The sequence below is a fragment of the Etheostoma cragini genome, chromosome 5, assembly GCF_013103735.1.
Source record: "Etheostoma cragini isolate CJK2018 chromosome 5, CSU_Ecrag_1.0, whole genome shotgun sequence".
Taxonomy (NCBI): domain Eukaryota; kingdom Metazoa; phylum Chordata; class Actinopteri; order Perciformes; family Percidae; genus Etheostoma; species Etheostoma cragini.
The window spans coordinates 21,344,683-21,402,683 of NC_048411.1; the positions used below are offsets into that span (position 1 = coordinate 21,344,683).

The following is a 58,001-nucleotide window of genomic DNA, read 5'->3' on the forward strand; positions in this document are numbered from 1 at the left end:
TGTGTGTGTGTGTGTGTGTGTGTGTGTGTGTGTGTGTGTGTGTGTGTGTGTGTGTGTGTGTGTCTGTGCGTTAATGTATGAGAGAGAAACATGATCACCATGGCTAAAATGGCTTTTTAAATACATCAAAAACATTCATAAACTCTTATTCATCCATTCCACAAAATAAGTTTATATGGGTGTGGTGAGTTTGATAGTTTCGATGGCCCTTAGGTGGGCCTGTGAGCTTTGTGGGTGGCCATGGAAACAGAGTAAACAAACGGGGAGATGGTTGGTCAGTGATACTTCACTCACAGTTTAAATAGAGGACATGCTGGAATTTCCTGGGTGTGGTACAATTTTTTCCCCTTCACCTTTATAAAGGAACAGGTAAGTTCACAAGGCAGGTACTTCATCTTTTCTTTTGTTTTTAATATTAACTTCCTACACATACTTTCTATTTTAGCAAAATGACACAGGTTGTCATGGTAGCAGTGTGGCTCTATTAATAGTGAAGTCGGTCGGCCCAGCACTTTGATCCAGACTGTTGACTGTATGTCAACAACTCTTGGATGGATTGTGATATTTTTTTTTATAGATATTGATGGTCCACAGCGGATCAATCCTACTAAATTTGGTGACCCCTTATTTTTCCTTTAGCGCCACTATGAGTTTAACGTTTGTGGTTTTGAGAGAAGAATCTCAACAATTATTCGTGGATTGCTGTAAAATATGGACTAAACTGTCATGTTCTCCACAGGTGGTGGGAACTCTACTACCTTTTCCCTTTGGGGGCAGCATTAGTTAAAAATTTCATAATTGGTTTATAACCAAATAGCAGCAAAACTAATGATATTCTGATCAGCCTCGGCTGTACATTGTGCTCAGTGCCAGTTAGCACATGTCAGCATGCTTACACACTACATTAAAAAGTGTTAGCATCGTTGTAGACTCTTAGGCCTGTTTTTCTATTAAAATATTGTGTAATTGGGAATAATAAGCATCACACCCAATTCTGGTGCATATGCATTTTTCTTTGACGTTAAGTCAGACATTAGGCAGAAAGTAACTAAATACATTTGTAAACACACAAGTAATAGAGTAATAAAATAGAAGTGGTTTGGATCTTAAAAGATGTGATGGAATGAGTTTTTATTTTTGATAGACAAATTACATTATTAAAACAAAACATGAGCAACTAATAAATGATGATGTCAGATGACAGACCTCATTTTTTAGTTTTAGCTGAGTGAAAATGTCTTGGCCACCAGCTGAGTGAAATGTAAATGTCTGCACCACTAACAACAAAGAGCACCACCTAGTGATGTAGCACAAAAACTGAGCATCAGGGCCCCATTTACAGTAAGTCCCAGGTCTAAAGACTGGCTGGGTGTATACAGATGTTATCAGTAGGCCAAGCTTACTTTTGTGATAAACCCACAAGAATTTAAAATGTGGAGCAAATATTGCAAGGAGACTAATGGACGCTTTAAGCTCACAGGAATGAAAGACAACAACAGTATTTAAGATTAGACAGACAAAGGAGCTGATGATTAATCCTTCCAAAAATGTAACTGTGCCAACTTTGATTACAAAGGCAAACATTTCCTCATCCTGGATGTGGACATGTTTGATGTGTGTTTTATTGTCTCCTTTAGTATTTAATAAAGGCACTTATGCAACACTCATGCAACCTTTTGCACATTTCCTGTAGGGGTCTTAAGATACAACATGTGAAATTGTCTCTTGTGGTTTGGTCTGAGTAAGTACACGTTCAGCAAGCTCTTTTTTTACTTTATGGTTAAGAACTTCATGTTCTGAGTTGACATTAAAGTCTCTGTCTCATGCGGGAAGTGTTTATGCAACGTCTATGTGACTTAAAGAGTATGAAGAAAGAAAAACCATAACAAAACGTGCTGTCATGTTTACTGAGACATCAAAGGTTTTTAATTTGAACACTGATCTCACACAACCTGAAACCAGAGAACTGAAATACAAATCTGTGATGCCATGACGGTGTGAAAATAGGAGCTACTGTGAGGATGCCTTGTGAGATACCCAATAACCCAAATAAAACTAATGTCTCTGGCCTTAAGCCAGTAGAACATGTTTTTTTCAAGCAGTAATGTTATGGATTAATATGAGCAAATACTGAGACCTGCCCGAGAATAAACAATCACAAAATCTTTCCTGAAGACTTTAGCTGAAGCTTGAATTTCAATTTAAGCTTCTGATGGCTAGTTGTCAGGTTGAATAATGTAACTTTGGTGTTTTTTTTCATCTTAAAAGAGGTAACTGTATAATGTAAATGTCTTTCATATACTGATATCAAATGAGGATAAAATAAATGTAGCATAAAGTATAAAGTGAGATGTGGTTTAAATGGTTAACATGGTGAGGAATGCCGAATGATTAACAGGGAAGTCTTATTATATTTCAGACTTTTTTATTGTTGTGTTTATCCATTTGAGTTGTTTTTCTAAGAGAAAGGAGTACACTCCAGGCTTTTTAATAACTCCACATTCCTTTCCAAAAGAAGTGACACCAACGAGCGCTCCGTTGCACAGCAGTGGTCCTCCTGAGTCACCCTGAAGAATCAATACATGACATGTCATTTTTAGGTACATACATCCCAGTGAGGATTGTGACAAGCTATTTACCTCCTGCACAAAAAATGAAAAGGATATGTACAGTACGTACCTGACAAGTGTCTGCCTTCTTTTTACCATCTGATCCAGCACATATCATGCTGCTAGTGATAACAGGTTTAAGGCCGTAATATTCAGGAGAGTTACACTTCACTCTGTCAATCACAGTCACATTGACTGACATCAGGACATCTGACATTCTCCCCTTGTCTGTTTTTCCCCATCCAGCCACAAGACAGCTGGAGCCAGCTGCTGGATCTTTGACTGTCTTATCCAACGGGAGAAATTTCACTGTCTTGGTTTGCTTCACCGGTTTGTCCAGCTGAAATTTAAAAAAGGACTTATTGATGCTGACTTTCTGTACATTACCTTCAACACTAGTCACAATGTCTGCCTCAGGTGTTTCAGTCTCAAGCCACTTCTCACTTCCCCCAGGGCCATCCATTTCCAAAGATCTCTCTGGACTTACCATCTTCCATCCATCCAACAAAGCCCTCAGACTTTTCCACCGGTCACTCTCTCATTCACTTGCTTAGCTGTTTCCACTTTCCTTCATTATTATAGCCAGCCCTTTTCCACTCATACATCTGATCGGTCCCTGTTCCTTGATTATGACCTGTTGCCTTTGCCTGTCCCTGACCAGCTCACCTGTCGAGCCCATCCTAGATTTGTTTGACTGTCTCAAAATAGGACAGACTGAAAGCTTGTGTCCTTTTCCCTATGTATTTTCTTTTGTATATTTGTCCTCTTTCCTTGTTTAAATCTTTTTTACTTTTTTCTCTGTACTTGAAATTCACATACTGTACTTACAGCTGCTTATTACAGCTTGTCAAAATCTTTCCTCTTTCACTAAATGTACTGTATCTAATGTAATGCTTCTATTGGACACTCATGTTAAAACATTTGCATTATTACAGGTAAAAAGACCTCATAACTATACAGACATTAGAGGGCAGATTGTCAAGACACTTTGATTTTATTTTGGAGGTGACTGATGAGCTGTTAAGATAAACAGCTGCCTGACTTTGCATTGACAATAACAATAACAATGTTTAAAAAGCAAATATTAATTGCAAACAAAAAGCTCCATTGATGTTCCTCAATCATCTTAAACCACATTCCTAGATGGCAGATTGTCGCATCTTTACTTCTTGTAATTCCCTAAGAATGGTTACTTCAATGTCAACGTACCTTGAGCAGCATGAGGTCATTGACCTTATCTGTTGCATCATAGCACGGATGAGGAACAAGGCTCTTAACCTTGCGGACCTGAATAGAATCTTTATTCTTTTCTTTGATGGAGTGCACCCCCAGAAACACCTTGTTAATGCTGCAAGAGCAGGAAACACAAGTTATTAGTTCACATGGACTAGAGTTTTAACAGACAAGAGTGCATAAATTAATGATAAAATTATCACTTTATCAGGATTGCATTGTGTGCAACATTACATATTAATGTCAGGATCAGGCTTTTTTTCCCACCGTCAGTGTTGGGATTTCAGTTGTAGTTAATACATGGTAAATGGAGGATTTGTCTTCAAACAGAGCAGATAGTTGCTAGTTGTTGAAAGTGTTGGGTGTTGACTGATGTAAAACTGTTAAGCTTCACACTTTATTTTCGGTGTATGCTTCCTTTAGTCGGTTCTTTTTTTCGGGAGTGCAACAAACAAGAGTAAGCTAACTCAAAATGATTAGAATCATACTGTATATTGTATCTCTTTCTATCTAAAAAAAAAGTTACAAGGCTGGTTTCTTGATGTGAGTGACAATTTTGCTCAATCGAACATCGTTTTTTGTGCTTATTCTGAAATTTGACAAGTTCAGAAATGTTTGCATGTTCTTACTCAACACAGTGGGCAGCAGTCAGGATCCATTTTGGATTGATCAGGATCCCACCACATTTTGGACTCTCCGTCAAAGCCATGAAAGGCAGCGAGTGGCGCTCCACTTCTTTCCCACCAATAATCCCAGAACCATGACCTAAAACAGAATACACTCAGTTAATCAATTTAACAAAAAAAGTACATCTTTTAGTCAATAATTGAAAACACGTCATTCTGCACATAAGTATGTAGCATTTCTTTTAGCATTACTCTACTACTTTTGGCATGTTTACATGAATTAGCAGGATATAACAAAGTAAATTACTGCAATATAAAAACATGTTACTCACTTGACTGGACAATGAGGAGGACCACACAAGCAATCAAAACGGTGGACTTCCTTGGAAAGAACATTTCTTCTTGTCTCTCTGTTTGATGTGATGCTCTGAAACCCACTTCGATGCACACACACGTTTTATGTGTTATGCTCAAAGGATGTGGTCTTACCATGGAAAATACAAGTCAGCAGAATGAATGCAAGCGGACATAAGACATTATGTGTCCTATCTTCATTTAGGGTTGAAGCCTTGTGGTAACAGGTTTTGCCATTTCTCAGTCATTATGTCATTGTTTTGTTTTTTTACCTATGTGAAGCAGGTCACATCATCAGCGTGCAGACAGTTCAGTTCTCAAGCCTTTCAGCTACACTTATGAGTCTGTGTTAATATAATTTAATGATTCAGAGGAAATCATGAGAAAGTGGAACATATGGGTTGATTTGGCAGCAAGCTGGTGGAGCTGAGATGAAAAAAAAGAAATCAAAGGAAGGGTTTACTGCTGGGAGAATTGGATGCTATATGCTGTTTAACCTTTGAACGTTAAAGATACGTGTTTATCATAAGAAAAAGTATCTTATCAGAATGATGATTTGTGCACCTCTCATCACAGGTATTTCAGTCTGAAAAATAAACTTATTGCAAACACCCCCTGTAAATGACATCTAGACTCTAAACAGTAACAATAAGGACAATCACTTATTTACAGTAGATTTGTAGATCGTTTTGCTCATTTAAATAGAGATATTTAGCTGAAATAATACCATGTTCACTACCTTAGTTCAGCCGATGTTAATGGGAATGTTATTTTCCGGTATTTAATTACAAACCTAAACATTGAACAAATTTACATTTTGGCCTGATGGTGTTTTCTATTCTATCAATTTAATCTTTCATCTCATCACTAGTCTATAGCTTGCTGTACTGCGTACTTTTGTAGTCTTTGAGAATCAGATGTTTGTGGTGTCAAACCTCACGTATCGCACCATCTCTTCTACACCCAAGGTGTCTGTGAACATTTTAACCAGAAGTATCGCATTTGACGGGGGTCTTTTTGTTTCTTTTTTTAAAGGAAGTCCCGACCACAAGTCCTTTTGCACTACTCTTCTGAAGTCTAGTCTTGTCACTTGCAAGTGAGACATCTTTCAACACACAGGTCTTTGGCAGGACTATCGTCTGCACCTAGTCATGGTTAACTTAAGATGAGTGCTGTCACTGCCTAGTAGTTCAATAACTTCCAAAACAAACCTAACAGATGCAATTATTTTATCTGTTAGGTCACTGTGGGAGGTGACACATATCATTAACAAATATCAAGTAAAAACACATAAGCCTGATAAATAGAGAAAATAAAACTTAATTTAATTTTTCCACATATAAAAAAGGTTTATTCTGTAGTGTTTCCCCTAGAGTTTTTATTCTGTACATATCCCATTATGTTAGCCTTAAGGCAAGAAATAAATAACATGACATAGCCTACATGAAAAAAAACATTAAAATAATTTTTAAAAGTACAATATAAATAACTACATGAAGGTTAATTAGTTCCACATGCACAGTGAGTGATTTCAAAGTGAGTTTCTTTCAAAATGAGTGAACTTTAACAACAATGACAAATTGCATGAACCATTCTCCTGAGCCTGAACACAAAGTCTAGCTTCTTTGCACTGGCACTATACAATTTTTGAAATTATTTTCCTTTACAGGGCCATGCACCAGAGTACATTATTGAATTTGTGAAAGCTCACTGTCCACAGAGGCTGCTTAAATTCAGATTAAAGTCATAGCTGAGGCAATGATTGCTGTACTGGCTTTAGAACAGCCCTGGAGTTAGTATTCGGTCACTGTCTCAGCTTAAATCATGCCTTAGACTTGCCTCCTTGTCTGACCACTAGACGTATTGGTTTACATAATAACCTCTGCTAATAAGGTTATGTTTTCGGTTTGATTTGTTTGTTGCTTTGTTTGTTTTAGCGGATTACAGAAAAATGCTGTGTTTCATTTATTTACGATATATTTATTGTATTATCGTTACAGAGCGTAACCCTCAAATCGTGCATTATGCAACATAAGTTTAATAATGATCCTATCTGCTGGTTCTTCTGATTTTCACAAGTATGTGTTAAGCATGTGAAATATTTCCAATTTAGAAGTACACAATACATGCACAGCTGAGATGATGAAAAAAACCCACATTTAAAGATAATTCTAAAAGTTTTGGAAATATATTCAGACATAATCTGTATAGTGGTGGCACTCTTATTTTAAATTTGGAAATATATTTAGACATATACCGTATGGTGGAGGCGCTTGCAGAATTGCATGTCATATACTAGACTGGACTATTGGCCTTGGCCAAGGTCTGCTCTCTCTGAGTGCCCTTCTAGTTTAAGGATGGACAGTATGTCTTCTTAAGCGGTTTATTTTATAGGTGTGATTGTCTTTTTCTCTGTTTCTCTGTATTGGAAAGCAATCTGTGCTTCTTGTTTGAAAAGTGCTATTCAAATCATATTACTATTTCCACACACAACCTCCGTGCTGACAGTCTTTTAATGTTAATCCTAGTGAGTGAGCTACTCTCTCTGCCTGAGCTGTATAACCAGAGAATTACTTTCCTGTTTAATATTTTAAGGTATATCCTGTACTATTTTCATGTTAATGCCCTGTTATCCAAAAAGTAATCTTATCTGTAGTAGAAATTATAATAATATTTGTTGAGAAAGCAACAACATTCACCGTCCATGTTGATAACTACATGTCCCAGATGTGAAACTGCTGGTCCGCTCCAGCAGAGAAAATGTGAGTGCTGTCAGGGTTTATGGCCAAGTGCAGGACTCGATGAGAGTGACCTGAAAAACAACAACATGATTCAACTTTTACCTTTAAATAACCTCCATTACCATATAACACACAGGTGTCTCAAGGTTTAATTTTAGCACTATGTTAGAGAGCAGTAAAGAACTTCTAACTTTGACAAAGAATTTATATTGAAAAGAGATAAAGACCCGGACCATGATGCTTTCTGTCATTGTCGTTTAAGGGTTCAGTTTCACTTTCATGTCATAATTTATGTCATATCAAATATACAAGTTTTTTGCAACCTGCAAATTTTAAGGCAGCACAACAGTAAATCACAGATAAATACAAGAACTTTAGGACATTACAAATAAAAAAAGGAGTCTCAAACAGCGTTTTATTTGTTCGATTGATGTGAAACATGTTAAGTCGACTTCTCAGAGCGGCCACAACCCCAAACCAGATACACCATCCACTACTGATGACTTCCCAAACAGGAAACAGCCAAGATGAACACTTCAGACTGAATAATTAAGTTAAACAGAATGGCAACTCATACTCATTTTCAAGCTAACCACCAGAGTAACCACCAGACTAACTGCAATTTATGAGTAAATAAATGTTACTTAACATTTAGAAAGTATTAAACATATTTGAAATGATCTTTATAGGAATTTTTAATGGCTGATTTTTACTGCTAACTAAGTCTTTTCTTTGCCCCAGACAATTCACAATACTCAGGAAACTGTGACATGTTATTTCAAATGTAGTGACTTGAATCCCAGGGCACGAATGAGTCAGCACAAAATAGCCATTAAATATCTTAGTGATAAATGACAGAGTTGCAGTTCCAACTGTCACACTGATGCTGCTCCAGTATTACTCAGCATGTATACTGATGCAATTAATACTGAACATTTAATCCTATGAGGCAGTTATGGGTGTGTTGAGGGATGTTGTTGCACATTAATCATATTTCTGGTTTTCTAACCTGTGAGTTGGTAGATAGGGGTGAGGGAGGGAAACTCCCAGGACCAGCAGTTAACTTGGTGATGAGGAAGGCCGTGACCTGTGACCAGATATTTGTTCTTTTCAGCCCATCGTAGAGAACATATCTGCAATTGGAGTCAGTAAGAATAGTCCGTCCAATATTTATACACAGTAAAAATACCTCTGCTACACTTTGATAGATAGATACTTTATTCATCCCCAAAACAATTTTAGTCTTAAGCACCTGAGAATTTGTGTTGGTGGAAGTCACACAAGTCCCCGAATCTGTGTCCCAGATTCTCAACTCTCCATCTTTCCACCCACCTCCTGTGGCGATCATCTTTCTCTGCCATGGACACCATCCCATTGCCTAAACACACAATGAATACAAGAGTTCACACACAGTAGTCATCAGTTGTCTGGTTGTTTAAGCAGACCGCCCAGTGAATAGTCGCAGGATCAACTAACAGTATTTCTAAAAACCTTTGTATAACAACAGCTAAACCTTTTAAGCATACCAACCAGTAGCATACCACTCAAGTTTGCACTAGATGAGCCGAGTCATCATAAGTCGTACAGCAGAACACACAGTTGATTGCCATTAATGATTGTATTTTTACCAATAATTTCTTTCCCCTGTGAATGGTTGAATAACACTATACAAGACAACATATTACATATTTTCATGTCAGTGTATTACATTTCACAGACTTAATCTAAATGACACTCACACAAGCTGTGTTTTGATTTGAAGTCCCTATCACAAAGCACACACTGACCTTAACAGCGCTGGGCTGTTCCATCGTACTGATTGGCTGACGTGACCTTGTGACCCCTGCAATGTCACTATCCCATATGCATAGGTTGCCATCAGTGGTGCCACTGGCCAGCCTGTCGTCTCCGGGTGACCACTGGAGACCGCAGATCCCCTCCTTCTGGACAACTGCGCCCACCAGAGGTGTAGGAGCCCGAGGGTCAAGGTGATGGATATGTCCGAGAACAGAGCCGCTGAAAGATCATGGAAACTGTCATGAATACTGCATGCTTCGTACTGATACTAACTGTGGTACTAACCCCTTTTTTTTTTTTATTTCACAAAAGCTACATTTAGTTTTTTCTGAAACATTAAACCAGTATAGATTTGGACTTGGATGTTTCTACTGCTTAAATGAAATATATGCAGTTAAGAATGAGACTGGAACTTTTTATCTGCCCATTGCATGTACTATATATTCTTTGCAATTTTGCATTCAACCCATTCAGCCTCTTTTTTCTTATGAAACAGTTATTTTGTGTGTATATATTTGTTTTTCTGTATGTATTGTTGATTTCATATAGGTTGTTTGTTTGTTTGTTTATGTATGCACCTTCACCAAGGCAAAGTCCACATAAGTGTACTTATTGTGGCAATAAAACCTTTGCTCATTTCTGATTTCTGATTGCTGATTCTGAATTCTTTATAACTTTCATTTGGTTTACTGACAACACATACCTGCTGAGTAACTGCTGTTTCCAGGAAAGAGCTCTGACCACAGACAGGTGTGATGGCAGACACATCATATTCTTCTTGTGTTCAACATCCCACAACTAAAAAGTCAAGTCAAGAAATACACCACAAACCGTCAACTAGGTTACAATTCGCCTCACACAGGCCCCCCCATACCACAGTTTGTATGAATCAGTTTCCAGCTTCTTTATACTTATTTATTTTAGGCTCTAGAGCATTTACCTGTATCTCCCCTCGCCTGGTACCAAAGCACAGAGCTCTGCCATCTCTACTCCAGCTCAGACACGAGATGGACTGCACCTGATGGTACGGTGTCCCTGGTCGGGGTCTCAGGTCCAAATATCCCGCCAGACCACGAGTTTCTGAATTCCAAAGGTAAACACAAGAGCCCAGGGCTAATGCAATCATACCATTACAACTGCAGTCGAGAAGATTAGTGTCTGAAAGGGAAGAGATGGAAAAGAGAGAAGGACTACAGAGGCTATACTGAGTCAAGTACTACAAACAAAATGAGTCTTAACTGATTTTTCCATTACAGAATTACACTAGATATAATAAAAAACACTTTTAATATATCAATCAGAAGCTGTATTTTGCTGCTAGCCCACTATGATACATTTGATGTTAGATGTTCTTTTTTACAGGGGTCATGTGACCATTAGGGTTGGAAAAACACACTGTAGGAGCGTTCTTAATATTGCCACAAATGAACTTGTGGGGAATAAATGCTGGTGGCTTCATTCTGTTTTTGGCTTAAAAGTAGTCAAATTTAAATAAAAAGCAAATCCAATTTCTTTTGTTTTAAAGATTTACTTCCTTGGCAGAAACAAATGGGCTTTGTGCCAGTTTTCAATATTTAATGAGCTAAGCTGCTTAACTCTGATTGGCTACCAGCTAGCCAATGAGGGTCTGGCTATCAGCATCCTTAACCCAGCGCAACTGGGCAAGCTCATGAATATTAATGAGCTCAGGCAACATGACATCAGACTGACCAGATTTTGTGATTGACCAGATTTCTCCGCTTGTTTCTTTTTAGTGGTTAGAGCTGACAGAGGAGATAGCAGTTTGTTTTCACATTCACGACATAACACAAGCACATGTGGACCTAATATATATTTTTTTAAGTGCAAGTAAAAACGGTTTTGTGTAGCAGAGCACCTTTAAGAGATGGTCTCACTTTGGTCTTTTCCTGAGATTTGTTGACCAAAAAAAACAAAACAGAATAACACCACCCTTATCCTTTAAACACAGACAGAAAAAGAATATAGGCTCAATTTCATTTTGCAGGATTAGCATCTTCTCTTACAGTAGTCATTCAGCAGTGACGGTGCTGCCAACTTTATCACAGATTTTCCCTGCTGACTGACAGAAGGTTTGTCCAGAATAGCAAACGGCGGCAAAATATGTCTTTTCTCATCAGAACCTGCAATGAGAAAATATTGTGTGAAAACAGTTACATAAAACACATCAAAGGCAAGATGAAAAAAAGAAAAAAACTACACAAAACGTCAAAAACACTCCATGGAGCTAATAGAATGATATGATCATATGAACAAACATAAACTACCCCCAGAAATTCCCACAGGCCTAAAGCGTCAAGCTAAGTTGCTTTTTTCTGCAGATTGTTTAGGAATTCATTCTCATTTCCTCCTGGTCCTTAAGCACAAAATGTAAAAATGTAGTCAAAGAATAAAACATCCATGCTGTACCAGCCTGTTCTTGAACTGCAGCTCTCCACACCCATCCCTGCCAAAACAAATTATATTCAGATATACTGTAGTCTCTTATGTGATGGTCATATTCATTTTTCAAACACATATTTTCTTATTGTGATTTGTTTGTCTCATAATGACACTAACCTTCCTTAATAACTGGCGTTATCCTTGTACTAGCTATATGTGGGTACAACTGGATTATGGCTTTTTATTTTTTATTTTTTTCCCTTAAGTGATCTCACATTTTTTCTTATTTAATCTCAAGTAATCTTGCATAAAGAAACCACTGATAAAAAAACAAATAAAATGTTTTTCTCTGCCATTTTTACATAATGCTTCCAAAGAAACCAGATCGTTTGTTGTATTTTTTGTCTTTACTGTCATGAACTTCTCACTATTATGATTAATACGATCATGTAAGAAAAAAATGCAGCCTGCAGAAGAGAGTCTAAAACCTGCTGACACACCTTTTATTTTGTTTTTTGTGGATAAATGAAAAATTAAATGTAACTACAGTGGCACAGGTACAAGTTCCTTAAACAAACCTGTTCTGGGTGGTTTTCTGTGGGAAGCCGTCCCCTGGCAGTGAAGGTGCCTGGTATGACAGCGCCATGGTCGGACATGCCTTCCATCAACGCTTTCTCTGATTAGGAGAGATGGTAACACAGAAAATAATAATATTACATCCCAAAACAATAATGCAATAAAGGGTTTGTGGCTATGGTTCTAATATTACCTACAGTTGGTTAGTAATAGAGTACATTTCTGTGTATTCAAACTAAAATGAATCACACTTAAATTTGGACTGACCTTGGATTTGGGGGCAAAATGTTGATACCATTTTTGGTAACAAAATTCATTCTGGCAGTGATTTATCAGCCTATATTCGTTTATTGCAGTAAAAAAAGTATATATATATATATATATATATATATATTTTAGAAATTAGCCCTTAAGTATGATGGTATAACAGTTATGAACAATACTACACAAAATTATAAATGCAACATATTTGTTTTGCCCCCATTTTTCATAAACTGAACTCAAGATCTGAGACTTTTTCTACGTACACAGAATACTTATTTCTCTCACATATGGTTCACAATTCGGTCTAAATCTGTGTTAGTGAGCACGTCTCCTTTATTTAGACAATCCATCCACCTCAGTCAGTCCACAAACATACAAAAGTATGTTTTCTGACACTTTTCTTGAACAAAGTGAACACTGGATTGAACATAAAAGGCACAACTTACAAAAGAACGAGTTACTTTTTAATATGCAGTCTTATACTACTTTCTTTCAACTAACACAAACTACCCAGTTAGCACACATACGTCGGCACGACGTATTGGCGATGTAATCAAAATACGGCGGGGATATGTAGTAGTTAGGTCGTTTGCTCACTGGCACGACGTCGCCAAGACGTCGCCACTATACGTTTCTGCGACGTGCAGCCGCTCTTTCCAAATACTTAATATAGTAAATATCGCGATATTGCGCTACTTCGATATTGCGATGATGGTAAAAAAAACCATCCCTAATGCATTTCTTTCCATATGTATCAGTGAAATTAAATATCAAGCAGTACCATGTAATAAACCCTATTAGCCCTCTTACATGTAGCTTCACCTTTTCTGTCTTCACAGTATAGGCTACAACAGCAAAGTCATTTAAAAAAGTTTGGGTAATTCCTTCCTGGTCACAGTTTGGATGAGGTAGGCCTGGGGCTAGGCCTTCTACTGTTTTGGATGTTGTGTGTGGGTGTTTGGGTGTGAGGGTGGGTGGGGGATAATACCTTGAAGGTTTCCATGTAGGACTCTCTGTGCTTGTTCCTGGTGTCTCGGTGGAGAATCCAGCTCCAGTCTCTGACAGACTGTGTCGAACTCAAAGCTGGGCTCACATTGCCGCCCAGTGGCTAGCGGTGTACTCTCTGCAGGACCATCACTGCTGCTCCTATGAATGATCCGCCTCTTAAACTCCGTGTACGAGACATGGTGGGTGTCGTTTTGTCCCTTGAAGACAAAAAACATAAACTAATTTAAATACGATTAGTCTCAATAGACTTAAAATAGTAAAAACGGAGAGAAACTTTTATATCTCTACTACACTATTCTCTAGTGCCAAGCATAGACAGTGAAAGAAAGAAGTGCCAAGCACGCAACATAAAGAGCAACACTTCCGGTAAAAACTTTCAAAGCAAAAGCCTATTTAAATTGTCTATTCCCTCTTTAAGGTTCTAGTCTAAATGATTAATATTTAACTATCAAATAGGCTACTGTACATTTTATTTAATGCCAGTACACTCTTACAACAATTACACAAAGCAAATGTGTTATGGACATTGTTTAAATGTGCTTTCTATAAGCAAAACTCAAATATTGTTAATAACTTGCTAGGTGGATAGTTCTATTTTTATAGGAGCTAAGATGTTGCTATAGCTACTAAAAGTGCTTGCTTAAGAAGTTACAAGGTCATTTGTGTTTGTTCATTGGCTGCTAAGGTGTTTAGAATTGTTGCTAGGTGGTTGCTAGTGTTGCTATGGGTTTGCTATGTTGTTGGTGGTGGTTGCTAAAATGCTGTTTCTTGGTTTGCTAAGTGGTTGATATGGTTGCTGTTATGTTAAGGGTTCAATTTCTCTGTCTTTTAATTTAAGAATACTGTTGGACTACATGACATTAGGGAAGCCTGGTGGGTTTACGTTCACTATTGCTAACTTGCTAAAAATATAAGCAATTATAATGACGGCTATCAAACGGAACATTTTTGTGTTTAAAGTTTTAAATTCATATTTTAGGGTAAACTGCACACAGCAACACTGTTGGCTAGTTTTTTATTTTATCAAAACTAATTTGAGAAATGCTTAGATAAATATATTAGACACAAAGAGTTTAATACCACTATGGAAATACTTCAAAAAGTTAAGATCATGCCGTTATTTAGTGTGGTCAAAAAAGCATTGGCACTCAGTGGGCTACACAACAGGAAGGGCTAGAAGGCCAGTGTTTTTTTCAGTTCAAAACTTTGAATTATCTTCTTATTTTGAGGGAAGTCGCGCTTAGCTTCCGGTGTTGCCGCGGTCTGCTTAGCTAGTTTTCGAGAAACTGCCCCAAGACTTTTTATGCAGGAGCCCCCATTCTGACCAGGGCTTGTTCTTCCCTCTCCAAGATGGAGACCTTAGGGGGCTACCCTACCAAGTCCTCCAACCCGAAAGCGAAAAAGTTAACGGTCCTTTTGGGCATGACAGTCGGTGTCGGGTGTTTGTTCCTCCTGCAGACTCAGCTGGCGAAGCTGAGAAAACAAACGGATTTTTATTCGTTCGAGGTCATAGACGCTAAGGGGAGGACAGTTTCTCTGGAGAAGTACCGAGGAAAAGTAAGTCCACATCATCACCAGTCATGTCAGTTTGAGAAGAAATCTATGCAAATGTTTCCATAATTATCCAGTGTCCGATAACATTGAGTTTTAATACTTAAGACGTCGCATTTCGAAGGCTATTACACCCTGTTTTTCTCCTCCTGTACAGGCGTCTTTGGTTGTAAACGTGGCGACTCACTGCGAGCACACGGAGGCGAACTACGTATCTCTGCAGGAGCTTCACCGGGAGCTGGGCCCTTCTCACTTCAACGTCCTGGCCTTCCCCTGCGGTCAGTACGGCAACACTGAGACCGGGACAAGCCGGGACAGCGAGGCTTTCGCCAAGTCCGTCTACGGGGTCACCTTTCCCTTCTTCAACAGGATCAAAATATTGGGCTCAGAGGCTGACCCTGCCTTCAAATTCCTCACAGGTTGGCATCTTAACATGTGTCTGCTGTGCCCCATATTGTCCAACAAGACAGGACTGCACGAATATTTGCTGGGGCAGTACACCCATGGATGCCTTAAGAGTACACCATCACTATGCTTAATGTCTATATTTGCATTTCCTTTAAGTTAAAATGATAACTGGATGATTTATGGCTAAACTTGGGCAGCTGTCTGGCAGGAAGTGCAGTCTGGGACAAACTTTAACTGCACCACATTTTCCCATTGGGGCTGCAGCTAAATGTTATTTTTTTATGATCTATCAAATCTCTGGTCATAGTAGTATTATAGTATAGTATTTAGATTATAATGAAAAAGGTATTTGCATTTGTAAAGTTGTAACCAGTAAATTATATTTTATCTGATTTAAAAAAAAGGATTCACTAACACCTGCCTCCCAGAAATAACATGCCCCAAACCACACACAAAATACATAATTATGCTTCCTCAGACAACAACAAAAAATTAGTTGTGTAGGTGAATGTAGAATGGAGCAGCAAACACTATAACAGTCCGCTTTATTTATGTGTTCCATATTAAATTAATATTTAAGTACAGGAATCCTAAGGAAAACGTGGAGAACTAGCCTTTGAACTGTGGAAATGTAGTACGTTGTTATACACACTGAATGGACTTTGTTGTAGTTCTTGCACCAAAATAGGGTTTGAATTTAATACCTGTTAGCAAGTATCTAGGGGTGGTAGATGTACAACAACACAGGACATTTACCCAAGGGAGTTTGCATCTCGTTCTTGTCACTGAACCATACATTTTGTAACCCCCCCCCCCCCCCTCGATCCTTTTACTAAACCTAACAGTCCCGTTCTTGTACCACATGTCAGTTAAGCGTACATCCCGACCCAGAGTGATGCCAAGACTCCCGACCTAGCTGAATATGATGCCAAATATGAAACTAATCGATTAGTCGAGAAAATAATCGAGATTATTCAACAAATGAAAATAATTGTTAGTTGCAACCCTACATGCTAATGTGTTGTGTTTCAGATTCTGTGCAGAAAATTCCCAAGTGGAACTTCTGGAAGTTTCTGGTGAATCCAGAGGGGAAAGTGGTCCGGTTTTGGCGAAAGGACGAGCCCATGGAGAGCGTTCGACAAGAGGTCACGGCGTTGGTGCGAGAAATAATCCTGAAGAAACGGGTGGAGCTATGATGGAGTCTACTCATAGATACTGGACACATCTGTGTGTGTGATGTTGGTGTTTCCTGTGCTTTGACAGCAAGGAATGACAACTCTGAACTGTTAGAGTTAGTGTGGTTGCCGGGCGGTGTCTCGCTCCAGAAACATGCAGGATGAAAAGCTCCACTTCAAGTCATTCAAGGCTAGTCAGAGTGTGTGTGTTTGTCTGCGTGTGTGGGGACCATCCTGTGGTTAATAATGATAATCATATTGAACATTCCTTATAATGACCACTGTTGCGGCTGAAGGACTGTTTAGCCATCATTGAAGGGTTGAATTTTTACAAGTTTTCAGTTTGGCTTAGTCTGTACTTTGTACCATCTCTTTCTAATGTTTACATTAAAGTCCATTTCTAATGGTGAAGCTTAAGTTTTTTTTTAGCTAATATTGACAGATTTGAACCCAGCACATTTGGAAACATCCATCTCACATGACACATTATTTAACATTATTTAATTATTTGATTAACCTAATGAACTAGTCTATTGTTCACTTTGTTTTGTATGCAAGAAAAATGCAGATAACAGTTAAATTAATCCGCATTTTAAATTCAGAATGTTGATGCCAATTTACAAGTAATGCAACACAAAAGGCATATTGGTGCAGACATTCTGTAGCTTATTTTGATATTTGACATAGTTTATAACTGTTATTTCAGAAGGTCACTTCTAAAACAGATAAATGAAGAAAAAGAAAGGCTTCTTTTTATCAAATGTGCAACCTGAGCGCTGAAACCCAACCTGCTGTTTTTAATTGATAGAAGTACATGTCCATTGTAGAAGTCTCCTGGCTTGCTGGTGTAGCTTTGAATGGACAGTTGGAGGGCAGGAGCAGGTAAGCTGGCACACAGAAAGTCAACCAGCTAACAAGACACTGCCTACCAGCCACCAACGATAAGAAAACTGGAAAAACAACTAGCAATACATCTTTCTAAATCGTTCTTTTTTTAGCTCTTTCACAAGTTCACAAGTCTAAGCGTTTGGGGAATAAGTAGTCAAATGTAACTGTTAGGGTAGCAGAGCAGTGTGAGCTGGCAAAAAAGAACCGTCAGCTAACATTGCACTGCCTCCCAACCAGCCACAACTCAGGCCTGCAAAATGCAAATGCATGGATTTGACTATTTTGAACTGATGTTGAGCTAAATGTTTTTCAATTGCACTAAATGTACAACTTTTTTTTCGCTCATCATTACTGACTTTATTCGATTGTTGACTTTTTGTTTTACAGGTGAATGAAGTGTGATAAATGGCAGCATGTCTGAGGTCGGTCGGTTGCAGCAGTGAGGAGTGCAGCTGACAGCTGTCGATCAGATACACAACCAGCAGCAGCACACTGCCACACTGTCACCACCAGCTCAGAGGCTGAGGGCGAAGATGCATGCAACCATTCACTTTTTGATGCTGATTTTCCCTTTATTTCCCCACTTACCTTGGAGGGGCAATGTCTTCTCTTTCCTACGAAAGCTCGCAGTCTCCTCATATTGTCCTGGTTATGAATACAAAACGCATTTAGTCAAGGTGATACTCAATATCTTTAAAAACAGCTTTCTTACAAGATAAACGAAGACTGGAATCTATTATCAAAATTGTATTCAGAAAGTTGGGGATCCATAATGAATCACAGTAAATGGCTGTTATTTTATCAACATTTTCCAGTAAAATAAGCTCGATTTTGCCACAGTTTGCAGTAAGTGTTGTACCAAAGAGACACAGCCATGGTTGAAGTGGTTGCCAGGTAGCAACAGCAACACGCCATAATAGTGCTAAGGAGACACACTTATTTTTACTATTTTAACATTAGGCTACTTTATAAATTACTCACCCAGTCATTTGAGTCTCCACTTGTTAGTTGCATCTCCAGTTCTCGTTTCTTTAGTAAAACACCATGTTGCCTTCCCTCCGCCCCTGTCCCTGCCTGGTGCACCTGTTGTCTGCTGTCCTGGACGGACTCCGCTTCTATATACTCTCCCCGGGCGGACGGCGGAGCGGGAAGCACCGTCCTCCGCTCTGCTATTGGCTGCTGAGTTTTTTGTTTGTTTTAATTAAGTAGTCATGTAAAGGGATTCCCTCCGCGTACTGGCAACAAATAGACAGTAAAAAAAGAGCAACGCGGTAATGTTTTACATATAGGCGGTAACATGATATCAGTCGATGACCCAGACAAGGACATACGGTCATGTCTTGTGGAGGTGTAACACAGTTTAGCATTTAACTGCCAGACTGAGCCTATTGACTAAAATATCTGCTATTCTAAAGATTATCGATGATATTAATAGCCTATTATTAAAAGGAACGTGGCCTGTGTTATTAAAACAACAACCACAACAGCGTTGAACACTTTGAAGGAAACACCATAATTATGAAATAGATAGATAGATAGATATTTATTGATCCCAAAAAATGGAAAATTACGGATAAATAGTTAGGCTATGTTTTTCCCCAGTAATGGGCAGAAATGTTGGAGGAAAATAAATAGTGTATCCTAGTATTTTCTTTTTGTCAGATTAAAGCCTACATTATAGCCTAAACAAAATGTAGGCCTTGTAGCAGTTACATGTTCAACAGTTGCAAAAAGGCTATGGTCCTTTTAACAGAAATAAACCAAATCGGATCAAAATGAAATATTCTTTATATTAGTTAAAATACTTTAATGGACAACTAATCAGAAATTTGAAATTGAATACAAATAAGTTAAATATTACATAACTAAATTGAGCCTTATTCAAAAATAGGCTGTATAGCATACACTTTTCACAATAAAAATCAACAAATACACCAACCCCAACAAAATAAAAGATATTTAGACCTAATTTAATACGAATTTTGGATAAAGTTGGAACTGCTGTCTAAGAATCATCTCCCTGTGCGGGAAGAGGCCGTGTGTCCGCGGGCCAAGCCGTTTTAATGATGAGCTCCTCTGGCGCTAGGTGGGCTGAAGGGCGCGAGCAGCTCGCGTTCCTGCCACCTGCCACTTCCATATGCGCTCACACCCCGAGCTCGAGCCCGCCACTGGGCGACAGCTGCGTGCTCTCAACGACACGCACGCAGCAGCAGACACATGCTAGACTGCAGCTCCATCAGAGCCCGAGCTCCTTCAGCAGGCAGCCATGTGGGCTGGCCCCGGCAGACCAGACCAAAACAATCGCTTTCAACACATTAAGAGTACCAACACACATCTAACGGACTTTTAATCGATTTTTAAAGGTCTTCTCCAACTCACATTTACAAAATAACAATAGTTTTATCACATTCTTTTTCATAATTGCTGCAGGCCAATTAGCCGGGTAATCTTGTGTGCTATTCATTATAAGCAGGTGATTAAACTTGTAGGCTGCTTTATTATTTTGTGTGTTTGTGTGTGTGTGTGTGTGTGTGTGTGTGAGAGTGTGTGTGTGTGTGTGTGTGTGTGTGTGTGTGTGTGCGTGTTGTTAATAGGCACTTTTTTGTTGCAGCTTTCGTCTGTCCCTCATAATTTCCTCATTTTATTACTGGCCTATAAGTGTCCAATTTGCCTTTATAACGCTTCACTTGCATAAGAAAAAAAAGCCTAGCCCAAATATAAACTGTGTGTAGGCTAAATTACATTTGCCCACTATCAGCATCCCTTCACAGGAAAAGTCAGTTTTCTTTTTCCCGCGGGACTCTGTCTGGTTTGCAGCCTTCCTCCAGGTTTGGCTTTAGTCACCTTAGAAACTCATTGTGTCTGTATTTTCCTTTCCCCTCCCGCATTGTCCCCCGCAGTTTGGCGGTAGCTTAACCGGTCAAATGTGTCACCAGCAGCTTAAACAAAGCCTCGCCCTCTGTGCTCGCTCTCCATGGCGCTGCTGCAGGGACAAACGGATTTGGTTTGCAGTGAAAGTGGCTCAAGGCGCGTCTGGTTGTGAAGGTTTGTACGGTTACATGAGATGTGACAACAAGCGTCTTGTTTGATTTACGTTGGCTGCAGGAAGTTATATTGCTAACGGTGATTAAGTCTGTGGGCCTAGTCAACCAGTGGGGTCAGGGTGAGTCAGGTATAGTCAGTGGTGGAAAGTAACTGTTACTCAAGTAGCCTACTGTACCTACTAATTTTGAGGTATCTCACTTGTAGTTAGTCAATACTTTTTTACTACACTACATATAGGCTACTTTAATATCTTTCACATAGCCTACTGTTACTGTACTGCTTTGCAAATTCAGATTAATAATACAAAATAAAATGCTACTAATACATTGTATTATTATAAGTTAAGATAAGACTGTACTGATACTGAGGGAAACAAGCTTCCTAGCAGTATGTAAAATAAAACAGCCCCACCTTAATCAGCTGCAACACTAACATGATGAAGCCAGACATAAATGCATCACTAATTATAATGTGATCCATAGTCATGTCATGCATCCAGTGATATATGAATTGAGACATTCTGTATAATGAGTACTTTAACTTTTGAGTATTTTTTATGCTAATACTTTGGTAGGCTACTTTTTTAAATGCAGGACTTAAATAGTATTTATACACTGTATTAGTACCTATTTGTACGTACAAGATCTGAGTACTGAGTACCACCACTGCTCTGTATTTTTGGAGGTGCCTGAGGCCTAAGATCATCAATCACTACTTCTGTTATTGTTGTGCACATGAAAAATACAGAACCAGGAACTATGGTACACATGACAGATGTTTCAATTCTGCAAAGACATTACATTTAATTTGCCTTGTTTAGTTTTAAAACACCATCTGATAGGATCATTTGATATGATTAATAGGCTATCAGTAATAAGCCAACAAACAGGTTGCAAGCCTAAAATCATGCAATCGACTTTTTCTTCTCATAATTCTATAGCTGAATGTTGAATTAGATAAATACCTATATAGGTTCCCTCTGTGGTGTAGCTTGCCATGATCTTAAAATAAAAAGGCCTGTGTTTATCAGACCTCCATCTCTTTATCAGGTTCTTCTTATCTTGGTTCTTCTAGTGTTCATGACTGCAGCAGTACTTTAAATTGTGCCGGCCCACGGGGTGCAGTGCTGCCTGCACTGCTATAAAGTAAACAGGCCCAGGTTTGGAGAGTTTAAACTGTTGTCCAACCTGAGGGTCAACATTGTCTTAACCTCTCAACAGTGAGGTTGAAGGAAGATTACATGACAAATACCAAAAGGCCAGAAGGTCACAGCCTCTTCTTCTTCATTATTGTTTTGATTTCCTCTTCCTTTCTTATTCAAGTTTAAAAATATGTTTTTGGGAAAGATCTGACTTTTCTTCACTGGGGAATACTGTTTATACAGCTGAAGTCTTACCAACCTGGTTTAGGAGAGAAGCAGGTCATTCAATTTGAAAAATAAAAATCTATTTCAATTTCTGAAAGGAAGGCTATAAACAAGGATATTGACTGCAATGCATCATGACTCAGTGGCCTATTCGAAACGACACGGTCACTCAGACAGAGACACAATGGGTGGGGGTGGGGGGGGGGGGGGGGGGGGGAGTCCCTGCTTCTTCAACAAGGTCAGAGGTTGTTTCACCGCTTAAACAAGAAAAGTTCACGTTTTGAAAACAGTTTATTTCCATTTGTTTGAATATCACCTGAATCCACTTTCCGTGATAAAAAATATCTCTCCAAGTCAGCTTTATAAATAACAACATTCGTTTCTTTTAATTTGTAAAATCATTTCTATTCCAAGACAAAACATGTTGTGTGAAAATAAACATGTATGATCATTGCATTTTGAGGCATGTAAACTGAAACACAATGAAAACTAAAGCTGTGGCAGTACCATTTCCTTTGTCAGACACCACCTCCGACTGATTTGCTCACAAGCCACCTGAAGAAGACATCATTTAATCATTTACAGATCTCACTATAGATTATTAGTTAGGTATTATCAGTCACTGCCCACCCATACATCATTCAAGTCTTGGCTAGTACAAGAAGTATTAATGGATCCAAGTTTGCATTTGTTAACTCTGGTTCAGTTGTGGTTTGGAACCCAGCGGAAGCGGTATCCTCCCTGCTGAGTCCTCGAGGTGAAGGCATGTCCGTGAGGAAACACCTGAGTCCTTATGGTGCAGTGTTCTCTAATAGAAGTTCTGAAAGATGAGACACTCTCTTCAGCCTCTGCTCGGTCCACATTCATGCTGCTGTCTTTAGATATAGAAGTCTGTAGGCCAGAGAATGCACCAAACATGCGGATAGTCTCCGTTTCCTGCTGTAGTCTTGTTCCAGGAGCAGCGCTGTGCAGGACGGCATTGCAGCGTGTGCTGACGTCCCTCAGCATGTCCTCCACTGAATCAGAAGTCTCAGTTTCATAGCCTTCATCCAGTCGCTGCCGCTTGCAGGGACTCATGGAAGTTTTATGACCACAAGGCATCACTGGTTCATTTGGGTCTCTGACTGTCATCAGTTTCTGAAGACCAATAGAAATAAAGATTCATTTATGATAATTCATGCATAAGAGGTTGTATTGTGTTAAAACAGTGTGTACCGTTTAGCTGTGCTTGACTCCGCCATGTACTTACTTCAAGCACTGAGGCCAGGTGCTTTGCACGGCTGGCCAGCTGCCTGAGGTGAAGATTTCTCTCCTGAAGGGAGTCAATCTCTTCCTGTTTTCGGTGTAGAGTCTCATGGAGCTGCAGACACACAGAGACAAATACATTCAGTCATGCTAACAGAAGACACATAACTTAAGCTACCTTGGCGTATCATATTCCTGTACATTTTTGTGCTGAGATGTTTGAATATGCAAAGTTATTTTAAATGCAGCCCTACTGTACCAGTCACATTACAACCACAAACTCCACTTTGAGCGATTTTTACTATTGTAAATTGTTTTGCACTGGTTTCACATAAACTCTCCAGTATTAAAAAAAAGCATCATTTTGGAGATTTAACGTCTTGTCACAACAAAAGGACCATGACTGAGTCCTAACGTGTCAATTAATTTGTCAAAGGGCTTCTTGACTCCAACGGAAAAACCAAAATAAAAACTGTACATTTGTACAGTAAGGAGTTACCTGATTATTGACTTCCATTGATTCTCCCAACACCCTGCCTTGGCACTGGGCAAAGCCCTGCCAGTGATCTCCATTTTTGGCAGATGGGTTTTCTGGTTCTGTGGAAGAGTGAAGCAGACTGTCCTCCGATGAGAAGTACCACTGAGGGGTGAGGAGAGGTATGACACATCCCTGAAATGGTAACAGTTCCGTTGGAGACAGGCTGCTCTCCAACGTGGCAGGAGAATCTGACAGAGGAGACAAACGCCCATGTCAAACGCCCTTCAGTCAACAAGTCTTAGTTTTGAGGATTCCCCCAATCTTGAAAAGATGTAGGAGTAAAGATTATTTGTATAGCACCTTTCACAGATAAAAATCGCAAAGTGCTTGACAATAAAATGTTATACAATACAACATATAAAAATACAATGTATGAGAACATTTAAATACAAGTAGAAAACATACCAAACAACCATAAAAAACCCTTGACTACCTAAAAGCCTTCTTAAATATCAGAGTCTTCAATTGTTTTTTAAAAGAATCAACAGAATTCACACAATGTAGAAAGGGAAGCAAGACATTCTACAGCCTAGGTGCCACTGCTTGGAATGATCTATCCCCTCTAGTTTTAAAATGACTGCGGGCAACCTCTAACAGCCTCTGACCTAATAACCTCAGACTACGGGTGGGCGTATGAAGCTGTATCAGGTCAGAGATGTAGGGAGGAACTTGACCATGCAGGGCACTAAAAGTAAGGACCAGGATTTTAAATTGAATTGATGATGATGATAATGATTAAGTTATTATTATTATTATTAGTAGTAGTAGTAGCACACACTTTCAAGGCTACATGAAAGTGTAATGTTACATCTCCACAGTAGAGGATTAGGTTAACTCACCTGCCATGAAATCCAGCGCATAATCTCCAAAATCTTGGTCATCTACATCAGATTCATTCACCTGTGGACGATTAGATTAAAATTGTCTATTAAAAGACATACATATATAGCTATGTATTTCAAACTTTGCTGACAAAGTAAGCAGAACTGGCCAAGACCCCGAAATCCCACCCCGACCAATCAGTGTGATGTGGCTGTACGGTAGGACATGTATTGCTGCCAGTCATTTCAGTAAGCGTGCTGGCGCGTAATGTGTTTTGGACGCACGGTGAGCTGGTGCCAAAGAGGCTGCCTTGTGGACTAAACTTGGGAGGTCCAGCCAATTAGCTGTAGCTTACGTGTCATGAGTAAACTACAATCTCATTGGTGCCGAATTCCAGCACATCGTGTCAAACATTAACTACCAACCTTGGATGCAGATCTGCCACCCTATTATCTTTCTCTGGTAGATATGCATTGTTAAAATGCGTGGATTTACTTGACGATTTAGGTGTCACCGAAAATATCAAATGTCTTAATCAGAAAAAGACATTTTTTCCTCACCTGAGAGCCGATGGAGTCGCTCTCTCTTCTCACCAGGGACGCACAGTCTTCCAAATCATCCCATGCAATTGTTGAAAAAGCTGTAACACAGTAAACGTGTGCCTGTGTCATTAAAGTAGAATTGTATTTACTTACACATACTATATGTATACAAGCTTAAGGTGGTGCATGAAATTCAAACAAAACATCAGAGATGTGCATACCTTGTTCAATGATGCAAGGAAGCTCAACGTAAACGTTGACTGGACTGCTGCTTCTTGGCACCAGTTTATCCTACAGATAGAAAGTCTGTCAACACCACTATACAGATCTGCATTGTGTGCATCATTGTAAAGAGAAAGATTTCAAATACCTTTTTGTTTCCCGCAGGTCTCCTCCCCTGTTGGCGCATTTGATTTGGGCAAATAGCACCAAAGACCTTTCTGTTCCTTTGCATCTCCATCAGCACAGTTCTGGCTGCAGCACTGAAGGATCATGGTTTGATTTAGAGCTGATATAGAGGAAATTCTCCCGGTTTGTGTCTCTCCGTGCCGCGGCCTCATAGTTTTGGCCCAATCAAATGCACTTGTGTGGTCTCCAGGGAGTGACAGCGTCCTCGGAGATTAAATTGGTGTAGACTAACGGTTTTCTCTGAAGTGTAAAGTGGTACCGCGTACAACGGCGCCATTACTGCAGGTGCTCTCTGCGTCAGACCTGCCCTCCCTCCGCCTGCAGCCAAATATTCCCTGCACCCTGCCAGAGGCGCGTGTAGAGCCTGGCATGGCTTCTTCCAATCATGTCTGTTTCATACAATCAAACACCTTAGCCTTTGTCTTCATAGTCTTCATAAGGCTGACCAACTCATTGGCACAGTCCAGACTAACGCTTGGTTCAAAACGGCCAGATCAATCTGTGCGTAATTCGTTTTGTGCGCAAAAAAATATATAAACATCCGTGACAAATGCATGTGTTACAAAAAAACCAAAAAAACAAGAGTAAGCCTAGCCAACCCTCAGCACTGAATGCACCTATGTGGTCGACACATGTGTCAGGAGGTCAGCAAGATGCCACGCGTAATGGATTATCGGAGAAAGCCCCTCAATTGACCAGGCTGTGTTAGCAACAGAGATCCATTTCAAATAGTGATACAACGGTAATTACAGATGCGGGTAATCTGATCTCCGGGTAAACAACTACACCAGCCTTTAAGCCTCAAAAGCACTTCAACTGGGAGAAAACTATTTCTGCTTTTATCCATAGCACGCCAATAACCTCCCATTTAGACATTTGTCGGAAATGAAGGGCTCTTGTACTGTTAAGCAATCTAACGAGCAGTACTGTATACCATTGTGAGCTATCATGCCACCGTGCTATGCACATCCAATCCAGATACATTTGCCAACATTAACAACATTGAACTGTTGATGGTGCATTTTGTTAAATTTCATGATTTTTTAGTCACGTCATCCAGTCTCCAAAAGATTTACTTCAAATTAATGGCTTTATGTTTTTTTTTATCAAACTGTAGTTGAATTAGAAGTATGGCTTTACCTTTTTTATCTATTGAAAGACCAACACAAATTCGTATACTGAATGTTTATTTCAAAATAAAAGCAATCAATTAATTACAGTACATTTTTCCAGCTCCTGCATTAAAGAGGTTGCAACAATAACATATCTTGTAAACTTTCAGCAAGTCAGTGCATAAACAGTAAATAATGAATTTAATATAGAATAAATTAAAATAAGCAAAATATATTATTGTACTTCATTGATAAACAATAGCTATCAGTAAAATAAATAAAATATGCCAAGACACAGAAAACATTCACTCAGTTCAATCTACTGATTGTCTCTGAGGTGTAAACCTCATGTTGTCCTTGGGTCAAGTTGACCCGTTTTTCCCATATCAATGTTCTTTTTAACTACCCATTTGTAATTACCCCAAATAACATGATTGATTCCACACACCACTCTTTTGGGTAATTTTGTGTTGTATTATTCAATTTTATAGCATTTGAAAAAAAATTGAAGTGGTTTCAAAATAGTATTGAGTAAAAGTTGACATATTGTAGTCTGTGATTATCCATCAGCATCCACTCCTTTAATTTGAGTCTAAATAATTCCTAATTTCTGCTTTTCTAACTGAAACATTAGGTATAATTTCCTTATTTACTATCCATGAATTCCAAAAATTAAAACTAACGTTAATAAGTTAGTGTTACTTATAGTTGAAAACATCAAAAAAGTGACAAAAGGGAATGGGTGTTGAAAAAGGGACAAAAACGCAAAAAAAAGTTAAAAACACTGATAAAAAGCGTCAACAAAATTGTTGATTTTCAATTTTGACGGGAAGACAAGACAAGGGTTAAATAAGGTCTAGATGGGTTTGCACCAGTCATAACTTCTGAACATCACCTTTAAATAACCCCAAGAATAAAATCCCCGGTGGACAGAAATTTGGCATAGTGGCATAATTGTAATCACATATACATCACTTCCAATGTCTCCTGGTTTAATGACACCAACAGCCTCAGGTTGTCTTTGCATTCCTGGGCCAGATTGTGGTTGTAGCTCCCCTGACTCCCAGACAGGAAGTGGCCCTTTACTGCTAGAGGGTCGGTATCAGAAATTTGAGGGCTCTCAGATGGCTCTGTACATTGTTCATCCAAAATTCTGCCCCACTGGTCTACCGGTGACTGAGTGGTTGCATGCACAACAAGAGCTTGTTCAGTTTTCACTAACTCACTGGCTATCCTCAGTGCACAGCTAGCAGTCAGAGATGGTGGGTATTTGTTGAAAGCATAGTCTGCTAGACTCAACTCGCACACCTTTTGTGCAAGGTTGCTGCGCTGCTGTGTTCTGTTTGTGTCTGGATTCATTATTGTAAACCTGTCACCACTTGTGTTCTCAGTCTCAAAGTGGGCAGTCTCAATGCAGTTGGTATAATAGTCCAGGAAAAAGGCCAGGGTGGGTGCAGCGAGGCGGAAGTTTAGACGGAGGAGGATGAGACACTCCAGGTTGCAGAGCTGCTCCTTAGTGAAGGCATCGCAGCACAATGACAAGAGATGGCTGATCCGCGGTGAGCACACCTCCACCTGGGTGACAGAGAAAGGGAGTGAGCTATAATGAATGAAATCCAAACATGCAAACTATCTGTTCATCAAGCTTCTACCACATCTTAAGACACACCTGTTTGCAGGCTAGCAGGAGTGCAGTTACACCCAGTAACTGGAAGCAGTCAGCAGCCACCGGTGTGGATGCCATGAATCTGTCCATGATGTTTACCGCCAAGCAGCAGCACTCAAAGGACAGACGGAAATGTTTGTGTACAGGGATGAGCCAGCTGACGAGCCTACACCGGGCCTCGGCAGTCAGCTGCAATGTAAAACACAGACTCAATTAGTATAAGCTCCAGCTTCAAAGTTCATGATAATGATGAAAAAATGAGCATTTTGGTGACAGTCAGGGGGAAAGGGGACTGAGTAATGGCCCTTGTGGCCACAAAAATACTAGAATGAAAAGCTGTGGATGCAGGGAGGGGCCCATTAGAGAATGCCAACAGGGTCCAGAATATTGTGCTTTACGCCACAATAACTTAAAGATGGCATGAGTTTATTCTCTTTTATAAGTAAAAATATTAAACATTTTCTATAGCCTATTGGATTTTGATAGCAGTTTCACAAATATTTTCATGTCATTGATCCCAAAAGTACAGTGATATGATCATTTATGAAAAGGTCATTCCACTTGTTAATATTAATGCCACAATAAATTATGAAACTATCCAATGTACTGGGGAATCTAACTATCTGCCTTAAAACACCTAAAGTCAGTGTTACCAAATAAATACAAATGAGCCATTATGTTAGATGACAAAATAATATTTTTGGATTGCAGATGTTGTTTTCTTAATAACTGGTAAGTGTTTAAAGTAGGCCTACAGGCTACATAATAGTCATAATGTAGGCTAGTCTAAAAAAAAAAGGAAGACAAGTGACCTTAACTAATTCATGCAAATTGTTAAATAAATCAGCCTAAACATGTTTCCATGTAGGATAGTCCAATGTGTTTTCCACAACATTTCAGTGCAATAGACCTGACCTAACACTGTGTAACGTGTCTTAGCCTACTTGTGGCTGGCGTGCCAGGCTTTTGCAGGAATGAAACTGCGCCTCTTTCTCCCTCTGGATCTTGAAACCGATGTCCCCGTACTGGAGATACCAGTTGGACAGCTGTCCTGCAGGAGGCTCGTCTGAGCGGAAAGGGGGCACATCTATCCGCTCCGGGGATAAAATCGGCGAGGACCCCAAGTCTTCCTCAAAACCGGAGTCACTCAACTTGGACATGAGTGTCTGCTTTCTGTGCCGGGCAGTGTCCCGCTGCTGGACCATTGTGTGCGCTTCTGTTGGAGGTGAAGTGCCGGTTTTCCGTCTCCGTTTGTTAACAGTCTCGGAACCACATTCATCGTTCACACATGAAACCATCTCCGTTAGGTTATCTCTCACCGCAGCCTCCACCGGCTGAATATTGAGTCTTCTGGATGTTGGTTGTGGGTGAGGGGAGTTCCGTTTGGTTACGTCAGTTTTCCCGGGGTTATCCCCGCTCCTGCACTGCACCTTTCTCCCGTCACCCAGGCAACCGAGGGTAAACACTAATTGTCCCATATAGGACTTAATTAACCTTAACCATATGTTACTTTTTTTTCTGTCTGCTGGCTTATTTTATGAAGACAAAATAACATGTCCTTCCTTAAAAGTGTGTGTGAATGAATGGATTCATCAAATGTAAATTTCTTTTTGAACACGTGAAATTGCTAGTTAGTTTACATAGGCTATAATGTTGCATTTTACAAGAAATGACTGAACACCACACGTGCCTGTATGTGAATTTTTTACATGTAAAATTGTGTTTCACATGTGATGTTGTAAAAATTATAGCCTATTGTTTGTAAGATTATTTCCTATTTCTTTTTTTAGTATAGTGTATAGTTATTGAAAAAACACCACCAAAGCAAAACATGGCACTTAACAATTATTTTTATATTTATTATTTAAATTTATTTTTTAATTTAAGAAAGGTCTGAAAATAGTAAATTAAAAGGTGAAGGTGGGTGGAGGAGGCAAAGATCCTCTAACCGTCTCACTGAGGTTATGTCATTGTTTATCCATAATAATACTGTACATCTCCAATTTTAAAAGATATTTAGTAACTAACTATTGTACTTTTAAACCGATTTTGTCTAGTATAAACAGTATATACATATACAGTAGGCTATATTTCTTTTTTTTCATTCAATTGTCAATTACAATAAAATCCAGATAGGATACATACAATACACAATACCGTCCGGGAGAAAAAACAAACTTAAACAAATCAACATCACTTAATATATACATACACATAAAGAACATATATACCAAAATCCACAAAAAGGTTTCGTCTCCTATTAAATATCATGGGGACCTGTCGTGACGTTGCGGTGGGCGGGACTTTAAAGCTGACGATTACAAAACAGACGTCATCTTTCAAACTCCAGTGCAAGACGAGCGATCATGCCAAGTCAGACCTGAGCAAGGCTTCAAGTATGCTCTCTGCACACGTTAAAAAGGTATTTTATTGAATATAATACTCGGTATTGATAAATTCTGCTGACATTTTACCGATGACTGCATTTGAGCAGGCTGAGCAGCTTGAAAAAAACCTGATATAAACAATAACGCTAGCTGTTGCTAGCTGGGTAGCTAACGTTCGTTTTAGGTGTAGTAGTTAGCTAGTAGGCTAAATAGAAATAACGTTAGCTGACAGAAACGTTAGCTGGTTGGGCTACATGTGGCAAGTTAGCTAACGTTACATTTGTTGACTTACACTAATTTGTTGACGGTGTGTTGGCTACATGCTTGATAAAGTTATACATCGTTAACTCGAGGAAGAGGAAAAAGTAGCGTTAGAGGCACATCAGACCGCATAAGCTAGTAAGCTAGCTTATGCTAACACCATGCAATAACAATGTCCTAAAGTTGTTCAACGTTAAAGTTAACGTTATCCTGGTAACTTGAGTCTCTGACTAACGTTACAATTGTGCAAACACAGTAACCTCAATTAACCTTACGATGATGTTATATTAACGAAAGTTAGTGATAATATTAGAAGCATCAATGTTAACGTTAGTTTGTCCACGGTTTAGAACCAAAGTTGAGACCAGTCAACGTTCACAGCCAATACCAGTTTATTCACAATGAAATACACAGGCATCTGAAAACGCATGCTGCTGTTCCAAAGGAAGGGCATCTTCCCCAAAACTATAGCATATGATTCTGTTGGCATACAGTTTGGATCTAGGATGTTTTGATTGCATGAGGAAAATATGCCATATGCGATAACTTTCAATGTCACGTTAACTATATTACTTGCTATAAACAAACAAATATTAAATTGTCAGTTAGTTCTGCCTTCTGTTTCTTTACGTTTTCTTCTAAAATACTACAAATTGCCTGCTGAATTTGAAACAAATTGAAGTACATGTCTAATATTCGATTATTGAACACATTGAACATAAAAGGCAATACTTAAAGAAGTGAGTTATATTTTAATTTGCAGGTTTCTACTGACATTTTTTTCAACTAACACAAAAACATGTGTCAAGCGTGATATGTTGCAATCTTTTGCAATACGAATATTACACTAGTTGAGATTGTGTGTGTGTGTGTGTGTGTGTGTGTGTGTGTGTGTGTGTGTGTATATATATATATATATATATATATTTATTTATTTATTTATTTATTTATTTATTTATTATTGCCCTAATGAGGACCATTTCATACTAACAGAACATTTCATTCTGCAGTTTTAGCATAATTGAACCATGGAAAACTCAGGCAGGCCTCACCGGGCTAGGCAAGGTGGCTGGGACAGGGGAGCAGGAGCAGAGAGGGCGGAAAGCTGGAGGACACCGGACCAGGGTCGAGGACAGAACTACAGATCAGAGGGAGGTCAGCCGGGCAAGAATCCAGGTGGACCTTACCGGGCCAGTCCCAAGAAGGGAGGCCTGGGGCCCCTCAGTTACTCCCCTGGTGGATTTAGAGGTGGTCACAGCCCCTCGCAGAAAGATGACCTTCGGTGGTTCTCCGGTCCTGAGAACAGTGGTGGGACTCGAGAAGATAACTGGAGAGAGAGCTCACAGCAGCACTGGAGGAGAAGTAACCAGGGAGAAGGTCCAAAGGAGGGCAGGGAGCAGGGGGGGAGAGAGGACACTGATGGAAATGCTCATAAATCAGGTGAGGATTTGGAAATGTTATGCTTGGAAAAGAGTAGAACACTTAATGGACACCTTTAGATATGGGTTGCACCATGATTCTTTATTCGCCATTTTACGCCAAAGTGATTGTGTGTGTGTATGTTTGTGTGTGTGTCTTAAGTCTGACTGTAAGAACTGGTACTTGTACTCTATTATCCGTGACATATACATATTACAGATGAACTCTATCACCATAAAAACCATATTCAACACATGTATTTCTTACTTCCAAAAGGGAGAAGACGGAGAAACAGAAACAAGAATAAAGCTTATGCTGAAGAGAACAGGGGCCCAGTGGTTGAAGAGTCCACACTCTCCCCCAAAGAGCTGCACAGCCTACAGCAGGCAGAGAGGCGGCTTAACCGAGATGAGATCTACAGCCTGAAGAAGGTACAGTCGTCTGTGTACACAGCCACATATATAAGTTACTTTTGGTCAAATCATTTTTCAGTTTATGCATTGTTTCTGTCATTTTTTCATTCATAGTATAGGGTCTTTCACTGTTTTCTGATGTTTTATATTCCAAGTGATAAATAAGAGAAGATAATCTGCATATCAATATGAAAAATCATTAGTTGCGGACCTAATTTGCTTTGATATATTTTAAGAGTGGTTAAACCTAATTAGGCATTCTATTTTTGATTAAAGTTGCTGTTTATGAAGTACATTGGACTTAAGGTGATCTGTAACAGTATAATTATTGAAGCTGTTGTCTGATGTCTGTACTTTCCTCCTTTTTTTTTGATTGGTTCAGAGGTCCCATAGCAACCCTGGGGCACTTTACAGCTGCGCTCTGTGTGATGTTCTGCTGGATTCTGTGTCTGACGCTTACAGACATATTAGAGACAAACGGCACAAAAAAAGGGCCAGGGTAAGGAATGGTCTTATTATACTAAACACCTTTTTAGATGATTACGGTAAAAGTTTGTAGACCGATGAGACTAACATACTGCCATTATGCAGTTTTAGTTTTTATGCATTTAAACTAGTGTTGAAACCCTATTTGCTTGTTTGTGTTTATAGGAGAAGCAAGAGCAAGTGATGCTGACTGAGATTCTGCCTCCTGGCCCAGAGCAGGTCAGTGCAGTAAGTGCTGCGCTAGAGGCTGTTGTCCAGGAACACGGGATGAATGACCTGGATGTTAAGATGAGACAATGCGTTGTCTCTATGATGCAAGACCTCCTTCTGTCCGTCCTGCCTGGTAAGTCACCCATGGATAAAATATTCGTTTGGGCACAGAGACAAGATCTGAATTCAATCCGGATCATGATAATGCTTTGTAGCAAACATGATGTTGGCTCGTAGGCTTTACGTCAGTTCGTTATTATGTATATTAGTTTCTAATGTAAATAATTCCATATCTCTTTCTCTCATATGTAGAGATCAGGCTCAGGCTGTATGGATCATCTTGCACAAAGTTTGGATTTAAAGATTCGGATGTCAACATTGACATTCAGTATCCACCTCACGTGAGTAGCCCAGTGTGAGTTTGATAGTGTGGACACAGTTTTTTATGTGTTTTTTTCTTTAGTTTTTTTTTCAATTTTTCAGTAATATTCCCACACCTCAGTAAAAAAGATACAACATAAACAGCTTTTATTTACAGGTTGCAGTTCAGACTGTTGTTCATACTGTTAGATATTCTTCACACCAGTATGACTTAATGGCAATCGTGGAGTAAAGAAAGGGACAGCATTATGGTTAACAAAGTGTTTACTTTGCAATTATTTTGCATTTATGTTTAAAAGTGACTGTTTTGTGGATGTTGTGTTATGTAAGACTCGCCACATTTATATGTCCTTTTTATATTGTATTTATGTCATATAAAGACTTTGAAATGGAATGCATTCACAGATGCATCAGCCAGACGTCCTATTGTTGGTCAAGGAGTGCCTCTCTGTGAGCTGTGAGTCACCTCTTATTAATGTGACCGTGATTGTTAAAACAAAACAATTCCACGATAGGAAATTCATTCGTGTGCTACGCTGACATGGAAGTTTTAAATTTTAGTCTTGTTTTGTCCTCAGCTATTTTTGTTGATATGGAAGCTGATTTTCATGCCCGGGTGCCTGTGGTCATCTGCAAAGAAAAAAAGAGGTGGGTATATCCAAGGGTTCTTAACTTGCTGGAATATTTGCATGTCTAATTAAGGAATCAAACTCTGTGATTTACTTTAAAGAAATTATCTTTTGAAAAGTTCAGGTCAGGTTGATCGATAATCTCGACATTATGAAACTACCAGAATGGGTCAGGGTTAGGTTAGGATTGCATGCATAGAGAAGAAAGACAATTACTCATATCAGGGTTAAATTATTACATGCATGAGTACACTAAAACTGTTATTTTTCTCAACAGTGGCCTGATGTGCAAAGTGAGCGCAGGGAATGAAAATGCGTTCCAAACCACCTCTTATCTTTCTGCTCTATCCAGTCAGGAGGCTCTCCTCCTCCCACTGGTTTTGGGTCTCAGACGCTGGGCCCAGGTATGTGTCCAGTTAAGACCCTGACTTGTTCCTCACATTACTCAGGCAACTGGTAAAACCTGCTCAGTACATCACTATTACTATTTTTATTTTATTTTTATTTTTAACTTGTTACTGCTTCTGGCTTAGATCTGTAAGATTGACCGTGCAGAGGAAGGTGGGCTGCCACCGTATGTCTTCGCCCTCATGGTTATCTACTTCTTACAGCAGCGCAAAGAGCCCATCTTGCCTACCTACCTGAAACAAGAGGTGTGTTGTGTTGTAACCTAAAAAACAATATACAGTATACATTTCAGGATTGGCCATAGCTAACTAACTGCTTTTGGATTAAGGTGTTTTTGAATAGCAGGCTGTCGGACTACAATCTCACGCATATAGAGGATGGACATTTACACTGGGCTTCTTCCTCCAAAGAACAGCCAGCAGATGGCTCGTGTGTAAAGGGAAAGGTAATCATGAAGACGCTAATGTAGTTTTTTCTTTCTTAGAAAAGCCTGTTGGTTCCTTTATTTGACAGTTTGATACATTGATTTTATAGTTTTCTCTGATTAAAGTGATGATCCTGTAGTTAAATTACTGTCTGTGTGCTCTTGCAGGTTCCGCTGGTGTTTCAGAGCCCTCACCCGCCTGTGGAAGTCGGGCTTCTCTGGGTGGAAATGCTTCGCTTCTACTCGCTGGAGTTCAACCTGGCTGACAATGTAATCAGTGTACGGACCAGTCCTGTCCTCTCCCGAGAGATAAAAGACTGGCCAAAGAAACGCATCGCTGTGGAGGGTTCGAAACTTTCTCATTTTGTAGACTTAATTTTAAGGTTGATAATTTCCAAGTTAAAATAAACGGTCAGCAATGAAATTGAAATTGAAATGCCACATTTGCTATTTCTCGGTTCATGAGTGTAATTAATTAATGGAATACTGTTGACTTTACAAGTGGAATTTGGAGGTTTTGATGATATGCTGACCCCAAATGGTACCCAACCTTGTCTTTCAGATTTTAAATGAAGATCATATCTACATTTCTGTTGAATACATAGAGATGCATTTCTCTTAAATGGTTTTAACTGTCAGTAATGACTTTTTGTCTGTTTCTGTGTTTAGACCCGTTTGCTGTCAAGAGAAATGTGGCTCGCACAGTGAACAGCCAGCAAATGTACGAGTACATCATCCACTGCCTCAAAAACACATACAAGTACTTTGCACTGCCACTCAACATGCCAGCTCCTAATCATAAGACAAAGGCAAAGCGTGGAACTATTCAGGGGACGAAGGACGAGGCTCTGACTGAAGAGACTGCATGCCTGTCAGGTTTCAGTCAACTCAGTCTTCAGCCACAACATGCAAATCAACCTAAAGCTGTAGAAAACGGTCCTGAAGACTCGGATTGCATTATTGAGGAAGAGGAGGAAGTTGAAGAATATAGTGACTCAGACGAAGAACGAGAGAAGGAGAAAGAGGACCGGGGCAAAAGCAGTGTGTCTGAGGATGAGGATATTGATGTGGACACCCATAACAGACATCACTTGGACAGCTTCACCACAGAGGATGAGGAGATTTTCCCAGTGGACGAGATCTCGGGGGAGGAGCTTTTGTCTGATGAGGAGGGTCCAGATTTGGACACACCTGGTTCAATGGATGAGGAAGAGTTGGAGTTTGCACCTGTGGGTCTCTCACCTCAACCTTTAAAGGAGACAACTAAGTATGAAGGCCCAGAAAATAAAGGCCAACAACAGAAGAGACTGTCTTATGAATTCACCAGGCAAGCTTTCACCAGAGGCAAGGTAGGTGTAGCCTCCTATTTGTTTTCACTTATGGACAATTTTTTATGAATACCTCCTCTGGAAAGTAATTCCCCAGTTCTTATGAATATGTTAAAGAAATAACATATTTTGTATTTAAGCGGGCATATAAATCCGTTTAGGTTGTAGGTTACTGGAAGTTCAACTAGACAAGAAACTGTGGCAAATGACCCTGTTTTTAGATGATTCACATCTTAATTAAATTACTTTTATCTCTCTTAGTCACACATGGTGGTGTGCAGCTTGTGCAAGCGTGATGGCCATCTGAAGAAAGACTGTCCGGAAGATTTCAAGAAAGTGCTGCTGGATCCTTTGCCCCCAATAACACCAGAGTTTGTTAGTGTCCTTAACAAAGTCTGTGAGCAGTGCTACAGTGAGTGATACAGTATGTGATTGCATGAGTATTTTGCGTCAGAGATAGATAATTAACAGCAATGAAATGCCACCCACGTGTATCTAACTGACAACTGATTTCCAAATTATACAAATTTTACTTTAATTTTATTGTAAAGAGGTATTACAAGGGAAATGCCATTACACAAGGAAAGAGCATGTATGGGTTATTCATTTTACACAAAACTTAAATCAAGGCATTGGATTATCTTTTTAAATATGTCATATTTGAACATCAGGGCTAAAATCTCTTCAAATTAAACAGTAATAAAACCGAGGTTCTCCTCATTGGCACCAAATCCCCTTTATCCAAAACCAACAGTTTTTCTCTCACAATTAATAACTCCTCCGTTTCACCCTTGCCCAAGTTTATGAGTCTGGGTTTCATCCTTGACAGCACACTATCCATTCAACCCTGCATCAATAACATTAACCGGTCTGCCTACTTCCACCTACAAAACATCAATCGCCTCCGCCCCTCCCTTACCCCCCACAACATCCTTGTCCACAGCCTCGTCACTTGCCGTCTGGATTACTGGAACTCTTTACTCATCGGCTTCCCTAACAAATCCCTTCATAAACTTCAGCTCATCCAGAATTCAACTGCCCACATCTTAAGTCAAACCCTCTCCGTCCACCACATCACTCCTGTCCTTTTGCGGCTCCACTTGCTCCCGGTCCAGTTCTGTATCCAATTTAAATTCCTGTTTGCATTCAAGGCCATCCACAACCTTGCCCCCCCCCCCCCCCCATATTTGTCTGATCTCATTCAGTGTCCATCTCCCTCCCTCTCCCTCAGATCATCTTCCTCCATAAATCTGTCTGTCCCCTCCGCCTGTCTCACCACCATGTGAAGCAGAGCATTCAGTCTGCTCCCCGTCTCTGAAATTCATTACCACCCCAACTTAGAAACATTGATTCATTCCTCCATTTCTGAATTGCCTATTCCACTTAATGTCCATTGCTCTGTCTCTTTCTGCTGTGGTAATGTTGTTTAATTATATATGTATCCCTGTACGGTGTCCTTGAGTGCAGAGAAAGGCACCTTTTTTTTAAATTGTATTTATACGTTTTATTTTTCTCTTTAATTCTTACGTTTTTTTATTTAGATTTTAGTAACATATTTAAATCCAAATTTCAAAGTGTTCCAAAGAGTCCGATTAACTGTACCTGGCCCATACGACCAGTCTCTGAATAAGTCAAGTTTCTTAAACCCCTTGTATTTGCCACTTAAACATTACGTTTGAGTGGTTCTTGCATGAAGGCCAATGTGTATCAAAAGGGCTTGAGTTAATGACGTCAGTGTTACATGTAGTCTATATGCACAACTTTCCACTTCCGGGATTGCCTTGAAATTCGCCAAATGTCCTTCTTTTCAGACAGTTTTCTGTTACCTATCGCTTTCTTTGTGTTGGAATTTTAAACTCTGGTTGATTTATGAGGGCTATGACTATCTGTCCAATGTGAGTTTTCTGTTGCACTTCTAAAACAACTTTTCAACGTACACGTTCAACCAAAAAAAGTTCCTTCCCAAGGTTATTTTGCAGCGGCGCTGGAGCAATTGTGATTATTTTAAAGACATGCCAATAAACCAGAGCACGTTTCTGTCACATCCCGCAATGCTATGTAGTTGAATTACAGTTGAAATCGTTAAAATAAAGTGGATGACTTTGGTCAGATCTGATGATAGGTTTGTTTCTTTTTTAGCTGACTTTGCCCCAGATGAACTGGAAGTAGGTGTAAGAGAGCACATCCTTCAAGACCTGGAGACCTTTGTTAGACGGCAGTTTCCTGGTAAAGTAAACCACCATCTTCACTGTTTAGCATCTTTTAGTATTTCCAAACTTAAATTAGCATGATGATAATGCATGATAGGACATTTTAGTCAATTGTCCATTAACCACTAAGATGTTACAACGGAGTGCACACATATGATTAAACTGACAACTCATGTTTTGTGATGGGACAGGAGCTAAGCTCCAACTGTTTGGATCATCCAAAAATGGCTTTGGCTTCAGACAGAGTGACCTCGACATCTGCATGGTGCTTGAGGGACAGGAGACCATAGATGTAAGTAACATTTAAACTTATTACAAGTACTGAGATGTAATTTTTGTGGAAATATATAATTTTGGCAACCTGACCAGATTCCTAATTCAGAAACCTGAGTGTGTTTATTAGTTTATTGAATTGAGTTTTGTATGGAAACAGAAAACAACTTTTGTTGGTATTCCATGTTTCTGCTTCAATCATTTTGAGAATAAAAGTATGAGGCATATGTTAGTGTGATTCATTGTAATATCTAATCTCTAAAACTGAACTTGTTTCATGAATGTCTTCCACAGGATGTTGACTGCATCAGCATCATTGAAAGCTTGGCAAGACTGCTGAAGAAACATCCAGGTGAGTAATAGGTCGCAGCAGTTGTATTTTTGTAGGCCAAGGTCACAATCTGTGCCGCATACAACACCCTTTACCCATCAGGCCTTCTGTTAAATATGCTTTTAAATGAAAGTTTGACTCAGGTACATTCACAAAATGACCCTAGGTTGCATTTTGGCGAGAGTTACGCTTTAAGTAAATAGTTTCTCAACTTGCAGCCATCACATTTGTTTCCATTCAGCAGTCATGGTAGTAAGTAATTTAAGGAAGGTGTAGTACAATATAGTGTGTATCATGTTTTTTTTTCTTCATTTGACAAAAGCCTCAAAAAGTAAGATTTATAGATTACAAAATGTCAATGCATACATTTTTATCTGTTTCCACATCTGTCCCTTTTCACAAGGTCTGAAGAACATCCTGCCCATCACCACAGCAAAAGTGCCGATCGTGAAGTTCTACCATGTTCGCACCGGCCTGGAGGGAGACATCAGCCTCTATAACACCCTGGTAAGGCTTTTACTCCCTGCGTTTTTTTTTCTTCCCATTTTTTATTTTGTCTTAAATTTGCTATTGAATAACTTGTAATGTTTTTACAAATCTTTTTTAGGCCCTTCACAACACAAACCTGCTAGCTTCGTATGCCGCCATTGACAGAAGGGTGAAGATCCTCTGTTACGTCATGAAGGTTTTTGCAAAGGTGTGCTTTCAACACTCAAGGGGTCATATGCATATGATATATTGCATTACAGTGTTTCCCACAGGTTAAGAATTTACTTGGTGGTGAGTGGTGCAGGATGTGGTGACGCATGATTACTGGGTTCAGTAAAAACTAGTCCAACGGTTTATGAACTATTTAATGTTATGCAGCCTAGTTATTGTTTAACACATACTTTCAGAATAAATAACCATTTACAAATTAAACTTATTGCACAAAATATTATACAGATGAAGTGTAGCCATGATGTGCCATTCCGAGCCACTGGGTGACCAAAGGCAGGCGGTGGGAACGCAAGTTAAAAACTTCATAGTGAAATTTCATGCCATGGGACCTTTTAACCTTAATACTTTTATCCATCTAGAAAGTTACATGTTATTAAAAATGTCAATACCGTCTACTCCTAATTCCTGTTAAATCATATAAGACTAAGGCTATTTAAAGTTGAAAGGTCTGTAATTTTGTTAGATGGTTGTTTGCTTTTTAAGTGTTTTAATTTGTGGTTTGGGGATTGTAAACACAGTTTAGTAGGCTACTGTAAATGTCCTTGTTGCATTCATTAGGATCTCATTTGAAGATTTCTGTCATTAAAACAACTCTGAGCTGTAGTTTAAAACTGTTACAGCCAACAATATCTCGGGTTTTATTCAGGCTCAAGTCCCTAAATACATGGATTCAGGCATGGAGAACGAGAACTGACGGCTAAATTAGCAACAATTAGCTCCTTTAGCGTTTAGTTCCATTATAAAGATATAGATAGGAGGAGACTGCCGCAGACATGGGTAACAAATAAACTGATAAATGATGTTCAGAGAGCTCTCACAGTGGTGTGGCCACAGCATTTCTACGTTTTGTGAATACAGTTAATCCCACAGCAAGACCAGCGGCAGCGTGCTACTAACGCCTCTGGGCCTGAAGTAAAGTGTTGACAATGTCATGCACGCGGAGTGCAAATTAACAAGGGGGACGGGCTCTAGGCCACTGGTCTCTATGCGCTGTAAAATACATTGTAAATTGGGAAAAAATGTAATTCGAATGTAATCTACCTGGGCGGTGTATGGGAAAAATTGCATTAAGTATTACCATGATATTTCTTTTTGTCCCATTACAGATGTGTGACATTGGGGATGCTTCACGTGGTAGCCTCTCGTCCTACGCTTACACCCTCATGGTGCTGTTCTTTCTCCAGCAGAGAAACCCACCAGTTATCCCTGTGCTGCAAGAGGTACTGGCATGTATAAAATAAAAAAGGTTAAAATCTCTGTTTGCATTTTAAACTATCCCATAAACTGTATTTTATCCCTCCAGTCTGAACACAATTTCAGTGTAAACTTGTTAAAGCAAACTAAGATTGACTTTATAGAATGTCTAGATTATTCTGGCCGTTCTAAAATCCCAGATTTTCTCATTATTTTGCTATTTGACATCCCAAACTCCAGATTTTTGGGCCTATTCTATAGAGGTAATAACTTTATAAAAATGAAGTTACTACACTATTGCCAAGAATATGCATATTTTATAAACGTCTCAACTGATTGTTGCAGATTTATGATGGAAAGAAGAAGCCGGAGGTGCTAGTTGAAGGCTGGAATGTGTACTTCTTTGATGACCTAAAATCCCTTGTGAGTGTTTTGTATTTTTCACATATGAGTGCCCCTGTAAACATTTTAATAAATGTGCACATCACACTGTGTCTTAATAACACATTAATGTTGTCTTCTTCATGCTGCAGCCCAGTTGCTGGCCACATTATGGGAAGAACACTGAGACGGTGGGAGAGCTGTGGCTCGGCCTGCTCCGCTTTTATACCGAGGACTTTGACTTCAGAGAGCATGTTGTCTGCATCCGTCAGCACGGCTGCCTCACCACCTTCAACAAGCAGTGGACGTCCAAATACATTGTCATTGAAGGTCAGCTTGTGTAACAAATTCAGGCTCCAGACTTATGTCAAACAGATAAGTAATATTACAACAGGCAGTTGCAACAAATTGTTGTGTCCTGGTTTAAACTTGTCTAACCAAACAGGCTCTTTTAAAATGATTGCTTTGGTACTATAACATGCTGCTGTCCTTCCAGTTCATGAATTCATACCACTGTTAATGATAAGTAATGTTAGTTTTGTTTTCTGAATCAAATTACTGTATGTATATGGATGTATATGGCTGCTGTGAAATACTTTTCTTTATTTGTCAGGCTTTCTATTTATTATTATTTGTCATCTGTTCATATTCCAGATCCGTTTGACCTGAATCATAATCTTGGTGCTGGTCTTTCCAGGAAAAGTATGATTATTTCTGTCTGTATCTTGTGTTGTTTGGTTGTCTTTGTCCCTGGTGTCTTCTCTAATATAATTTCTTATCTCCTGTTATCAAAACAGTGACTAACTTCATCATGAAGGCTTTCATCAATGGCAGAACAGTGTTTGGAACACCAGTGAAAGTCTTTCCTCCGGTGTACCCCAGTCAGATGGTTAGTTTGCTGTCTAAAAACCACATTTGCACACTGTGGTGACATCATCCAATTATTAAAATTGTGATTTGTCTTTACTTGTTACCAGGAGTATTTCTTCGATCCTGAAGTCCTCACTGAGGGAGAAGTGGCTCCCAATGATCGCTGCTGCCGAATCTGTGGCAAAATCGGCCATTTCATGAAAGACTGCCCCATGCGTAAAAAGTATGTATAATCACTTTACATGTCTGAATTTGTCGCAGTGTTTACGTGCAGATGAAAGTCTGTCTGCACCATGTATCTGGCTACATGTTTGTTATATATTGTTAACATTTTTGGCCCAGGTCCAAACACAGGCGGGACTCTGAGAGAAGGCCAGAGCACTTGCGAGACACAGCAGAGGATCAGGTCAGACACAAGAGTGACCACTGGAGGAAAAGAGATTCGCTAGAGGTGCGCTGCTGCTACCTGTGTGGATCAAGTTCCCATATCAAGAGGGACTGTCAGCTGTACAGAAGCCCTGCAGGTACTGTACAGTTAGTTTTTGTAATTGCATTAAGCACTCCTAAAAGATTTCTTTTAACTCCATAGTTTCTTTTATATTCTACTGCATCAAAAATATAAAGTACAAGAAGATATTATGCATTGATGTTATTCATAAAGATTAAGGAGGCAACTGACTCATTTCCTTCGTGTTATTGTCATTAGGAAATGTGAAGATGGATGGCTTTACTTCCACTCCTTCAGCCCACTTGAGGAATTTAAGAGAAAAGGAGAGACAGGTATGATCTCACCGGTCATTAGGGCTGCATAATATATTGTTGTATCTTTATTGCGATATTAACTGGCGCAATTAACACATTCCAAAGTGCTGTGACATATTGTGAAAAACACGCAAGAGATTTAGTTGAAATAAAATGTCATTAACAAACTGCACTTTGAAATGTAATGTAACTTTATAGTTGTGCCTTTTTTTATATTCAATACAATGTCTAATTTGTTTAATAAAATGTTGGAAATGTTAAATTTCTTAAATTTGTTTTAAATTTAAGCAATTTGTTGTATTTGAGCAGATTACTGAATGCAGCAATAATGTGAAACTGAGTACACTTTAATACTGGTTAATTTATTGCAAGTCAATTTGTTATTGCAATATTCAATTTTCAATTTCCCATTTGAATATTTTCTTCATAATGTGTAGCCTTACCATTTATCTACACTGCTGAATCTTAGACCCTGTTTATCTTCCTTTTCTAGGGTTCACCTATACAAGAAGAGAAGAAGAGAAAGCAACAAAATGTGATATTGAGTCCACAAGCTGGTATGTAGATTTACTCTACTTTTTGGCTTCAGTTGAAAAGCCTTAGGTGACGAGTCTTTCACTGTGACAGTACCTAATTGTCAGTGTCATTGTATAACCAATTTATTATTTAAAAAGGTATTGTTTAATTTAAATTACTTCCTGGAATGTTAGAAGTGATTTACAATACTCTACCTCACCTACCATCATCATCATCATCATCATCATCATAAAAAATATGTTTTCCCATTATGGATGCAGCTTTCCCTTCAGCAAACATAGTTTCCCTATAACCCCAACAACTTGTTTGAGCCATACATATGTCTATAATTCAGGGAGAGAAGTTGCTCTGTATACTCTGTACTCAAGAATTAGTCTCAGTAAAACAGCTCATTGTTTTTTTTTTCTTTTGGGGGGGGGGGATCCAACTGTCTTGTCTTAGGGCTGCTGAGAGAGAATGAGAGCAAGAAATGTTCGCAGCAGGTTCAGGTTCATCCATCTGTCTCTGGAGTCAGGATTGAACGTTTGCTGATGTTTGGGCTACAGTTTAGCATTTTGCTCCTGTTTTTTTTCTTTTGTTTTCTATATAGTCAAACATTTTGTGAGTGATCATAGTTGTAGCCTGAAACGGTTCTGTGCAAATAAAGCAAATGCAGCGGTCAGTTCATCATGATGAGGAAGTCTGCTCTTTTTTTTTGTCATTTAGAAAATGTAGTTTTTACTTTTATGAAAGTGTACCACTGCAGGTTAAAAAATGTTTTGAAATCAATTTTGATAATTGCATTCTTGTTTGTTTCAGGTAGTTTAGCCTGCCGAAATTTGGGTCGCTCTGGTCACAGGAAGAGCCCAGTTGAATGAGCAGCAGCTATGGCTACGCAAACCACAAGGTTCTACTCTTGTCCCGGCAGACAGCATCCCAAAGTCCAGAAACCATTGAATCTGAAGGGGACTGTAGGGCCAATGGGAGCCTGTTAAAAGCCAAAGCCAGGACGCCATGACTTGAAGCCAAATAGGGCCTTTTTATGTTTTTGCCTCCCCCCATCCCCCCCCCTCCAAGCTCTCCTCATTGGAGGAGCTTTTTAAAGCTTTCATTTTAGCAAGAGAAGCCATTATGCATGCACCACGTCTTTGTTTACCTACACTGCCAGTCAAGTTTTTTTTTTTTTTTTTTTTTTTTTTTTTTTTTTTTATATACTAATCGCGTCTAAAAGTAAGTCCTTCTGAAATCTGTTTAATATCTTTGCTCTTGATCACCATAATTGGGTATTTTTTGCAGATAACATACTATATATTTGTATTATATTTAAGGCTAATGCTTTTTAACACTATTGGCTCAACTCTGTTAAAACAAAGTGTTTGTAAACACTGCTTCAGCTGTAAGACAAATGGCCAATACGTTGGTATGGTGTGTTGTCTGCAACTTTAAATTGACTCGAGGTCAGAGTCCTCATCAAGAAGGCCGTTTCAAATTTAAACCAATAAGTCACTCTCACTTCACTCATTCTTTTATAATTACAAGTTTTTTTATGTTTAAAAAAAAAAGAAATGACAATGTAGTTTGTTCCAAAACTTTAGAATGGCAGTGTACGTAATAGCCAACATTTTATTTTATTTTTTTAAAGTCTGTTTTAGTCCTCTGCACTGACGTCCAGCAGTCCGCCTCTCCTTCAGCCTTGAAAGCAGCTCAACCTACAGTATGTTTGTGTGTCTCTGTATTAGGGAAACCACCCTGTAGTCATTTTTTCAGGATCATAGGTTTATTTTCCAAGACTGCTGATCCACCCCCCTATTTCATAGATACATACTGCCCCTCAACTATGTGTGTACAGAAGGCCAGTGTAACGACTCTCTGTAACCTATATGTGTTTTCACACATGCTAAGAAGTGTTCATAGTGCAAAAACATTTTTGTTGAAGATATTGGACTATAAACTGAAAAAACCTTATCAAATAATTGTTCCAGCTGATAGTTTACGCTGCTGCAAACACTGTTAATTTACCCGTGAACTAGAGGGGATCTCCGTGAAGAGATAAATGTATTTATTTGCCACAAAGGCTTCATTTTGTTATGGTGCCACAGATTTGTAGCTGCACTGTGCGAGGGTACACCCCCTTTAATTATGTTGCTGCTAGTTAAATGTCTCAAAGACCTGCTTATCATTCAATTTTGAATATGGACTGTCTGGCTTTATTGTTGTCCTAATATGGCTGACTTTTATTAAAATAAATGTGGTGTTGATGGTATTATAATCACATTTCTCATTTTAAAGTAGCTTTGTTTTAATGTCAGCTTTATTTCCATTTCTTTTGTTGGACTAAATTGGGAGGTTTAGTTTATTAGGAACCCCGATCCTTCCAGGAAAGGTTGGCTTGCAATCCATTTTGTCTCAAATAATTCATTAAACGGAATCAAATCCCAGTGTGTTGTTTTCCCAAAACAATGTTTATTGATGTCACTGTTGGTATGTTCATACAACATAGTAGTTATCAGTGATGTGTAACTCCTGGAATGAACATGATAGTGCTGAAAATCATGGGTGGATGGGTAACTATTTGTCTTCGCTAAGTATATTTTAGAGCAGAGCAGACGGCAGCAGCCGGGGGCGGGGACAAATATCCGCAGTCTAGTCGGACACGTTTTCCTCCATCAGCCTTCAAAGCATGTAAAGGAAGTTATAAAGATGATTACTTGCTGTTTGATCATCTGTAGGCTACTTGTAGTTTGTACAGATGTGAAGAGATTTCCCTTCTTATCTACGTAGATCGACTTCAAGACAGAACGTGATTTAACGCTAAATATTCCAAAGGACAGCGCAAACATACCCACAGTTCTTTTAAAATAGTGGTTTAATTTTTCTGATCGCATTCAGTAAAATCACTTTTGTTTTGATGATGCTCATATATGATCAAGTAAGTTTAGAAATGCTCCTACATTTTTGGCAAATTAAAGCATTCATAAAACGAATGAATAGCAGAGGAATTTATTAGCCTATAATGTTTATTGTCATGCTGTTTAAGGTTCGATTATTATTTCATATAGGCTACAGTACTGAGTACATGCTCAGCAACCATATTAATGAAATAACTGCTCCAGGAAACACAATTTGGGTTTTATAACTGTAAAAATCAGCTTAATTATTCATCTCAATTTGATCATTCATTCTTCTTTGCTATAGGATGTTACGACAATGTTGGGACCATTTTAAACAAACAGACAGCGTGCCAAGTTGCCTGAAACCCATGCTGATCTTGCCTACCTGTGGACTCGAGTTAATCAGTATAGGGGTGTTGAAGACCTATTCAACATTACAAAATCCACCATGTCAACCCATCTCCATCACTTCTGTTCCCTAGTGACACATCTGTCACATCACATTTCATGGCCCACATCGCAATGACATTTTCAAACAGCCGGCTTTCCAAATACAGTCTGTGCTCTTGATGGATGTCACATTCCCATCGTCAAACCATTTTGCAACAACCCCGTAGCCTATTATAAAAGGAAACTGTTTTACTCCATCATTCTCACCGGATTCTGTGACAGCGAGCGCTGCTCTTATTATGTCAATGTAGGTCACCCTGGAAGCTGAAATGATGCAAGAGCATTTTGATACGCTGGTGTAGCACAGCAACTGGAATTGAATCCTCAGGCTCTGTTACCAGAGGGATTGCCCATCATTGCTGATTCAACCTGCTCTTTGTTGCTACATGTGAAGAAGCCCTACACAGATAATGGGCACCTTACTGTTAGGCAAAAGCTCTTCAACACAAAGCTCAATGCAGCCCGTGTGGCTATTGAGCATGCATTTGGCATCTTAAAGTCAAAGTACAGGAGGCTCACATGAAGGAAGTTGCAAACATCAGTGCTGCAGTCACAACATGTCACATTCTACACACTTGTTTAGATTCTGGTGACCGGGTTCCTGAGGATGAGCTGGGTCTTCTTCAACAGGACATTGAGGATCCGCACCCACCAAAGCCCAATGACTATGAAGTCTCATCACAGAGACATGATTTGTGCCCACCTTTAAGGATAAGATACGCTTTAGTTTGAAGGCATACCCCCTTTTTTCCCCCTCTTTCATTTACATTTGTGAGCTGGTGTGCGGTATGCCACACAGTGATGTGACGCACTTCAGGTCAAATGCAAAGCACAAAGTAGTAATACAATATTGCAGCCCAGGATGAATCAGCAGGGGATCATGGGAGTATTTCACCACTGGGAATGTGAACCATCTAACCACTGCTCATTTTCTGGCGTTTCAGTTTCTTTATGTATCAATAAGACAGCAAAATAATATAATTTAACATCTTTTATTTTTAGTGATTCTTTCAGCAGCCTAATAATTTCTTGTTGCTGCTTTCCGATTTCTTTCACTTGGGTTAAGACTTGACCCATGCAGGTCACCATTTTCTTTTCACGTGACCTCTTTTTTCTTTTAGTTCTTTTCTTTCACTTCTGGCCTTACCAGTGACTCCAACGCAATCGTTCTCTCAGCATGGGGCCGGTTTGTATTATGAAATGATGTGGTGCTCTTTTTCTGTGCGGTATGTTTTGTAGTGGGGACGGCAGTTCAGGGACCAGGTTGGTGATCTTCGTGGTCGGATGGATGAAAAACTTCTGAGGGAGTTTGACTGGGAAGGAGTGGTAATGGATTTTGACTTGGGAAGAGTGGTTTGGAAATAAGGGTGGGAAATTTGTCAAGTTTCTTCCTTATTGTATCCAGTGTGAATGTGTATCCTCTCTGTGAAGGCATGTTCTAGTTTTTTGTAAAAGCTGTTTTGTTGTTGTAGATGTGTGTGTGTGTGTGTGTGTGTGTGTGTGTTGTCTGGCTAGCTCCAGTAGCAGCAATGCAGTTATGTGTGTGAATTCTGTACAAACATTGCAGTGTTGTTAAAAACATTAACATTTTATTGTAATCCTTAGATTACAAACAAATTCCCTGTACTGTAATAGTCAACATGCATTTTCATATTAATGTTTGGCATGGTAAAAAGAGAATGTACCTTGATTGTTTTCTGTAGCTCTAATCTGCTCCAGTATGTCACTGATATCTTTTGTCTTAAAACTTATAGATCAATCATTTCAATAATTGCCACCCACATGTATAATGGTATTAAGGTAACTGACTTTTCTTTTTTTTACTCAACAGTTATCAGTCTTTCAGCTATTTCTCTGCTCACTCTAAGGATGACAGCACCATGGCTATCCTCACGGTGACGCAGATTTTGTCCTCCATTGTTTGTGATCAAAACCAGGTTCTGCAAGTTTAAATCAAATGACTTTTTACAGTGGTTGAGATAATCCGATATTCTAACCTGTGGGATTCCTCAACTAAACACATTACATTGAAATTCACTATACCTATGTACATGTGTGTGTGCCTTTGTGTGTGTTTCTGGCAATTGAATTTAGTTCCTTCTCATTTTGCTGCATTGCTGCATTTTGTAATGGCTCGTTATTATTTAACACAATATTATTTAACACAATAATGTATGTACGTATTATTTTTTATCATTATTAATATTATTATCAGTGCTCAACCACACAACATGAAACCTACAAAATAATAATGTTTAATATATTACACAGAAAAATAGCCAATCCTTTATTTAGTGTAGAGGCCGGCGTTTCCCAGCATGCACTGGGTCCGCCTGGCTCTCGCAGTTGGTGAAAAGCAACTGCGCTGACTGAGTCCATAGTCGGGATCAAGTCGATCACTAATCTAACCGGCACGCATTGTGCGGCGATCACCGATGATCAATACTGCGCAGACCTGACTCATCTCGAACTAGCCTAGTGTCCACTTTGACGTGAAAAAGTTTGTCAACAACTGGGTTACGCAACAGGAACTCATACGCATCTTTGTAGGTTACATCCGTAAGCCCATTGGCTGTCACGCCCGTCCATCATAATATTAGCCAATCATTGAACGGACTACTTTTTGGGGTGGTTGCCATTTTTCTCACACGCGTGCGCAATTCAATGTTGTGATTTTAACTGAAGCAACATGTCTGCCTCCATGGTGCGAGCGACCGTCCGAGCCGTCAGCAAAAGAAAGATACTATCAACAAGGGCCGCACTGACACTGGTAAGTCGTAAACTGGTGTTGTAACCTCATAAGACTTAAGACATAAGACCTCAAGACTTATCTGTCCTTTAGAACATTTATATTCGGAAAGTTAGCTAGGTGTTGACGTACATCGGCCCTTATGTAGCTAGGTAGCGTTAACGTTAAGCTACGTGATCCAAAGTTACCTAAGCTAGGTGGCTAGCTAGTTAATCATCTCATCTGTGACTTGAACGTTACAAGCATTACAACTCGGTTTGTACTTTTACGAAGCTTTCACGTCACTTCTCATCGTGTTGATGAGCCTATATCAGCTGATGTGCACACAAGGTCGTCCGTAAGGTTATAATTGCCCTGGGCTGACCGAGATGTAACTCCTAGCAAAGTGCCTTTGCTAGGAGTTACGTTAGCTGTTTTATAATGTTCCATCGACTGCTCTGTTCCTTAGCGTTAATAACGACAATTAACTGCATACTGAAAATTAAACACAATTTAAAGCAAAAAAAAATAAAAACAGCCAAGTCGTACAACGGTTAACCAAGTTAACCATCTATTACACAATTTTGAAAACAATACACAAGTTAAAATGGTCTTAATTTATGAGAGACTAAAGATTTTAAATTACATACGTCATTTTTGGCTAGTTTTGACAGCTCTAGTTGTATTTAATCGATCAGTGGACATGAAGAATAAAAGTGAGGAGAGCCTTCCCAGTTATACATTGTTTTTTCTTTTAATTTGTCAAAATTTTCTTTTAGCTGTCTTATAGAGGAAAATGTACCAGAAAATAATCTATAGTTAGTGGTAAAGTACTCTCACTGTGGCAGGCTGTCAGTGCATAGTCATGGTTTTGATATTAGGGGCGGGAGAAACTGTTTCTGATGCGGACGAGCTCTGCTGTCACAAGATAATGTGTGCGTATGGTGGTCCGAGATGATAAAGAGTGCGCTGAAGTAAACGTCAAGTAGTTGGAATTCCCTTAAGGCGGAGGCAACAGCTGATGATGTGTCATTGGGTTCTGCTGTAGTTACTTTCTTGACCTGTCAGGGACTAAGGTCTATGATAAACATACGTTTTACCAAATGATGCACCATACACAATATACCTTAACACCTTCATATAGGGCTGGGCAATATGGAGAAAATCAAATATCAAGTAGTATGGTCCAGATACATCAATGTCGATATTGCGGTGATACTGTGGGGCTGACTATTGGTGCTTTTCACAAAATATTTCCCCAATGAAATTTTAGATGAATAATGTGGATAATGTCAATAATGACTAAGTGGGTAAAGGTAAATAATAAAACTGCTAGTTGGCCTAGTAAATTCAGAAAATTACATAACTTTACTGTAAGCCTTTAAAACCAGGAAAAGACAACACATATTACAATAATACGATATCCAAAATTTAAGACAGTGTCCAGTCTCATATATTAATGTAATATTGATATATTGCCCAACATTCATATAATAGTTAATATTAAACTGCAGAATAGCAATCATATCCTTTTTATAAATTAAGATTATAGAAATAATAATTGAAGATGTAGTACAAAATACTTGTATTTCTAATAACTGTACATTCCAAGGACCAGTAAGTAAAACATTTTTCTTTAAGAGATTAAGGAGATTCACCAGTTACACTTGGTTGACAGTGTAGTCATGGAACAACTCCAGGCTGTGACACAGTTAGGATAAACTGGCCATTTGGCATCAGTAGCTGCACACATACAGATGAGTGCACCGGCTTCAAGGGATTAGTACCATTTGGATAATTTGGTTCACCGCAGTCTTCCAAATGCCTCCATGTAAAAGCCCAAACATTGTGATCTTTTCTGCATCTTCATCCACTCAATTACAGCAGGAGCGACAGGGGTGCAGGTTCAGTCTTTATACTGTAGGTTTTTGCTTATTTCAGACCGTCTGCAGTGTTAGCCCCTGCAACAGAAACTTCTCCCAGTGGGGACAGCACCATAGTCTTATTCTCTGTTGTCATTATTGTTGCTCACTGTGTTTGAAACCGACACAATTTTGCCAAAATACACAGCTTCCATCTGAATCCAGCATATACTTTGTAACCTTTTTATCTCCTGTTGTGTTTTCTTTAGACTCCAGCAGCTGTGAACAAGGTCAGGTTGCTGCTGCAGAGCAAGCCGGAATATGTGAGTAACTGATACAACCTTAAAACATCGTGTCATCAAACAGACAGGGCTGCTCTAAATCACGGTGCTGTGTTGTTTTGAGTTTTTTAACTTTTCAATAAATTAGGCTTTTCTCATCAAAACAATGAATCCTGCTTTGGGTTATTAAAATGTTAACACCTTTTAATATTTAAGAACATGTTATCTTCACCCCAGATCTGAGGGAATAAATTGCTGCACAATCACCTTTGACCTAAGGTCACACCTGTTTTTAGTTTTTAACAGATATTTTTAACTGAAATGTGAAGGTGCTCTAAGGAAAATCTTTAGTTTAGGCAGCAGAATATTGCAACATCTTGTATAATCACATCCAGTGTTTGCTGGGAATGCTAAAGCAAAAAAAAAAAGATGTCACTTGATATTAGGGCTGGGCGATATGGAGAAAATCAGATATCACCATAGTCTTCTCCTAATACCTCAATGCCAAAATTATGACAATATTATAGGGTTGACAATTGGTGCTTTAACAAAATATCTTCATAATGAGATTTTATATAAATAATCATCAGTAATGTAGATATAATGACTAAGCGCTAAAAATAACAGAAGAGCTAAAACAGTCTGGTAACACAAAATATGACATCACTTTAATGTAATGCAGCCTTTAAAACTAGGAAAAGACAACACTTTACGATATTACGATTTTCAAAATCTAAGACGATATCTAGTCTCATATCACAATACAGATTTAGGATTGATATTTGACTACTTGATATACTAACTTCAGTTCTATGAGAAGTGCAAGGACAGGAAGAGGGAGTGAGACGGTGCCTGGATAAGGGCGAGAGATGTGACAATACAGCCATTTTATACACCAGACTTATAACATGGACCTGCAAATGCACATTCAACCCACTTTGGACCCATTCATACCAGTCAGTCATTACTCTGGCCCCTTATAGCAGCAGACGTCAGTTTCAGTGTCGTTCATATACTTCCCTGTTGAACAGTAACGTCTATGTCCGTATTTGCCCATAGTTCCCTGTGACAATGAATTGTCTGTCTGGCTCCTCCTAGATCGGTTTGAAGGTCGGTGTGAGAACACGTGGCTGTAATGGACTGACTTACACGCTGGAATACACCAAGGATAAAGACACATCTGATGAGGAAGTGCTGCAGGATGGTAGGCTAAGTCTTATTTCTGTGCTTTCCTTGTAGTAAAAATAATTTGAATGTTTGATGTTATTTCTGTTATTACTTTCTCATTGTTCCATATCCCAGATAGCTTTATAGAGAATGATTCACAGCATGCGTTGCTGTCTGCCACAGCAACCTTTTTTGATGCTACAACGTGGGGTGCTAAAGATGGAAAGGTTCAATTTCCTCGCATAGTGGCTTTAATAAAACAATTTCTTTGTTGAGTTAAGAGAAGGGCAGTTTCACAGTTTGCAGCGTAACATTCTGGCTGAGTATTGACACCAAGGTTAGAAAAACCTGGGAGTAGTGACCGATCTACTGTGACTCTCTTGCAGGCGTGAGGGTGTTCATAGCGAAGAAGGCTCAGCTGACCCTTCTGGGAACTGAGATGGACTTTGTGGAGTCTAAACTTTCCAGTGAATTTGTCTTCAACAATCCTAACATAAAGGGCACATGTGGCTGTGGAGAAAGCTTCAACATGTGAGCATCATGAAGCCTCCGTCCTCCCGCAACCTCGCCGCTCCAGACCCTGTCCCATCCATAAAGCCAGAGAGACTGAATGTTGACGAGGAAGACAAACATGAGGAAATCTGTGAAATATGGACGTGCCTGCGTTCCTACCAATGCTCTTACTGCAGACCACTCGCGTCTACACATGTGTGAACCCCAAGTATGCAACTTCATGCTTAGTGGAAGGTTTTAATAGGCTGTGTAGTCAAAACTATCTCAACATGTTGATTTTGGGTTCAGATACCTCTGATCTTGGCAGTTGCTTTTGTATACGCGGCCATGCATCTGAAAAACCTTAGGACCTCAAAAGCAAGATGTTTTTTTAATTTAGGGACTGGCTGCCATTTTACACACAAACGCACTTTCTTTTTAGAAATTAAGTCAAATTTCACCATGACTTGTATGCAGAAAGAAATGGTACAACATGGCCTAGGAACATGATCACTGAAGCTGAGAGATGTTCAGGTTTAAGTTGTTCAAGCTACCAGGAGGACGCATGATACTGTTAAATATTCAGTTTTTTAAGTTTGAATCTGTCTACCAGAATCCATAAACCAACATCAGCTGATATATATATATATATACATACATACATACATACATACATACATACATAAACACTGTAAGACAGTGTCCTATCACCCAGTGTCATGTACCCAGCAGTATGCAAAAGTGGAAGAGTTTGAGTGTCTTGAAACTTCTTTATTAGTTTATAAAATGTATATTTATCTCTGTGTGTGTATATAGATAAAGAATGTATATCTCCCTTGAACCACGCAAGGGCACAAAAAAATAACGCACAAAACGAGTAATCCTCACTTATGAGGAATAAACATTTGTTTTTTGTTTGTTTGATCAAAGCCAGGACTTTGTGTTTGTACTGTGCAATATCTCCGTGTACATATGAAATAATAAATGGCTAAATCTAGTAATGTAAAATTGTGTGGCCACTTTTTTATGTTTTTGCAAATTGACTGTAAGATTTGTGCCAGGATGATTGTTGCATCCTAACTGAAATAACAAATTTAGACCAGTTGTCATGGAGATGGCTCAGTTGGCATTAGAATCTTCATTTCAGTTGTCATGGTGATGGTATAATTGTCAGAACCAGATGGATTCTCTGTTGCATCTTCGAGTTCAGGTTGAACTGTCATCACTTCGTTGCTGTTGACTTGGCTGTGTTCAGGTAGAAGGCCGTAAAGTCATTAAAAAAGATGTATTTAAATCCATGTTGCAGGGATTTCACATTACTGAAATGGGCACTGTGTTTTTTTTTTAGGATCCTTTGGGGTCATGGACAATCAAAACAAGGATGGAGATTCTGACACAGAGTCTTATGGGCTTAAGGTAGTGAAAATTATACACACAGCATTTATTGTTACTAATAGCTCAAAACAAATTTGCCACATTTTCATTCTGAAAAAATAGTTGTTTTTGAATGCTGTGCAAAGGATGATCACATACTGACTTTTATAGTAGCTATAGTTATCTTAAATTATTTAAAACTGGTAGTTAAAATTGAAATGCACATCATAAAGGCTTTTATTGACTATGAGGCAACAGAATAAGCTGTAAATGCAACACTGACATGTTATTGCCCAAATTGTGAAGACAAACATGTTATTTCAAACAGTTACCAACTGAGTAATATTATTAGTCTTCCCAAATTCATGAGGAACATATCTAGCTCGGTCTAGCAGCTAAAAGCCTCGCTATGTTCACTAAATTTGTCTGCCGTTTTAGTGCTAGGGACTTAGCCTATGGGGGGGTTACCTAAACTTTTGCATTGAAAACAGTTGCTTGCAGAAATTTCAATGGGAAAAAGGTGAAACAGTAATGCTGAAGCCGGAAAACCAAAACAATGAGCTGAAAGATGTTAAAAAGCTCAGCTGCGCTGAGAGAAACGGCAGAGTCAGCTGATCATTCTGTTTTTTTTGTCACTAGGAGGGACGTCTTTTAGGTTACATGTATTTTGATCCGCTGCTCATAAATAAAAATAAACAAAATAAACAAATAAATTGATAATCACAGCTTTACGTTTATTGGTGTTGAGATAATTTTAGTGTTAAACCTCACCTGATGGGGCCAATGTTTGTTCTGCTCATGGAAAATGTAAGCTGCCTCCCCTTCAATATGTCTTTTTTTCTTTCTTGTGATTTGATTTGTGCTCAAAGTACAGTATATACAGTATATATATATATATATATATATATATATATATATATATATATATATATATATATATATATATATATATATATATATATATATATACAAATAAAACAAGGCCAATTGTTGGCTAAAAAAACATGAGGGTAAGTGGATAACTACCCACTGGATTCATCATATCATATGAATTGTGGTAGCAAAGTCACTGTGAAGTATCATGTGTTTGGCAGAATCTTCATAAATATTTCAGCTCTGTGTCAGTTTTCTGTGAAACTCCCTCTCTACTACCTGTCTCTGCTACTGCTTTCAGATTTCAGAGTTATTGAAGGCTTTGGATAACAGGAAATCACCAACTATTGACCCCCGAAACATCAGCTCCACCCTACAGAACATGGGGACAGGCACTTCTAACACCAATGGGACCCTTAGATCAAGAGCCTTCCTCCCTGAAAACATCAGCCAGTTGTCCAAGTGTCAGTTTAAAAGGCGCGATCATCTAAGAAAAAGCTTACAAGCCTCCGTACCTGTTCTTGCCCCTATCACTGGAGTGGCCTCCTCTCAGGAGGGACAACTGCAGCCCAGTTTACCATCCTCAAATCATGTCATCCTTGCACATCTGATGCTGCCCTCTGACTCGGTCTGCTCTATTGTAGGAGAGCCCGAGATGCAGCCACACATCCTGGGTGTGCAGGCTTGGACCACACAGCAGCTCTGTGACCCACTGATGATGCTGCCTGAACAGTTTCGCCAGACTGGTAAACAAACAACTACACGTTCATTCATAAACACATATAGATGCCTTATTGCTCTCCTTCCACACAACTAGCAAGCAAACTCATGATTAGGAACACATCCTTCGACTAGTCTCTATCCTTAATGTTCCACTTCCGGGATTGCTCTGGTGCCGCAGGAAAATCTTCCCGGATGTCTTTTTTCGCCAATTTCCTTTCCTTCCCCATTTTTTTGAAGCGAGACTATCCTACTAATGTCAGGGTTCTACTGTAGGCTTGAATGACGATACCTATTTAATGGAGAATTCCGGCCAATTCCTACACATTCCAACAGAGCTACGTGTTGAAAATCGACCGGAATTCTCCTTTCTCACCAGCTATGGAGCATAGAAAAATACAATATAATTTTGCTGAGTAGGTAGACCAATAAGTAGATTAATAGTGGATCCTTCACTAATTGTTGTAATAATTAATCCTGATCCAGAGCCAACCAGTGAATGGTTCTTTGAGGACTTGACGGACCTCCAGATGAAGCTGTTTTCAGGTGCCTTAAAGAAATCTGGAGTCCCAAGAAACACTCAGGCAGTTAGGAAAACTCATCAGAACCCACATCTTTACCACTCGGTCGAAGACAAAGACACGGAAAATAAATAAAATCAAGTTGAAACCAGCAACTAGTTTGCATTCTTTTTTACATAGCACTTATGTTTGAGAGATCGCAGCTGCAGTACTTACAAAGACAACAACAATAGAAAAACAGGAGCAGCTGTAATAAAAGAAGCTTTGAACACATCTAAAATATATCTAATTCATCTCTCATTTTTATTTATCCTCTGAATCCAATCCACTTATATTTGTTTGTTGCACACATGGCGTAATTCCTCTAAAATACCAGTTTAATTTTCACTTATTTGACCTCCAAGGGAAAAAAGTCAAACGATTTTTATGTTTGATGGCCTGAATATTATGTCAATCAACTACTGCAAAAAACCAAACAATCATCACCATTTATCTTTATCTTCACCTGTGTCATGCTGTGCAATTGGCAAGATTTGCCACTTGCTACTTTGCAGAGAATGCCATGAAGGATGTAATGACAGCTTTAAAAACAATGGGCGTTTCTCAATACCAAGTAAGCAAAGAACGGACTTGTGTTCTTGGGGAGACCGTACTTGCTAGCTGTA

At 39.1% G+C, this 58,001-nt stretch overlaps 8 protein-coding genes across 8 annotated transcripts; 4 read left to right on the forward strand and 4 right to left on the reverse strand.

Moving 5' to 3' along the window:
- Positions 1–2,277: 2,277 nt before the first annotated feature.
- On the reverse strand, positions 2,278–5,045 carry LOC117945319 (granzyme A-like). The gene is made up of 5 exons (XM_034872756.1): positions 4,801–5,045; positions 4,472–4,607; positions 3,819–3,957; positions 2,680–2,949; positions 2,278–2,567 (listed from the first exon to the last, which is right to left on the reverse strand). The coding sequence occupies exons 1-5, from the start codon at positions 4,958–4,960 to the stop codon at positions 2,409–2,411; spliced, it is 864 nt and encodes a 287-aa protein (XP_034728647.1). The 5' UTR covers positions 4,961–5,045; the 3' UTR covers positions 2,278–2,408.
- A 2,015-nt stretch (positions 5,046–7,060) lies between these two features.
- Positions 7,061–18,904, reverse strand: LOC117944201 (cell division cycle protein 20 homolog B-like). Its single transcript, XM_034870786.1, has 12 exons — positions 18,612–18,904; positions 18,219–18,275; positions 13,589–13,805; positions 12,339–12,436; positions 11,788–11,824; positions 11,385–11,501; positions 10,301–10,518; positions 10,064–10,158; positions 9,351–9,579; positions 8,816–8,941; positions 8,573–8,696; positions 7,061–7,634 (listed from the first exon to the last, which is right to left on the reverse strand). Exons 1-12 carry the CDS (start codon positions 18,642–18,644, stop codon positions 7,537–7,539), a joined length of 1,449 nt encoding a protein of 482 aa, XP_034726677.1. The 5' UTR covers positions 18,645–18,904; the 3' UTR covers positions 7,061–7,536.
- On the forward strand, positions 14,878–17,155 carry gpx8 (glutathione peroxidase 8 (putative)). Its single transcript, XM_034870792.1, has 3 exons — positions 14,878–15,165; positions 15,317–15,578; positions 16,600–17,155. Exons 1-3 carry the CDS (start codon positions 14,959–14,961, stop codon positions 16,761–16,763), a joined length of 633 nt encoding a protein of 210 aa, XP_034726683.1. The 5' UTR covers positions 14,878–14,958; the 3' UTR covers positions 16,764–17,155.
- Positions 18,905–22,450: 3,546 nt separating the features above from the next.
- On the reverse strand, positions 22,451–25,925 carry LOC117944208 (multicilin). The gene is made up of 7 exons (XM_034870795.1): positions 25,559–25,925; positions 25,410–25,479; positions 25,207–25,286; positions 24,664–24,724; positions 23,786–24,012; positions 23,291–23,401; positions 22,451–23,178 (listed from the first exon to the last, which is right to left on the reverse strand). The coding sequence occupies exons 1-7, from the start codon at positions 25,646–25,648 to the stop codon at positions 22,744–22,746; spliced, it is 1,074 nt and encodes a 357-aa protein (XP_034726686.1). The 5' UTR covers positions 25,649–25,925; the 3' UTR covers positions 22,451–22,743.
- Positions 25,926–27,372: 1,447 nt separating this feature from the next.
- On the reverse strand, positions 27,373–29,838 carry LOC117944202 (cyclin-O). Its single transcript, XM_034870787.1, has 3 exons — positions 29,319–29,838; positions 28,378–28,563; positions 27,373–28,283 (listed from the first exon to the last, which is right to left on the reverse strand). Exons 1-3 carry the CDS (start codon positions 29,670–29,672, stop codon positions 27,669–27,671), a joined length of 1,155 nt encoding a protein of 384 aa, XP_034726678.1. The 5' UTR covers positions 29,673–29,838; the 3' UTR covers positions 27,373–27,668.
- A 755-nt stretch (positions 29,839–30,593) lies between these two features.
- Positions 30,594–46,415, forward strand: tut7 (terminal uridylyl transferase 7). The gene is made up of 29 exons (XM_034870784.1): positions 30,594–30,796; positions 32,033–32,462; positions 32,718–32,872; positions 33,237–33,353; positions 33,506–33,683; positions 33,863–33,951; positions 34,337–34,388; positions 34,510–34,579; positions 34,838–34,964; positions 35,094–35,213; positions 35,297–35,413; positions 35,561–35,738; positions 36,062–36,741; positions 36,982–37,132; positions 38,860–38,946; positions 39,122–39,222; positions 39,498–39,555; positions 39,938–40,041; positions 40,142–40,231; positions 41,361–41,474; positions 41,794–41,871; positions 41,982–42,159; positions 42,484–42,531; positions 42,627–42,718; positions 42,807–42,922; positions 43,042–43,223; positions 43,406–43,479; positions 43,955–44,018; positions 44,797–46,415. Exons 2-29 carry the CDS (start codon positions 32,051–32,053, stop codon positions 44,853–44,855), a joined length of 3,891 nt encoding a protein of 1,296 aa, XP_034726675.1. The 5' UTR covers positions 30,594–30,796; positions 32,033–32,050; the 3' UTR covers positions 44,856–46,415.
- Positions 46,416–49,818: 3,403 nt separating this feature from the next.
- isca1 (iron-sulfur cluster assembly 1) lies at positions 49,819–54,226 on the forward strand. The gene is made up of 4 exons (XM_034870794.1): positions 49,819–50,088; positions 52,178–52,231; positions 53,288–53,393; positions 53,743–54,226. Exons 1-4 carry the CDS (start codon positions 50,008–50,010, stop codon positions 53,889–53,891), a joined length of 390 nt encoding a protein of 129 aa, XP_034726685.1. The 5' UTR covers positions 49,819–50,007; the 3' UTR covers positions 53,892–54,226.
- A 771-nt stretch (positions 54,227–54,997) lies between these two features.
- Positions 54,998–57,513, forward strand: LOC117944205. The gene is made up of 4 exons (XM_034870791.1): positions 54,998–55,111; positions 55,195–55,264; positions 56,397–56,841; positions 57,302–57,513. The coding sequence occupies exons 2-4, from the start codon at positions 55,211–55,213 to the stop codon at positions 57,469–57,471; spliced, it is 669 nt and encodes a 222-aa protein (XP_034726682.1). The 5' UTR covers positions 54,998–55,111; positions 55,195–55,210; the 3' UTR covers positions 57,472–57,513.
- Positions 57,514–58,001: the final 488 nt, after the last annotated feature.

Bases quoted from the DNA above. Each gene is read 5' to 3' on its own strand.
- LOC117945319 (XM_034872756.1), bottom strand. From the start codon at position 4,960: ATGGTAAGACCACATCCTTTGAGCATAACACATAAAACGTGTGTGTGC. The intron at 3,958-4,471 runs GTAAGAACATGC...CTGCTCTTGCAG, and splicing joins ACTGCTGCCCACTGTGTTGA to CATTAACAAGGTGTTTCTGG. The intron at 2,950-3,818 runs GTACGTTGACAT...TTTAAATTTCAG, and splicing joins ATGACCTCATGCTGCTCAAG to CTGGACAAACCGGTGAAGCA.
- gpx8 (XM_034870792.1), top strand. From the start codon at position 14,959: ATGGAGACCTTAGGGGGCTACCCTACCAAGTCCTCCAACCCGAAAGCG. The intron at 15,166-15,316 runs GTAAGTCCACAT...CCTCCTGTACAG, and splicing joins TGGAGAAGTACCGAGGAAAA to GCGTCTTTGGTTGTAAACGT. The intron at 15,579-16,599 runs GTTGGCATCTTA...GTTGTGTTTCAG, and splicing joins TGCCTTCAAATTCCTCACAG to ATTCTGTGCAGAAAATTCCC.
- LOC117944201 (XM_034870786.1), bottom strand. From the start codon at position 18,644: ATGCAACTAACAAGTGGAGACTCAAATGACTGG. The intron at 11,502-11,787 runs GTACAGCATGGA...TTCTCATTGCAG, and splicing joins TGCAGTTCAAGAACAGGCTG to GTTCTGATGAGAAAAGACAT. The intron at 7,635-8,572 runs GTTAGAAAACCA...GTTGTTTTTCAG, and splicing joins CCCTATCTACCAACTCACAG to GTCACTCTCATCGAGTCCTG.
- LOC117944208 (XM_034870795.1), bottom strand. From the start codon at position 25,648: ATGGAGATGCAAAGGAACAGAAAGGTCTTTGGTGCTATTTGCCCAAAT. The intron at 24,013-24,663 runs GTGAGTTAACCT...CTCCTCTGTCAG, and splicing joins TGCGCTGGATTTCATGGCAG to ATTCTCCTGCCACGTTGGAG. The intron at 23,179-23,290 runs GTAAGTACATGG...ATTGGTCTTCAG, and splicing joins ACCTGGCCTCAGTGCTTGAA to AAACTGATGACAGTCAGAGA.
- LOC117944202 (XM_034870787.1), bottom strand. From the start codon at position 29,672: ATGGTTTCATGTGTGAACGATGAATGTGGTTCCGAGACTGTTAACAAA. The intron at 28,564-29,318 runs GTAGGCTAAGAC...TTTACATTGCAG, and splicing joins GCCTGGCACGCCAGCCACAA to CTGACTGCCGAGGCCCGGTG. The intron at 28,284-28,377 runs GTGTGTCTTAAG...TCTGTCACCCAG, and splicing joins TCCTGCTAGCCTGCAAACAG to GTGGAGGTGTGCTCACCGCG.
- tut7 (XM_034870784.1), top strand. From the start codon at position 32,051: ATGGAAAACTCAGGCAGGCCTCACCGGGCTAGGCAAGGTGGCTGGGAC. The intron at 33,952-34,336 runs GTGAGTAGCCCA...ATGCATTCACAG, and splicing joins ACATTCAGTATCCACCTCAC to ATGCATCAGCCAGACGTCCT. The intron at 34,389-34,509 runs GTGAGTCACCTC...TTTTGTCCTCAG, and splicing joins GGAGTGCCTCTCTGTGAGCT to CTATTTTTGTTGATATGGAA.
- isca1 (XM_034870794.1), top strand. From the start codon at position 50,008: ATGTCTGCCTCCATGGTGCGAGCGACCGTCCGAGCCGTCAGCAAAAGA. The intron at 50,089-52,177 runs GTAAGTCGTAAA...TGTTTTCTTTAG, and splicing joins CAAGGGCCGCACTGACACTG to ACTCCAGCAGCTGTGAACAA. The intron at 53,394-53,742 runs GTAGGCTAAGTC...ACTCTCTTGCAG, and splicing joins TGAGGAAGTGCTGCAGGATG to GCGTGAGGGTGTTCATAGCG.
- LOC117944205 (XM_034870791.1), top strand. From the start codon at position 55,211: ATGGACAATCAAAACAAGGATGGAGATTCTGACACAGAGTCTTATGGG. The intron at 55,265-56,396 runs GTAGTGAAAATT...TACTGCTTTCAG, and splicing joins CAGAGTCTTATGGGCTTAAG to ATTTCAGAGTTATTGAAGGC. The intron at 56,842-57,301 runs GTAAACAAACAA...ATCCTGATCCAG, and splicing joins TGAACAGTTTCGCCAGACTG to AGCCAACCAGTGAATGGTTC.